Below are 72,089 nucleotides of genomic sequence, written 5' to 3' on the forward strand. Positions count from 1 at the left end.
ACTGAACGTAAATTGCACAGATCGAAATAGAAATACTAAAAATCATGAGATATAACACAGATCGATAGATATAAAACAATTAGAGCAATTTTTCACCACAGATGTAACAGAAATACTAGTCAGATCGCTTGTAGAAATCAACTGAACTGCTTGAAAACCAGAGAAGAGTTCTATGGGCGACTCTGCCTGTGACGTCACGAGTAGTGACGCGCGTCGGCCGGTTGCCAAGGGATTTTTTCGAATGTTTTTTTTCGAATGAAACTTGCAAAAATAACTGCTATTGTTTTGACAGAAAATGTATATCTTTATAAACTTAAATGTAAGGGATAATCCACGGCTTGCTGTGCAATAATTTCCCCCCCAAAATTAATCAAATGTGCCCATCTCAAACAAATAACAGTGATAATATTGTGGTCAATAAAACAAAATCAAGATGATAACGTACGTTCAAAACTAAAGTAGCCTAAATTCACCTTTATTTTTATGTATCTGTCAGTCTGAGACTTCGTTGCCATAACGCAATATGTCACTTGCGTGTGTCTTGCTTCGGACTTGACTGACGGATCTAAATAGTCTAACGGCAGGCTTAACCGTAGCTAAATGTATGCGTTTTAAAACGAAAATGCACTACTAGTGTAAACGTAGATGTTCCACAGTCTCTCGATACAAATATGGTTCTTTCATTGAGTAGTCGACGGCAGGAAGAAATCAAACCAAACAATTTCTAAACTTTTTTTTTCAATGATCAAAGGTAGTGTGTCGATTCAATTAAAAATACACATATCACATATTTTAAAATATATCATACCGTAATTCATTGTTCATCATGTTTGTTCGACTTTCAGGAGATCTCTCCTGCCAGGCTGTTGTCGAAAATAAGATATTGTTCTTAAGTGACTTGCCTGGATACATAAAGGTTAATTAATTAATTAATTGCAATTTATATGCTACAGTTTTTTGAGTCCAGGAACACATAAAGACTAAAAACTGAGCTAAAAACAGAGCGCTCTGTCAAAGCACGTTAAGACGCTGCTCCGCCAATCTCCAGCAGGGGGCGCTCAGTATTAGCGGCGATAGAAAACACCAGTCCGCATGGAGTGAGTGAGTGAGTGAGTGTAGCAAACAGACTCATGCATGCTTTCCTCACGTGTGATGTGTGCGTATAGTACCAACTTGATTTATGTACTTCAGCTCATGTTAACTGTTTGATGAAGTCAATTTATTATGTTGGTTGATATTCCTTGTTTAAGGAAGCTTTACATAGAAGTAGTGATTGATTTGTGTTCATGTATTCAAACGATTTTGCTTATTGTTCATGAAAGTGTTTCTGCTACATCTCATTGTATGCATCTGTTTAGTTAGCCTATTGAATTGTGTTTCTGTTATGTTATATATTGATTTATATTATTATATGCGTTGCTTTAGACCACACACCCATGAAAACACATGTAGGCCTACTCATTTGTGCTTATGTGCTGAACCTTTATTGAAGCTGTGTGGAATTAATGAGGAGAAAATAAAGAATCAAAGAACTTTCATGCTGCACTGTAAACAATTATGCACTGTTAACTTAGTTAAAATAAGTTCATATACTTAGGCTAATTGTTTGTGCTCTGTTGACATTACTAATTTAGCCAACTCCAAATGTTTTATTTGAATCCAATTTGTCTGTGAATAAAATCTGTTAAATAAACTTATTTCAAACTAACCGCTGTACCTGAAAATATAAAACGATCTGTAATCATTACTTCTGTAATCCAAAAGGATGGGAAAATTGATAAAACAATAGATGCACTACTTATTTGGGACACAAGCTGCAAGATTGTCACACTATCTCACAAACATAAAAACAAACATTTAACTTTAATATAAAGAACATTTTTCCTTGCCCTCCATCTATCCTTTCAATCCCATCTCTCCATGTATCCTAACTATCCACCCTTCTATACTGTCCTGTCTCGTCTTCTCACACGAAAGAACAAAACACTTGCTTCCTGTACTTATTCACCAGGATAAACTCCTGGCAAATGTTTTCCTTTCTGACTTTATCCAGTATTTCTTTGTGAATGTGACAGACTGATACACTGTTAACATTGTGCTTCTCAGCCAGGTCTTCATCCTCCTCGGAGCACCGAAGCTCCTCTCCTCTTCAGCAGAGGCAGGAACAACCACAAGAAGTCGTACAAGTGCTTCTACTTGGTTGAAAAGGCCACGAAGTTCAGGCAACTGATTCCTCAGAATAGTTGCGGCCTCTGAACTGGTTGGGTATGTGTTTTGGAGCTTAAACATGTTCAGCTGCACCTTCAGTGACCTTTGGTTTAAATTCAGGATACTGGTCCACCACAGCAGTGTTTTCAGACCAACCTGATCAAACCTCTCCTTCAGTATCCAGTACCTTGAAGCTGATGACGGTCCAGTGCTAATGTAAGTGCTTTTAAGTAGTGTTACACAGTTATAACGTTAGTCTATCTGTGTGGTAAAAAAAAAAAAAAAATGTTGTCAGTTCTGTGATCGTGCTTTTGAATCGTTGTCAGAATTTTGCTAGCACAAGAAAATCCATGTTCCTAATGTTGTTTTTAAATGTAGGCTAGTATTCCTGATTGCCATGCCATGGTCCTACAACTACTCCCACCATTCAAAGAGAAGTTAGACGGTGTTATCCTTAAATCAGATAAGTAGAGATTATTCAACAAATCTCATTAACCTGTAATGTTTTATGTTTTGGTCCTTTTTAAAAATTGTTTCAGGAATTTGCAACGCTGATGTCCTGCAATCTACATTTGCCAGTGGAGTCCACACTTTATATTGCTTGGTATGTAAACATTGGGTAGTTTTAACTTAAAATGAAAAGCCATCATTTACTCACCCCACTGCAAAATATGTTTTTCTTAATTAGTGTTTTTTTCTTGTTTCCAGTCCAGAAATCTAAAATTCTTACATGAAGAAGCATTTAATAGACAAGTAAAAATGGGTCTTTACAGAGATTACAGGTCAATCTCTAATGGCGCTTTTCCACTACACAGTACCAGCTCGCCTCGACTCGACTCGACTCGGCTCTGTTTGGTTTTCCACTGTGTAAAAGTTGTACCTGTACCTGCTTCCAGGTACTTTTTTTCGTACCACCTCCGGCGAGGTTCTAAGCGAGCTGAGGCGATACTAAAATGTGACGTGAAAACACGACAGACTGCTGATTGGTCAGAGAGAATCGTCACTATTCACTGCGTCATCATTGCACGCGCCAGACGGAGTATCCTGAATAAAAAACAGCAAAAACAAAAACATCCAAAAACAGCATACACTCGATTTCCTCCATTGTCCTGTGTGTGTGGGTAGCGGGTGTATCTCGCGCGTCTCGCGTAAAAGATTAAGTCACGGCAGTTTCCTGCGGCGTCGCTATGACGACCAGGTACTATTGTGGAGGTACTATCTGCAATGGAAAACGGAGCGAAAAGCGAGCCGAGACGAGACGAGGCGAGTCGAGTCGAGTTGAGCTGGTACTGGTAATGGAAAAGCGCCATAAGCGACCAGTGCTGGACATTACGTTTGGAAGGTCAAGGTGTGTGTGAAAGGATCACAGCCTAACTTCATCACTGGCCTGGCAGCGCTGATTGCCTCCTCCTATGAGTTCAGCTTGCAGTTCCAGGAAGAGGCAGTACCAGTAAGAGGCAGCACCAGGAAGAGGCAGCACCAGGAAGAGGCAGTACCAGGAAGAGGCAGCACCAGGAAGAGGCAGCACCAGGAAGAGGCAGTACCAGGAAGAGGCAGCACCAGGAAGAGGCAGTACCAGGAAGAGGCAGCACCAGGAAGAGACAGCACCAGGAAGAGGCAGCACCAGGAAGAGGCAGCACCAGGAAGAGGCAGTACCAGGAAGAGGCAGCACCAGGAAGAGGCAGCACCGGGAAGAGGCAGTACCAGGAAGAGGCAGCACCGGGAAGAGGCAGCACCGGGAAGAGGCAGCACCGGGAAGAGGCAGCACCAGGAAGAGGCAGCACCAGGAAGAGGCAGCACCAGGAAGAGGCAGTACCAGGAAGAGGCAGCACCAGGAAGAGACAGCACCAGGAAGAGGCAGCACCAGGAAGAGGCAGCACCAGGAAGAGGAAGTACCAGGAAGAGGCAGCACCAGGAAGAGGCAGCACCGGGAAGAGGCAGTACCGGGAAGAGGCAGCACCGGGAAGAGGCAGCACCGGGAAGAGGCAGCACCGGGAAGAGGCAGCACCAGGAAGAGGCAGCACCAGGAAGAGGCAGCACCAGGAAGAGGCAGCACCAGGAAGAGGCAGTACCAGGAAGAGGCAGTACCAGGAAGAGGCAGCACCTTGAGTTTGTTCAGAGGTTAGTCATTAGCATATTTGCCATTCATATAAATATTAGACTGAATTGTGACTTGTCTTGACAGTATTTATTAAGCTGACTACTGGTATAAACAATATGGCCATGGTTTCCATACTGGGCTTACCTTAAGCCGGGTCTAGGCCTTAATAAAATTAGGGTATTTAAGCAGCTTTTATAAAAATGTCTAATAAAAAACAAAAACATTACTGGTGTGCATCTCGAGACAAAACAGTGGCAGTCACATATTTTAAGATATGTCAGTGCAAGTTGTTTTCAGTTAAATGATTAGTGAAAATTCTGTCATTAATTACTCTCCCTCATGTCGTTCCAAACCTGTAAGACATTTGTTCATCTTCAGAACACAAATGAAGATATTTTTGATGAAATCTGAGAGGTTTCTGAACCACCCATAGACAGCAACGTCTTTGCAACTTTCAAGGTAGTCAAAACATCGTTTATATAATCCATGTAACTACAGTGGTGCAATCTTAATATTATGAAGCGATGAGAATTCCTTTTGTGCACAAAAACAAAATAACGACATTATTCAACAATCTCTACTCTTTCACGTCATTCTCCTACGCTGTTGACGTAGTGTAAACAGTGTCAAGTCACCTTCATTTATATAGTGCTTTTAACAATATAGATTGTTTCAAAGCAGCTTTACAGTGATAATAGGAAAGTACAGTAATATAGATTGTTTAGGCTTTACAGCAGCTCTAGAATCAATTTATTAGATCCACTATTTTTGACCGTCAAAATGCCAGCGGACACAGCTTCAGTGAGTTGTTCAAAATCGTTCTTTTTAGTAAACTCTGTGTACACAAACAATGTTCTCCATGCTGGAGTTCATGTGTAGAGCCCCTGGTGATACTGAGAGCACAGTTTCATGTTGTGTCGAGCCTTCTTAGTGTTTTAAATATAGCGATTTTGATGCTATCATAGTCGTGCCCCAAGCACTCCCATTCAAAAGGCAATTTGACCGAAAACGAAAATACGGTCAAACTTAAAAGTGACGTTTCCATCCTAATGATGCTTTTAAACGAAAGTTTGCCTCGGGTAGATTAACAAAAAGAGGTTGCATTTTTGCAAGAGTTATCCTTTAACGCTCTCCGGCCCACTCATCTGCACAAAACAGTGCCTGGTGGCTCGAGAACGCAAACCCTGTTATAGATTTCAAGGTGCAAGCCTTGAAAAAAAGCCAGTGCAGCGCTTCTGGGTTCTACGTCAGAACGTAGGCTTATTATTGGCCGACTCTGGTCATGTGTGATGACCCAGGAGCTAGCCAATAGTGAGCCTACGCTCTGATGTAGAACCCATAAGCGCTGCACTGTTTACACTACGTCAACAGTGTAGGAGAATGACATGGAAAAGAAGAGATTATTCAACAATGTCGTTATTTTGGGGTTATTTTGCGCACAAAAAGTAATCTCGTCACTTCATAATATTAAGGTTGAACCACTGTCGTTATATGTACTATTTACTGATGTTTTTACTACCTTTCTGGGCTTTGACAGTTGCAATGACATTGATGTCAATGGAGGGACAGAAACCTCTCAGATTTCATTAAAAATATCTTAATTTGTGTCCCGAAGATGAACGAAAGTCTTGAGGGTGAGTAATAATGACAGAATTTTCATTTTTGGGTGCAAACATGCATTTTAGTCTGGTGGTAAATGTCATGTTTAACATTATCATGAAGTCATGTATGCAATTCACATTGCAAGGCTTGCAATTAAGTTAAATTATTTCTGTCACAAAGGTTTGGGCTGGATTCTGGCAATGTGTGCTCTATATAAACTGAGTCTATGACTGCCTTTCCACTGATACTCTGATGGGACCTGATGAGGGGATGATATTGTTAATGAGCTGGGTGATGAGTAGACAAAAGTTGTAGAATAAAACTTTAAATCTGGCAACCCCACTTCCAAAAGTTTAGTTAGTTGACAGTGCGCTTGTAAACAGACACATTGAGTTGATGTATTTTAACCAGGGCAGAAGAAATATCAGTTATTGATCACAACATCAGTAGTGTTTTATCCATTAGTGTTTATAGTGGATAATTAGTTTTATCCAAACAAATTAGTCGTTAAAACCGATATCTGGTTTTTATTTACACATCTTTTGTGCTGTCTCTCTCTGTCAAAATATATAAACTCAGTCCATAATATTTCATTGTTTTTTTTCTCTTTCTTTTCTGCCTTTTAGACGCTTTCTTGACATCAATCCTGAACGTGGATCAAAAACAAAGAAAGGACAAGTAACTTCAAAGAAAACTGGCCAAGTTATGCAAAGAAAAGAACACCACTGTAAGCCTACAGGTTTCCTCACTTCTGCGAAAACTTGCAGACTTTGAATGGGATTTCGTTTGCACTTTTATGGACTTCAAAACAGAAACAGCACTTCACTGCCATTATAAAGCTTGGAAGAGCCAGGACATTTATTAAAATAACTCTGATTGTATTCGTCTGAAAGAAGAATGTCATATAGACCTAGGATGACTTGAGGGTGAGTAAATCATGTGCTAATTTAAATTTTTTGGGTGAACTATCCCTTTAATTAAGCGCTTAGTGTTACCTGTTTGTTGTTAAAGTGTTAAAATTGCATTTTATGTTTTAAAAAAAATCAGCCAACATGTTCACAGAAGGCAATTTTCTGATCTTTGCTTTTAACCAAAATAAATGTTTTAAAACCCAGAAAATGTTGTTTTCTTTTTCCTAGTGTGACTACTCTTATGAAACCTTAATGTATAAAATTTTAATTATGTAATTATAAAAGCAGCATTCCCTGTAAAATACAATTTATTGCTGTAGACAAGTTTAATATTGTAAAAGTATGTGGTATATACTGTATTTGGTAATTACAGTGGAGTACTGTAAATGCTTTTTACTGTACTAGTGCTGTAAAAATACAGTATGTGAGGAAACTACACACTAGAAGCCTATTAGGCCATGGCATTGTTTCTTTTGTTGCTAAAAAAAAAAAGACATGTTCAATAAAAATATAATTGGATCAGTGTAATGTTGCAGTTATATGTGTGTATTTTACATGGCTCTATTGATTGAAAGATATTTTGAGTTTCAGGAACTAAAAGTTAAGTTGGGCCCGTTAGAATATATAATTTAGTTGAATTGGTAATGGAGTAATGCTTACTTAACAAGCTGAGTTAAATAAATGGGTGGGGAATGATTGTTTAAACTAAGTATCTTCAGTTACTGTAACTCGGTTATAAGTACATTCAACTTAAATGTTCTATTCCATTCCATTATGGGCTTAAGTACATTGAACGTAGTCCACTTGTCTTATTCAACTAATGCTTCATTACTTAAAAAATTTAAGGCAACGAGTTACCTTGTTTTTTTTAAGTAGATTCTACTTATCCGGGTTTACAGTGTATAGTACCTTGTGTGTAAGCAAGTAAGGTGAGAAATAATGTGGTATAGTTAAAATCTATATGGCTTGAGCTTTATTGTCCCTTGCATAATTTGAATAGTTTATTTCTTCTATTTTTGAGTTCCAAAGAGTTGCTACTAAAAATGTACAGCAGGAGATTTTTGTCTCTGGACATCCATAATTCGTGTTTCATGGAAATCTTCAAATCCATAAAGGGATAGCCTGGCCATGGCCAAAGTTTTCTTGCAACAGGTTAATAAATACATGGAAATGCATTTAAAATACAAATACAAAATACTGTGTGAACATTTTTATTTAAATACAAATACAGTATTTTATATTTTGAAAATACACAGAATACATGTGAAATTGGCCATCCAGTGCAGGTATAGGTCACAGTGAATGAAGAAACTACATAGGCCTACTGACTTTTCATTCCTAACCACATCTCTGCCCTTTCTTTCTTTCCATTTTTTTCATTGATCACATCCATCCATCATCCCAGAAAATTGTCAATACTGATGGCCATTCGGGTGAAATACTTAATAGCTGTTAACATAAACTGCCAACATAAAGTTGGCTAAATCTCAAAAACCCGTCAAGAACACCAGGGGCCCGTTCTTCGTACGTTGCTTAAAACATCCGAGATCAAATGAGACATCCAAGATGATATCATCGTGCTAATCATGATCCGGATAAGTGGGTTCTTCGAACACACCTGTTGTTTATGATTAGTATCGCTGGATTGAGTTATCTCAGAGCCCGTCTACGGAGAGCCTTGGCACTTCCTATTAGCCCCATTGTATCGATCTTGGTTGCAGTTCCATTACAATTCCACTGGAGGTGATCGCGGGCGAGTGCAGACTGAATGGGAGTCTATGGGGCTAGACGGCTAAATTTGTCTCTTTCACCCGATTGCCGTTGAGAAATCTCAGATTTTATTGTAGGTTTTGCAAGTTCAACATGGGTTATAGGTCGAAAATTGAATGAACGAGTACTTATGTCCTTTCGATTTCTTACAGGTTGAGTTGTTGTTGCCCATAACACGCTAGCATTCTGCTAATGAACGATGCCGCTTGATGGCATCGTGGCATCCGAAGCGGGACCAGAAACAAACAAAACAAAAACTCTTCTAGCACGTGTATTTACCTGTGTCAGCTGTGTTGTGTGTTTACCTGTGTCAGCTGTGTTGTGTAGTTACCTGTGTCAGCTGTGTTGTGTGTTTACCTGTGTCAGCTGTGTTGTGTAGTTACCTGTGTCAGCTGTATTGTGTAGTTACCTGTGTCAGCTGTATTGTGTAGTTACCTGTGTCAGCTGTGTTGTGTGTTTACCTGTGTCAGCTGTGTTGTGTAGTTACCTGTGTCAGCTGTATTGTGTAGTTACCTGTGTCAGCTGTGTTGTGTAGTTACCTGTGTCAGCTGTGTTGTGTGTTTACCTGTGTCAGCTGTATTGTGTAGTTACCTGTGTCAGCTGTATTGTGTAGTTACCTGTGTCAGCTGTGTTGTGTGTTTACCTGTGTCAGCTGTATTGTGTAGTTACCTGTGTCAGCTGTGTTGTGTATTTACCCGTGTCAGCTGTGTTGTGTGTTTACCCGTGTCAGCTGTGTTGTGTGTTTACCTGTGTCAGCTGTGTTGTGTGTTTACCTGTGTCAGCTGTGTTGTGTAGTTACCCGTGTCAGCTGTGTTGTGTAGTTACCCGTGTCAGCTGTGTTGTGTGTTTACCTGTGTCAGCTGTTTTGTGTGTTTACCTGTGTCAGCTGTGTTGTGTAGTTACCCGTGTCAGCTGTGTTGTGTATTTCCCTGTGTCAGCTGTGTTGTGTGTTTCCCTGTGTCAGCTGTGTTGTGTGTTTCCCTGTGTCAGCTGTGTTGTGTAGTTACCTGTGTCAGCTGTATTGTGTAGTTACCTGTGTCAGCTGTATTGTGTAGTTACCTGTGTCAGCTGTGTTGTGTGTTTACCTGTGTCAGCTGTGTTGTGTAGTTACCTGTGTCAGCTGTATTGTGTAGTTACCTGTGTCAGCTGTGTTGTGTAGTTACCTGTGTCAGCTGTGTTGTGTGTTTACCTGTGTCAGCTGTATTGTGTAGTTACCTGTGTCAGCTGTATTGTGTAGTTACCTGTGTCAGCTGTGTTGTGTGTTTACCTGTGTCAGCTGTATTGTGTAGTTACCTGTGTCAGCTGTGTTGTGTATTTACCCGTGTCAGCTGTGTTGTGTGTTTACCCGTGTCAGCTGTGTTGTGTGTTTACCTGTGTCAGCTGTGTTGTGTGTTTACCTGTGTCAGCTGTGTTGTGTAGTTACCCGTGTCAGCTGTGTTGTGTAGTTACCCGTGTCAGCTGTGTTGTGTGTTTACCTGTGTCAGCTGTTTTGTGTGTTTACCTGTGTCAGCTGTGTTGTGTAGTTACCCGTGTCAGCTGTGTTGTGTATTTCCCTGTGTCAGCTGTGTTGTGTGTTTCCCTGTGTCAGCTGTGTTGTGTGTTTCCCTGTGTCAGCTGTGTTGTGTAGTTACCCGTGTCAGCTGTGTTGTGTATTTACCTGTGTCAGCTGTGTTGTGTGTTTACCTGTGTCAGCTGTGTTGTGTAGTTACCCGTGTCAGCTGTGTTGTGTATTTACCTGTGTCAGCTGTGTTGTGTGTTTACCTGTGTCAGCTGTGTTGTGTGTTTACCTGTGTCAGCTGTGTTGTGTGTTTACCTGTGTCAGCTGTGTTGTGTAGTTACCTGTGTCAGCTGTGTTGTGTGTTTACCTGTGTCAGCTGTGTTGTGTAGTTACCCGTGTCAGCTGTGTTGTGTGTTTACCTGTGTCAGCTGTGTTGTGTGTTTACCTGTGTCAGCTGTGTTGTGTGTTTACCTGTGTCAGCTGTGTTGTGTGTTTACCTGTGTCAGCTGTGTTGTGTAGTTACCCGTGTCAGCTGTGTTGTGTATTTACCTGTGTCAGCTGTGTTGTGTGTTTACCTGTGTCAGCTGTGTTGTGTGTTTACCTGTGTCAGCTGTGTTGTGTGTTTACCTGTGTCAGCTGTGTTGTGTGTTTACCTGTGTCAGCTGTGTTGTGTAGTTACCCGTGTCAGCTGTGTTGTGTGTTTACCTGTGTCAGCTGTGTTGTGTGTTTACCTGTGTCAGCTGTGTTGTGTGTTTACCTGTGTCAGCTGTGTTGTGTAGTTACCTGTGTCAGCTGTGTTGTCGATGCCTCGAGAGAAAAGAAAGTGCAGAGCGCGAAAGCACCAAAGTGACTGAAGGATTGCCGTAAAGCACTATCACTGTGTATGACGTCATTGACATTTTAAAAGACTTTTTAAAGCAAATAAGTGACTGTAAAAAATCTAACACCCAGCAATGTGTAATTTCTTTGCATCTCCTTTCGGATACAACATTCAAATTACTAGACAAAAAATTATATCCTGAGAAAAGTGGAATTTGATTGGTATAGCGCCATAGACCTCCATTCATTCTGCACTCGTCTGTGAGCGCCCCCGCATGGACAGAGACGTGTTACTGCAGCCAGTCCAGAAACCGGAAGTAACCAGAGAGTGCCAATTCTCTTCCTATTAGACATTCTCTGGTTATCTGAGATAATTGCGCGTTCTTGTGTTGGTTTAAAAGGGGATATGTATCAATAGTAGAAACAATGATCAGCAACGCTGCTATTGGCTGTTCAGCATGGCCAAAGAATGTGCCCAGTTTTTCTCCCAAGCAGAACAAGAGCTTTTAATGGAAGGTGGGACGGCCCGAGTGGTGGCCGCACAAGAGCGGTAATGTAGTTGTAACCACACACACACACACACGAATAATCTTTATTTAAACTTATTTTGTTATTCACATTCATTTCAGTATAATGATGGATCATAACCACACCAAACAAACAATATTAATCGCTTCTTTATTGGGTTTTCATGTTTACATTTACAGCACATTTTTATATACATAGTTACTGATTTGAAGTGCACACAAATTAGTTACGTTATATGTATATGTTACTTATATTTGTTTCTACTTTGAGTTTAAGTTTACTGTCCGTGATGAACTTCAGGCATGGTCCGCTGCAGCCGCATCCTGGCGTGACAAGGATTAGAGTCCGGGCAGGAACAGAATTGAAGTATTATTGGTTACGCCCGGACCTACCATTTGCTGGGAATTGCCCGGGGGAGGAAGAAACGCTACTGTCTTCATAAGTTGATTTATTTAGTTGTATATTTACGATATTTGATTACATTTTTGCTTTATTTAAGGTTATATGTTGAATGTAAAGTTAAATTGTTTCCCCTCTTAATTTGTAATGGGCCCATCCTTTCCTTTATAAGCTGTTGCTTTGTTCATTTGAGCAGGTCAGTTTTAGTTTGTTTTGTTGGTTTTTGTCTAACTGTTTTTGAGCTCATTTTCTGTCCGTTTGTTTTATTTTTTATTGTAAGAAATTTATGAGTTTGTAAAATTAAATTTTTTTCTTGGGTTCAAATAAAGACCCTTTTTTTTTTTTTTTTTTGCAAAGCTTGTGTTCCTTGTTCTTGTCTTCTCGGTCCCTCACAGAAGGTTATGCCGAATTTGAGTCTTTAATTAAAACGACAGGGAACACCTCAAAGTCTGCAAAAGCCAGGAGAGAGGGCTGGCAAAAAGTAGCAGACAAATGAAATGCGTAAGTGCTGTCCATGGTCCATGTTTCTATCACTTTCTACAGTATGTAGTTTTGCATTTTAATAATTACTTTGTTCTTTTATGTCAGAGCCACCACGGGACCCACTAGAACATGGGGACAAGTAAAAGTGAAGTACAAGAATATTCTACAAAATCTTAGCCTTTAATTCTTATACTGTCTTTATTTTAAAAAGCCACTTTTCCCCCCTCTTTTTAAAAGCCACTGTTAAATAATGTGTTTGTCTGTTTATAACAACCACCAAGAAAAAGGCTGAAAAAATCAATAAAACAGGTGGTGGTCCTGCACCACCACAATATACCCCAGCAGAGGAGCTGGCCCTTGGGTTGAATGAAAACCGAACCATTGTGGAGATGGGCATCCCCGGGGGCAGCTCTTCCTCAGACCCAAAGCCAGGGACCAGTAGCAGCAACACCTTCATTACTGGTAGGCTAAATGAGCTTTCAATTCTCTTAGTACACTGTCAAATGATTTGTTGCTGCATTAAATGAAGTATAATCCAAATGGCTGGTACAGTCATTTCAACCGTTTGTGAAAGTGAAAACTTCTAAACTTTTAGTTAATATAAAATATGTTGCCATGAGTTCTTGATCACATTATATTTTTTACAGTGTAGTTAATTGTAATGACATTTTTTTCCCCCTCTTTTGTGCAGTTTTACATAATACACCAACACTTTTACCTGTTCCCAAGCAAGTGGTGGCTGAAGCATATGCAGTAAGTTGTGTACTTTTTCTAACTTGCATAAAGGGAAGAAAGTGCAACACTTTGTAATGCCCATTTATTTCCATTGCACAGGACAGTGAAGAAACCCTCTCAGATGACTGTCCTTTGGAGGAAGAACCTGTAAGTGCATAAATAACTTTACACTAATTTGTATATACTTGTGTACCTATTCTTTCTGTCTGCAATATGAGTTGCAGGAGTCCACACCTAGAGAAAGGCTTGCAGAAGAGTCTGCACAAAAGAACTGATACAGAGGTGGACAGTGTTGTACTTTTACTTTTTACTTTTGTTGCATGAGGCATGTTTTGGCCCCTTTTTTTTTTTTTTTTACAAAATGACACAGGGTGACATCCATTCCCTATATAAACGGCATCTTCAACAAAAAATCAAGCATTTTGACCTGAAAAAACACAAATTAAGAGGAGAAATTGAACTCGACAACTTGAAAAAGAGAAAAATTGCACTAGAGATTGAGTTGCTTCAAAAGGACCTTCAGAATAAGTGCTAATACACCATTTGACACATAGTAGTATCGCTGACTTTACATAACTATCTCTTATTACAGGCAAAAGATGACTTGCTGGCTTTTCTTTATAAAGAATTGTTTAAATAAAACTCCAGGAACGAAGCATATTTGTCTTGTCTTTTATTACACATTCAAAAATGGTGTTCCACAATTCTGTCCCGTGCAGCTCTGCCACTAGGCTGGTCCAAGTGCACTGGCTGGAGGTCGTCATCATCAGGCTGCACCCCCACCACAGGGCTCCTCTCCTTTCTGATAGTGGCAATGTTATGCAATATGGCACATGGAACAATTATGTCACAGTCAGGTGATACCCTCAGACTTTTCAGACACTGTGAAATCTTTCCTTTAGTTGCCCAAAGGTCATTTCAATGCGTGCCCTTGTCCTGGCTAGAGCTGCATTGTAACGGGTTTGTGGTCCAGGGTTTGGGTCAGGGAAGGCTGTCATAAAATACTGCCTGCAGGCATAGCCCCTGTCTCCAAGCAGGATCCCGTCAAAATCCCCTGTATAATGGAAAAATGCAGTTTTGTTAGGCTCAGCATAAGTGTGTGTAATACTGTGAGCTTGACATTTATATGTTCCCTTACCACGTTCAAATAATGTGCATAAATGTGACTCTCTGAAAATTCTTGAGTCATGCACTGATCCTGGCCATTTTGCTTCCACATTTGTGATATGGAACATAGTCACACACCATCTAAGAGATTTTAGTCAGTCAACTGCATTCCTTTTTTTTTAATGTCATATATATATTACTAATCTGGAATATTATAAATTGTAATAGTAACTTACCTGCACATTTACACTGTGAACCCCCTTTCGGTTCACAAAATCCCCTTCATTGGGGCCTGGTGGGGCCTTGATGGGGACGTGTGTGCAGTCTATGGCACCAATCACGTTAGGGAAGCCTGAAGGACACATACTGTTAGTCATACTTTTTGGCATGGTCATGATTGCATGTCATTAACAATTATAAATGTACCTGCAATAGCAAAAAAAATTCTGCTTTACAACCTGGGGTCTTAAGTGGCTTGGAAATACCACAAAAAACCCTAAAAACTGCTTGAGTGCCAGGTAAACTTTGCGAACGGCACGACAGACAGCACTTTTCACCAAGTTCTCTGCATCTCCAATAGTGTAAAGGAAAGTGCCACTCGCAAAGAATCTCAGGGCAATGCACACAGTCTGTGCAGTTGTCAAAGCCCGACTCCTCCGTGTTGAACACTTAATGTGTGGTTCCAACAAATGAATGATGTAAATAACACCCTCACGAGAAAAACGATATCTCTCAATAATTACACTGTCGCGCTGCGCTAAAGGATCCTGTCTATCCCGCAATACGCGATTAATTCGAAAAGCTCTGCTAATTATTCTTGCACCTTCGGTATCGAAATCTGGAACCGACCAACGTCATTTTTCGATACTCGATAGTATCGAGGCAATTCGGTCGGTACCCTAAAAAGTATCGAACTCGGTAACCAGCCCTACCAATCAGAGCAGCTTTTCTTACCCGCTCCGTGTTGTCGTCACTCACAGCTGTTTTGTGAGGAAAGGAAAAAACGCACATTAATCTTTTCTGGTTTCTTTTAGTATGTTGTTTGTATTTGTGGTTTGTGTCTGTGTGTTATATTAATGTATAATAATTCTTTATAATAAACTTCAAGATACCAAAAGCTTAATTCATACTTAACAACAATAGTTCGGGATCGTCACGTCGCATTGTGGGAATCACGGTACGGAAGTAGATGTACTGTATAGTAGCGTATAGTAGGCAGTAGGTAACGTTGGTCATTTGGTCATTAATTTAGGTTATTTTTTGGAAAATGGTTCAGTATTGCTTTATTGTGAACTGCTGTAATCGGTCTCGTTATCGACAGGGCAAACGCCTCATAAATCATATTAGTTTTCCCCATTTTCCTACTTGGAAAAAACACAAGGAGACTTGGTGTCTGAAATCCCAAAGAGGCGTCGGATGGCTTGGGTCGCCGCTGGTCGTCAATATTATAGCCTACTACCGGACGAAAACAGTGGATTATTGCACGTATGATAAATTACTCCTGAAGTGTAACAAACCCGCATAGACAAGCTTCATAGCTCACAGAATCTGACAAGTGTGTGTGTGTGTGTGTGTCACCACTGATGCTTGTTAACGGTACCTTAGTGCGAACGATTGTTTTCTCCGCGTTTACTTTGTAGATCTGCAGATCTTGCACTCATCCATTTGTGAACTGCAGGTGAGCCTCCAGTGACAAGTTTTTAAATGTTGTTGCCCAGGGCACATGAAATTGTTAATCTGGCCCTGGATCGGAGATGTAAGCGCTCACTCCACTGACCAAGTAGGAGAAAATATCAGGGAAACTGAGGCTTGGTAAGCTTTCATAATTATTACTCCATACTTTGTTCATAGGGATTGATTCCGCCTATAATCACAAAAAATTTAAGTAGCGTTGTTTGGCTTCCTTAAGTTTGTCAGTATACGGTAGGGCTGGGACGGTTACCGCAATACCGCGGTCACGTGACGCCTACCGCGGGTCTGAGCTCATCACCGCAAAAAAAATAAAAAAAATAAACACTGGCCTTCACATGTGTTCACGTTGTGTCTAATGACATGGATTCATTGATTATAATGACATGGATTGTGTCTAATAACATTGTGTCTTACGTCTCTCCGCGCCGCTTCGCTAAATATAGGTGCCTAGTCTAGGGGGTTGAGGTTTAAAGCGGTTTACTGCTATACCGCGGTAATTTCTTGCTTTTCAACAGCGGTAAGAAAAAATCCATACCATCCCAGCCCTAGTATACAGTATAGGCAACTTTTTTTTGTCACGGTCCATAACTCTTTCTTTCTCGGTGCCGGTGGAGACCGGCCGGCTATGCTATTACCTTATTCCAAACCGGCTTTTGCGTTGCCTCTAAAATGGCCGCCGTTACCCACAATGCACCTTTCCATAACGTCTACGCCCAAACTCTATTTGACGAACTGACGACAAACTACAAACAAACTTAAAGGAACACTCCACCGTTTTTTCATATTAAACTGTTATTCCCTTAACTAAGACGAGTTGATACATACCTCTCTCATCTCAGTGTGAGCACTCAATCGCTCTGGCGCACGGCGACACTTTGATAGCACTTAGCTTAGCCCAGTTCATTCATTAGGGACCAAACAGAGATGAAGTTAGAAGCGACCAAAACACCTCCACGTTTTCCCTATTTAAATACAGTTACACGAGTAGTTACACGACCAAGTATGGTGACACAAAATAAAACGAGTCCCAAGTGCTATTCCGCCATACATTATAGTTATCCTTTTTACCCGCTTAGAAAAGCGCCACGTTTTATTTTGTGTAGCGGCTTGTCAATAGAGGGCGCTGGGGCGCCGCCCCCATCAAAATTCCAGAAATATACATGTATACAAAAATGATATAAAAATGAAATAAAAATAAAAAATAAAATAGTTTACTCATACAATGTAAGTAGTAAGAGCCTCAGCATTTAATAAAAACGGGCTTTAATCGGTTAAATATTTTCTTTATTATGTTTTTCAATAAGTTTCATGCGGTTTCATGTGAGAGGGACGCCGGACAAATGGATGTCTATGGAGTCTTTACATTTTCGGGCAGCATGTGACCTGAAGCTGGTCTCTAATTGGTTTCTTAAAGATTGCCATTCAACTCAACGCTCTTTGCCACTACTGCGAGTGCGAGTGCGCGGGCGACACCGTCAAAACATCGCTAGGCTAATCATTTTCGTAGAGAGAATGGCAGAAGTTAAACCAAATTCTGTCATTGATTTACAAATAAAAACCTTTCACAAGTCCTTTAAGAAATAAAGGATGTCCGACCGGACCAACCCGATTTACAGGCCAGTGACAGGACGAAGCTAACGCTAACGTTACACCCGGAGCTTCACCCGCGCTTGTTATGAGAAACGGAGGTGGCTTTATTTGCTTATTTGTTAACTTATGCTGTTCAATTCATTGCATTTTAATGTTCATGTCATGTATTTGTACTCAATATATAATCTAACTGTACATATCTGTTCTGTTACAGTTAGTAACTGAAGTGTAGATCACATTTGTACTAATTATATGAAAAAAAGATGATTGAAATAAATGATAAACTCTAAAATTTCAACTTTTATCCTTTTCAGGTTTGATTCTAATCATAATGTAACATTATTTGAAAAAAACAAAATTTCAGTACAAAAAAACAAACATTTTTATTGTTAGAATTGTGATTTCATAATATTTAGATATGAATCCAACTGGAAAATCTTGTGAAAAGATATCTTTCAGTTAGTCAAATAGCATATTGTGGAGCTCTATAGCCATCTAGTAGCTAAAATGATCATTTTTTACTTTTAAAACTACATTTTACAAAATATGGGCAAAAAGTTTACACTAAACCATGTAAAATTATCCATGTTATCCCCATGAATGAAAGTTAGAAATATGGGTCTTTTATAAAGTGAATTTTACATAAAATGCTGTTTTTTGTAAAAAGCCTATTTAAATAAATATTTATTTATTTAAAGAAATTTTAAATATATCATAAATCTTCCAAAAACTGCACAAATGTTGAGTAAAAACATTAATAAACAGTGTAAAATTACATTTGCAAAAAAAAAAAAAAAAAAAAAACTATTATTCTGTTACAAAATTAAATGTTATTGTCTGGGGACCCCAAAGATAACTAGTGTCGTCCCAAATGAAGATAATCAGAGGGTTAAATACCCTGAATGCATTGAAAAGCCTTTTCAACCTCATAGTACCATTATTTCTGTGACACAATAGTTCAAATGATCATAGTACTGGGATAAAAGTGCAAAGTTCAAATATAAACACTGATGTCTACGATAGCGATCAAAATAGAGTAAATCAGCATATCAGCATATAGAGTAACGCATTTATCGATTACATTGTTTCGCCACTAAGGGGCTGTTTACACCTTACCCGAAAGTGTTTGTAGTTAGTTACTTTCCACCTCTGTTAAATTATTATGAATATTAAAAATGAAGTTCCTAAATGTAATTTATGGAAGCATTAAGCCATGGAAGGTCATGTGTACTAGTGACTTAACCCTTTGTTTTAATACTGTTTATTTACAGTGTATTTTATTCTGCTTACCTGACTCGTGCAGAACTCCTGTCCATTTTGGCTGTGGTGCCTCCATCAGCAACCTGGGTTGCCATCAGCGACTGGTCTTTGTATGGAGCCACCGTGAGAGGCCATCATTTTGCTATAGATCTTGTCTCTCATCCCACAAACTTCACTATCAGGTACTTTATTATTTTTTTAATCTACAGATTAAAGAATCTTGCAGTTCAAAAACGCTTCTGCTACGTCATACATGGATGTGCTTTTGTTGGTTTCAACCATGTAAGCATTAAGGTGATAATTTAATTATGATCCAACACTAGCCTTGAGTACCTTACTGCTTTTATAAAACAGTTACTACACAATACATTTATTAAAGCCGAAAAATATGTATCTGTGCAACTTTCATGAAGTAAAATCACTAAAAGCCTTCCTTCCGCTGGAAATAATAGTCCCTGACCACAAACAGCAACAGAAGTTACATACATTATTTCAGCAAAAAACTATCTTTTATGAGTGAGTCAGTCAGTAAAGAAAACTTAAACATTGAAATAGGGCTGGGCGATATGGCTGAAAACTGTATCACAATATAAGGGTTTCATATCGGTCGATATCGATAATTATTGATATTTTTTTATGACCTATTTAAAATAAGGACCAGGAGACAAATATATTACATTGAAACATTTTTTTATTTTAAACTTAACCTTCCTCTGATTATAATCCCCTCAGTTATAAAGGCAGAAATGTCAACACAACCATGGAAAACACTCAAATAATTAATGTAAACATAAGTTTAAAATCACAATGAACACTTCAATTATCTCTTAACATTAAGGTGCAAAATTAAAGAATACGTAAGAAATGCTTAAAGTGTAATAAAATAGTGCAAAGTGTTAAATATAAACATAGAGAAACCGACAACGGTCTTGCATAATTTGCAGACGACATTGGTCTGACTACTATGGAAGCTTGTTTCCGCCACAGAATAAAACATTTTAAAAGATAATTGCGACTTTTTATCTCACAATTGCGAGTTTACATCTCGCAATTCTGACTTTATTTCTCAGAATTGCGAGATATAAAGTCAGAATTGCGTGAAATAAAGTCGCAATTGCGTGTTATAAAGTCAGAATTGCGAGTTATAGTCAGAATTGTGTGAAATAAAGTCGCAGTTGCGTGTTATAAAGTCAGAATTGCGAGATATAAAGTCGCAATTGCGTCTTAAGTCAAAATTCTGACTTTTTTTCTCGCAATTGCGACTTTATATCACGCAATTCTGACTTTATAATACGCAATTGGGAGATATAAAGTCAGAATTGCATGATATAAAGTCGCAATTGCGTGTTATAAAGTCAGACTTGTGAGACATAAACTATACTATTCTGAGGTAAAAAAAAAAAAAAAAATATATTTTTCCCCCTTAGAATTGGACTTTATATCTCACAATTGTGAGTTTATATCTCACAATTCTGAGAAAATATGTCAGAATTGCGAGATATAAACTCGCAATTATATGTTATAAAGTCAGAATTGCGTGATATAAAGTCGCAATTGCGAGAAAAAAAGTCAGAATTCTGACTTTATAACACGCAATTGCGACTTTATTTCACGCAATTCTGACTTTATATCTCGCAATTCTGACTTTATAACACGCAATTGCGACTTTATTTCACGCAATTCTGACTTTATATCTCGCAATTCTGACTTTATAACACGCAATTGCGACTTTATTTCACGCAATTCTGACTTTATATCTCGCAATTCTGACTTTATAACACGCAATTGCGACTTTATTTCACGCAATTCTGACTTTATATCTCGCAATTCTGACTTTATAACACGCAATTGCGACTTTATTTCACGCAATTCTGACTTTATATCTCGCAATTCTGAGAAAATATGTCAGAATTGCGAGATATAAACTCGTAATTATGTGTTATAAAGTCAGAATTGCGTAATATAAAGTCGCAATTGCGAGAAAAAAAGTCAGAATTCTGACTTTATAACGCGCAATTGTGACTTTATATCACGCAATTTATATCACTCTGACTCTTGCTTTGGCTCTCAACGAAGGCGGTCGCATTTTCTTACCCTCCTCTCCCTTATCTTCCCTGCTTTGCTCCTCTCGTCTCGTTACTGTCTTGTACTTTGAGAGACTCTCTCCGCACTGCTCTCCAAATTAAGAAATTATGGAATTGATCAACTGGTCTCTCAGCGCAATTGACACCATCTTCTCGACGAGAAGCTTGGGTTCGGGGGAACCTGACTGCCCTGCCGGAACGTTTGCAGCTGGCTACACGATGGACGCGTGGGGGAAGTGGCGGGTCGTGTGTCTGGCGGCTCTTTCCGTGGAGGACGTTGAAGATATCTACCTATTCGGAACCATGATAACAGGTTTTCTGCTGTTTGGATTAGGCACTGCCCTGGTTTATCGAGGAATTAAGAAGACGGTGACAGCTGTCCAAAGCCCCACAAGGCTGCCCGTTATGATTGAAGCAGTGGGCAGAGCTGTCGGCACTCAGACTGTGACTATGAACCACAATATGGGTAACATCATGGAGAAGCTCACAGCTTTGCAAAGGCAAATGGATCGTTTCGGAGACCCAAACGGACCAGGAGCTGTGTAAATTGGAATGCGGCTACTCGTCCCCAGACCAAACAACCACAATCTTATCTGCTTTCGGCCCCACTCTATCAGCACTGGCCTTGGCCGAGGCCGCTGCTGGAACAACAACCCCCTCTGGAGAGAGCACTGCAAAGAGACGCTCTTGCGTTCCTTCCCCGACTCCACACTGACACCTGCTGATTGTTGACTCTGTCTGGGACCTGATCAAGGTTGTCTCCATGGCAACTGCTGTGTTTCGCTATGACATCCTGCGGACTGAGGCACCTAGATTGGGATGCCAGGCGTAGCGACTCTTCAGGCCTACACATACAGAAACTCTTACATAGATACAGATATGCAATCACCAACCCCCAGCCCCCATCCCACGCCTTCGACGCTTTTTACCACCAGTCTGACAGGCGGGTCTGTGACCAGCGCCGAAATGGCTGCAGGACCGGATGGCTGCTTGCCTGTGCTGGGTTACCTCCAACCCCCCTGTCCCCTCCCCTGTTGCAAGTCTTGTGTGTTCATGTTGTGTACTGATTATGTGCAAATGTGCTGAGGTGTTTTACTGTCCCCAAACTGTACTCCCTATTGGAACATAGTCTGGGGGTTGCCTTTTTTTTTCTCCTCAACTCTCCTCATGTTATGCTGTATCTCTTAATAACTTCAGGTCGGTCCTAAATTGCATTTCGTTGCCTTGTACCTGTACTTGTGTAATGACAATAAAGTTGAATCAAATCAAATCAATTCTGACTTTATATCTCGCAATTCTGACTTTATAACACGCAATTGCGACTTTATTTCACGCAATTCTGACTTTATATCTTGCAATTCTGAGAAATAGTCAGAATTGCGAGATGTAAACTCGCAATTGTGAGATAAAAAGTCGCAATTATCTTTTAAAATGTTTTATTATGTGGCGGATACAAGCTTCCATAGACTACGGCCAGACTTCTGAAATCCAAAAAACTGCCATACTGACTTCCTGTTTTATGAACAATCGCTGCGGCACTCACTTTCCACTTATCACTACACGGCGGTTGTTAAGGTCCTTTCACACTGGACCTGATTTTGACGCACGTATAATTCGCCCGATGGTTTTATTTTTTGATCAGCTGTTTGTGTAATGAGTGCTTCCACACCGAACGCAAATGTGCTGCGGCGAATAAACAACTTTTATTTTTTTCGCTTCAATGTCTTTTTATTATTATTATTAATTTTTTTTTTTACTTTTGCGGCGAGAGAAAAGGCTTCAGCCAATCACATACTACAAGGACAACGATTGTGTGGCGTAGCATTGCCAATAGGGTTGGGCATCGTTTTGATTTGAACGATTCTGATTCCGATTCTTCTTTTCGATTTCGGTTCTTTTCGATTCTCGATTCCGATTCTTTGAAGGGTGGAGTCAAAACCTGTCACGGCCTCATTTCACAGAGGAAATTATTTTGATTCAATAATGAGTTTTAGTTTCGGGAGCTGCAGCCCATGTGGGAGAAACTTAGGAATGCCTCTGCACCAGACCAAAAAACAGATTTATATATGCAGACTTTGCACCCTGGTCTGGACTCTCTGTACATGTATAAACTAACTCAATGCATTAAAGCTCACTTTAAACATTCTCTATTCATATGAAAATACCCCTAATCGCATTGGTCCACGTGAGATGATTGACAGCTGTACAGTGAATGAGAGAGCGCTGATATCATAAACTGATGTAAATCAGGAAGAGCAGAGACAGAGCTTGATGTGTTCGCTGTTTGAGCTCTTCAGATCGCATAATGCAGTGGAAAATGAATAGAAATGTTTTCTGTATGACGAAATATTTTACAAACATGTGGTGATAAATCATTATTTCTCCAAATATGCGCACCATTGGACTATATTGCATGTATGTGAACACAAATAAACCGGAGAAGACGTGAATGACTGCTTTATGATAAATTATGAGAGATGATTTCTATTCAAAATAACAAACGTTACAGATTAATTATTTTGCACTCCTGGCAACGTTACTAATGTTGGTCGCACAGGGTTGCCCGAGGAGGACGAGACTGTGGACCGCGCTGCATGTCAAACACGCTACACTCCTTGTTAATTTTGTACACCATGCAGGCGTAGGTGTTTAGTCATATTTGTAGTGCATCCGCCCATGCAAGAAATAAGTTTGTCACATGTGTTGCACTCAAGCGGCAACCTCCCCGTCTCTCTCTTGAAACCAACACGGAAGTGAGTTAAACTGCAATTCATTGACTGGCCGCTTGGGCTGGCTGCAGAAGTGAGTCAAATCTGTATCTCCCCCATGTTAAAATTACCAACTTTACAGCAGAAAAAAACATGTTTACAGCCTGGATCTCTATGTGGCTTTGGTCTATACAGCTAATTTTGCCATTTTCCTATTTATGTGTTGTGATCTGTATAGTGAGAATATAGTTCCCAGTATTTATACGATTAAAAATGGTCTCCGTCTCATATAGCCTTGTTATTTGTACACGCTGTGACTATACAGATCACAACACATAAATAGGAAAATGTTTGCATTATTTTGTCACTTAATGGGATTAGTATGCTACCTTATCCATTTACATCCAGTCTTTGTGCTAAGCTAGGCTAGCGGTGGGTGCGTCAAATAACACTTACAGAACGCACAGAAATGAAAAAGGTATGTATGGACTTATCTAACTCTGGGGGATACTGTGAATAAGCTAAAGTCCCAAAAAGTCGGAGTGTTCCTTTAAGGTTGATTATAGCTTATGTTAGCTACTTACATGTTCCAAACAAATTTCAGATTAAATTGCTACATTGTCAAACACACAGCCCCCATCATATATCAATATCACCTACGCCTACATCTTCAGGTGTCGCCGCCATTCCGTCCACTGTGCAGTGTTAACTGAATGACTGAACTCCGTCAGATACTTTGACTCCGTGCTTCCTGTAATGAGAGCTGTCAATCAAGGTACAGGGATGTCCCTGTGGGTGTGATTACGATGAAAGTGACCAATCATAAGAGGGTCACTGCCCTCCTTGGTTTCCGCCCCCAAATTGTCAAAAGTCATGTAGACTCGAGGGAGCAGAAATCAGCTGAGCGAGCAGAAATCCACTGCGCGAGCAAAACAGCACTCCGCGAGCAGAAGCCCGCTGTACAAGCAGAGTTAACCTATGAGAGTATGCCAGGCGCTCGCTTGCAGCTACCTGTACACCTCTCGGTTGTTGAATTTGTGCGCGAGTACTTTTATCATGCCAGCTGAAGGTTCATTTTTGCGCGTGTGAAATAACATAATGTGCTCGTGAGCATGTCTTACACGCTCATAACTTTTGACATAAAAATAACGCCATAGATCCGCCATGTTTTTTTATTTTGAAAATGTCTTATTTTACCCAGAATGCATTGCAGTGTAGTCCTACTTAAGATAGTCAGAGTCTTAAGTGCTTTGTGCAACGGTCTGATTTAGATGTCTATCTGAAGTCTGACTATCTACTATATCTAAGCCATAGTCAAAGTCTATCTTTGTGAAACCGGCCCCAGATTGTCATGTTTTATCTTTAAGACTATGAGCCAAATTACTGGAGAGAAGAGCAGCACCATCCTAGGAGGGATGAATACCATCTCTTTTCAACAGGTCAGGTCTGCCCCAAAAACTTTTCCAATTGTCTATGAATTCTATATTATTTTGCGGACACCACTTCGACAGCGAGCCATTGAGTGAACACAATCTACTAACTATCTCATCACTCCTGCGAACAGGAAGGGGGCCAGAGCAAATTACAGTGCCTGACATCGTACTGGAAAGTTCACACACCTCTTTAATATTAATTTTGGTGATCTCCGACTGGCGGAGTCAAACATAATTTGTGCCGACGTGAATAATAATCTTAGAGAATTTACGATTAGCATTAGCGAGCAGCACTTTTAAAATGTTGTTAACAGTGTTATGGCTACATTTGTTCGTAGCTTAAATGGTGCCATGATTGAGCACCCTCACATTAGACATGACAGTCCTGGGCTATTTTTGAAAGATGGAGTTCATTTCACACCTAGGGGAAATGATATGTTTTTAAATACAATAGCTAACTGCCTTAAAGGCCACATCCAAATGCAGTGAACTGCTTACAGTGGGCAGTGTTACTGCTTTTGAATTTTGCCTTTAGGGCCATTTTGTTAGGCCTAAATATAGCCCTGACCATCATGGCTAATGTTGAGTTTTTTATGTTAATTTAGAAACACCTGTAGCCATAACACTGTTACCTCTGCTCTTCCTCATCCCTACATTACCCCCCCACCACCCCCCACGCTCCACATCTGGAGGACGGATACTGCAATCAGCTCCTCTGGCACATCAACAGACAACATGAGTATGGTTACTGACACACAAAAATCAGGGGACGTCACACACCCTACATGAGAGAAAGATGACAAGGTTAAAAAATACTGGTACAATACATTCAGTATGGCCTGTCTTGGTTAAAAGCCCACTCACCACGCCAAGGTGCAGGCCATGAGTGAGAACATATAACACGGGACAAACATACGAGACACTACAAAACGACAGGTACAAGACATGGAAAAAATAGAAAACATACAACACTGGAAAAGCAATATACAATGGTGAAAACTAAGGGATAGGAACAACCTTAAATATTAACATTTTGCCCAGCTGTAATGAAAACAGCAATCAGGCCAAAAAAAAATCACATGACAATCAATATAAATAAAAATGAGATTTAAAGCTATTTTTTTGTAACATAACTTAAAATACTGTATTAATGTATTACTGTAGCACTTCAATAACGCAATATATATGATATAAAACCAAACTAACCATGGATGTTAACTTTTTGAAGCTGGCAACTTAACATGAGAGAATACTTTTTTAAAAATATATACATTTTTTGTAAATATGTCATGAACTGATCCTTGAATTCCAGAAACTATCTACATAAATATTGACCAGGGAGGTTGCATATGTATTTCACATAATAAATGGCAAACAGATCAATATCACCTTAGGCCCCGTTCATGCGAACTCTAAGAGATATTGAACAGTCCTTAATGTGACATGGGAAAGCCCACACAAACTATAAGTTTAATCAGCGGTATATGTGTTGGTTAAGGAAGGCACTATGTATAAAGGCTCTATGTATAACTTACAACTGTGTCAATATTGCATGTTACTGTAGCATCGCAGCATGTGATTTGTAAGAGTTGGGCCCCGTTCATGCAGACTCCAACTGAAAATCATCCTGGTATTGGTGGGGTTCGCAGTAAGGTACATCTGACATTGAGGTTAATTTGAGACAACACATGTATGTACGTACTTCTTTTAAAGCAGACATTGAATGTTACTTAGTTCATGCAGGCTCCAAGTAACATTTACAATGTTTTGGAGACTCTGAAATATAGTAGCAGTGATCACTCAAAGAACCAAAGTGTGATTGTTTTCCACTCCGATTTGTGTGTTGAACGCTGCTACCCAAACCATAATCCTCACACACATTCACTGTCAGAGCAATGTCATCATGCACAACATCTTGAGCAACAAAGGCCTGTTCAGATGTGTCTTCCATCATCATGACATTGCTCTGATTGACAGCATAGCTGTTGGCACTACTCATATTGTCTACATATGCAACCTCCTCATTACTATTTACAGATGAAATAGGGATGCCACTTACCACCTCATCAATACTTACCAAGCGTGTTATTTTTGGCTGTTGTTCTTTGCCCTTGGAGAAAGAGAAAATGGTTGGCACAGCAGTGTCCTTCAGACATGTCCTTCCCTAATAAAAATTACAGGAAGCATACAAAATATAACATTATTGGTCATATTGGCTGTAAAAGGCTGTTATTCATAACACAGATGTATGCGTTTATGTTTCATTATTCGGTCTAACACTAGTATGAATGTACAGATTACATTTAAAAATTATTATTGCTATTAAACAAATATGTAACTGTTCGCAATAACTGTCACAACGGAATCATTCTGTGTTCCGCTGTCTCGCTTGGAGAATCATTTTTCAAACACGAATTTCACAGAGATAATTTTTTTATTTTATCGTATTTGCATAAAAGGTAAGGCTGCACAATATATCGAAATATCGCAAATGTATATTTTGCGATATGCATACCACCACAGCTTGCAATAACTGGGGTCATGAAAAAAAGACAAAGAGAAAATAACTCGCAAAAAAATTTTTTGTAGCTTTAACAAGAATCAGTGTATATCTAATTCATACAGTGAAAACTAAGCAGTGTTTTATTTTTACATTTGATTATTCCATTTCTGTTGATAAATAAACCTAATGTAGGATAACCTAAAACTCTAAACCCAGTGGTTTACACTGATGTTAAAATAACACTTCTTAAGGCCTCATTATACTTCTGCGTCGGACCTCCGCCGGAGCCTATACGCCGTAGGGAACGTGTTGGTTTTAATTTATACTTCTGCGTTGTTGTCCGCGTTGACGCGCACCTAGGGAGCATGTGAAACCCCGAGGGAGGGGTTCTGGCAGACCAATCACAGCGCTTGCGTCCGCGTAGAATTGACGCGTTGTTACATTTTTGGAGAGGTGCACGTCAGGGTACGCCGAAGGGTACGCGCGCTACACACAGCCTACGACGTAGCTACGGCGGCAGTTCGACGCAGAAGTATAAATAGGCCTTTATGCTACAGTAAAACACTGATGTTCACTTTCAGAAGTTGTAGGGATGTTTTCTTGTCAAAAAAAAGAATGTGAAACGCATGTAGGTTATATAATTTTAAATATATTTTAAAGATAATTTAAATGTATTTTACACACTTTAAGCATTATCGTATCGCATATAGAATATCACATTATGTAATGAGTTATCGCATTTTTCTTCAATATCGTGCAGCCCTAAAAGCACTGAAATGTAAAGGTTGGCAAAAAGTGGTCATGTTGCTTGATTTTTGCATCGAAAATCCTAAATTTAACTGGTGTGTCACTAATTTCACCTTAACAGTGACCTAATCAAATATTTAGTAATGTAATGTAAATGAATGTATGATGGTCAATTTTTCGCCAATTTCAACCAATATGTTGCTTGACTCTTTGTAAGGTATGAAACGAGGTGTCTGTACCCTGGAGTCAGTAGTGAAGTGATGACTCTCGAAATGTTCACTGCACAGACGAGAATACTTGTTAGGAGTCCAATTCTGTCGTTTCACGTTGAGCATCCACTGGTCCAGATGTTCTGGATCACCTAGAGGAAAACTTTACACAAACAAATAGATAGTTACCTCCTTCACAGACTACTGTCAAGTAATAGAACTTAAATTACTACAGTGTCCAAAAGGTTGTAACGTTAATAAATGTATTTTAGCTTAAGAATTTGTGGCGGACATCACCGCTAGTGCTAGTCCTCATTCTGTTTCGTTGTACTGTCTATTGAGTAATTACAGGCTAATTTCCTACACATATCTTTGAGGACATGTCAAAAAATACTTCCAATATAGTCAGTGTTAGTAATGTTACGCTAAATTATGAAATGCAGGCGTAACATTATATGACAACGTCTAATCACAGTCTGTTGGATCTTGGAGTGTAATAAAGTTTTAAATGCAATTATAAATAATAAATAAATTATTCGAAATAAAATTAATAAATGAAATTATATTAGAATTTCACTCACCGGAAAAAATGTAGTCCAGGCTTCTTCTGGGACGATCTGTTAATACAATTAACCCCACAGCAAGTCATTATGACAGTGAAATAATCTCGACACGGCAGAAATGCTAAGATTAGTAGCTGGAATTTATTTATTTTTACGATAAATTACCTGAGGTAACGTGACGGCTAACAGACAGCAGACAAATGGCTAATGACCACAGCAGCGGGAATCCACCTGTCACTCAAATGTGGACACACCCTTAATTATGCAGAACTTTAAGGATTAATCAACTAAACGGATGAGTTATAAAAAAATTCACCCCCCTCACAGTTGTCATGAAGGGCAAACTTAGCTGTATAGACCAAAACCACATACTGACACCAGGCTGTAAAAACGTTTTTTTTCTGCTGTAAAATTTGGCATTTTAACATGGGGGAGATACAGATTTGACTCACTTTTGGCACCAGCCTCAAGCGGCCAGTCAACGAATTGCAGTTTAACTCACTTCCGTGTTGGTTTCAAGAGAGAGACGGGGAGGTTGCCGCTTGGTCTCAACGTCAACCAATAGTGCATGTAAGCTGTGCTTTGACCTGTAATTGCATCTATGGATATATAGACATACTTCCTTTCCTTACCTTTTTTCTTTTAGGCATATAAGGTTTTTCTTTGCCTACTCTCTGGGTTTCTTCTGTTTCTTGTTCTGGTTCTCATGACGGTATCTTATTTCCAAACATTTTTAGGTGAGGATCGATACCTGGAACCAGTCGTGAAGGAGGATCTTAATAGACTTAGAAGTTAGAGATGCACCGATTGATCGGCTGGTGACCGGAATTGGCCGATTTTCACGTGATCGGCCGTGTCTGACAAATGTCGATTTTATGCCGGTCAAATGCACTCGGGCGCCGCATGATTAACATCGCGCAACATCAGCATCACACGTGCACACGCAACACACATATAAGGAAACCTCGTGAATTACGTCCGTACAGACCGCAAGCGCGTATTTTTTTTCGGTGTGCATTCACAACGGGGCTGCGTTCCAGTCCAAAATTGTCATGCCCTTCACTTGCTAACTTCCCTCCGTCTCGTTCACTCGGATGTACGTCATTGCGAGTGCCCACTACTGGCGGAAACTGCAATGGGCTGAACTGGAACGTCCTAAGCCCTTGATCACTTGTGCTGCGTTCCAGTCCACTTTTAGACATGTACTTGCGAACTTCCCTAAGCACTTCCCCTCGGGGGAATCCCTGCCGCCATTTTGAAGTGCGTTCCACTTCGTGAAGTGGACGAGGGAAGTTTAGATGGACAGACCCTCGTTCCCTCAATTTTGACCGAGGGAGCGAGTCTACTTCATATGTACACTTCAGGCACCTATATGTCCCACAATGCAGTACGATTGTGATGTCACCACAGATCTCGTTTTATCACCACCACAACAGACAACTCTATGATATATTATATATATATATATTTATTTAAAACAACCCAAACACACATATAAACATTTGGATGCTGCATTAAACAAATTCTTAAAGGGAAAAAAATGTAAATAATAAATCAACTACAGCTGATTCCAAGTGATCAAGGGCTTAGGACGTTCCAGTTCAGCCCATTGCAGTTTCCGCCAGTAGTGGGCACTCGCAATGACGTACATCCGAGTGAACGAGACGGAGGGAAGTTAGCAAGTGAAGGGCATGACAACTTTGGACTGGAACGCAGCCTTGGAATCAGCTGTGTAGTTGATTTATTATTTAAATTTGTTTTCCCTTTAAGAATTTGTTTAATGCAGCATCCAAATGTATATATGGTGTTTGGGTTGTTTTCAATAAAAAAAAATAGTTCTATTTTATAGCGTTTATCTGTTCAAAAAAAATATGTACTATGCAAATTGTAAAATGTTCTATTACAGAAAAGATATAAAATAAATATTTGTGTGTGCTGTAAAGTGGTTAGAAAAAATTAAATCGGAATCGGCTAAAATCGGTATCGGCAGGTCAAACTTAATGAAAAATCGGAAATCGGAATCGGCCCAGAAAATTGTAATCGGTGCATCTCTATTAGAAGTCTATTAATTTGACCTGCAAGGTGTTTTGGTTGATGAGCAGGTTTTCCAGCTTGATGTCGCTGTGGTGGACGCCCCTCTCACTGCATATTCTTGCAGCTGTATATATATATATATATATAATTCGTTACATTTATATAGCGCTTTTTCTGAGACCTCAAAGCGCTTACATATACTTCCTTTCCTTACCTTTTTTCTTTTGGGCACATAAGGTTTTTTCTTTACCTACTCTCTGGGTTTCTTTTGTTTCTCGTTCTTCCTCTCATGACGGTATCTTATTTCCAAACATTTTTAGGTGAGGATCGATACCTGGAACCAGTCGTGGAGGAGGATCTTTTCCATATCAATCCGCTTGGCTGGATCACTTTCCATGCATGAATAGATCAGATCCCTGCATTCTGTGAAGAGGGGAGAGATGTCCGGTTATTATTGTAAGTGTTATACTTTGTGTAACTGATCACATTATTTTAAGCAGTAATAAAAGTTCCTGTATGACCCGTCCACATGCTCTCACCTTTGGAAATGTCTTCTGTGTAGGAGGGCTCACCAAACATCTGAGGGATGTACTCGCCAGGATACTTCCCAGACAGCATCTTATACATCAGTACGCCTAAAGAATACACTGTTGCAGGCTTGCCATGATACTTTCCATGCCTGACCCACTCAGGGGGAGCATAAACTCTTGTGCCTGGAAGAAAGAACAAGATTTGGTCCATTGCAATGGATTTGTATTTCCATAGCTTTTTGTCGATTTATTCACCATAGATTTGTGGAATAATACGTACCACTGAATCTGGAATAAGAAGACTTCTTCAAGCGTTTGCTACAACCGAAGTCTATTAATTTGACCTGCAAGGTGTTTGGGTTGATGAGCAGGTTTTCCAGCTTGATGTCGCTGTGGTGGACGCCCCTCTCACTGCATATTCTTGCAGCAGTGACAACCTGACGCATCACAGCTCGTGCCGTCGATTCCTTGAGGATGTCACCATTTTGCAGTAAAAACAGCCTCATATCTACACATGGCGTGGGCCGCTCTAAGACCAGTAGATATTCCTCTGGTGTCTCGTACCAGTCCAGCAGCTTTATTATTTGAGGAACACTGGGATTTCTGTTCACAAGAGCCATCATAGCGACCTCACTTGGAAGGGATTTGCCGAATAGACCCTACAGGAGAGATAATAGTTATACAAAAGTGAGATAATTAGGGGACATGGTTTAATTTAAATGAATTACTACAGAATTATGTCCTGCATTTGGGTAAGTATAGGTTTGAAGAGTTAAGTAATTGAAATACTGGAAATAGTTACTAAAGTTTCGGTCACTTTTACTGTCGACCGGCAAAAATTTTCAGGGCAAAATTGTGTCATTTTAATGGGAATTTTTGCGTGAGGGTAAAGTCACGCGAATGAACTGTGCTGACTAACAGAAAGCTGCTTGGTACGGAAGTTCATACGCCATTGACAATGGTCCTTTTGTGACTGCAAAATTTGGTTAAAATGTCCTATTATTAATGTGACTGTGTACTCTGAGAGTAATAAAACCAAGAGAGGAATTGCCTACTTACAATACGGACATTTTCCATGGCTTCTGTCTTCAGCACATGTTTGAGTGCCACCTGTTCTCCAAGGGAAAGAAAAAAGAAGATTTTTTTTTGTAAGAATGTTTTACAATGAATTAACTATATGTGCAGAGGTCACATGATTCCAGTAATTAACCTTGATGTAACTTTTAATGAATTTAAATTCCAACTTCCAAGAGTGCAAAAAAACTACCTTTCGGGAATCAGACAAACGGATCCCGTCGTAGACGCATCCATATGATCCTCTACCCAGCATTTTCATAGTTTCATAGTCCTGCGAGACTTCCCCTGTTAAAAAAAAGAGGGACATACAAAATTTACAGTATAAACATTCAGATTAAAAATAGCTGTAGAATGGACACATTATTGTGGTGCCTCACACAACCAAAATCCATCCTCAGTTCACATTTTCATTTGGATAATAAAGACAATGTCCAGAAAAACATGTTAAAATGTAGGTACTTTTTGCACATTTTATGAGTCATGTTGGGGCTTGTTATATAAACTGACCTGTCTTTCCCTTTGAACTTATATGGATAATTTCATCCTCATTCTTCCAAGAAATGTCATCCGATGTCGAAGCGGAGTTGTTGCTCTCCTCAGTCATAGATGGCACAGGCAGAGAAGGATTGCTGTTGTGTGAGCTGATGTCCCTTTGCTCTTGCCTGGTAATGTCTTTATCATCATCCGGCACACTGGTGGGAGAAGACACACTGGTGGGAGAAGACACACTGGTGGGAGAAGACACACTGGTGGGAGAAGACACACTGGTGGGAGAAGACACACAGCTGTGCTTGCTGTACACTGAGTTGTGTTCAGCTTCCCCATCAGAGCATCTCTCAGGCTGTTGGCTGCTCTGACTCTGTTGGGCTTTGGTGGAAGTTTTCTTGAATTTCCGAGACAAAACCCATCTAAGGAACTTCCCTTTCTGCTTCTTCTCTACTTTCTCTGGGACAGGCCTTGGTGACACAGATGCAGCAGCATCTTCCTTTACAATGTAACTGTGAGATTTGCACTGACCCATTGCTCCAGATGTCTCTCTGATGTTCTGTCACTAACTTATCACAAGTTCACTGAACGTAAATTGCACAGATCGAAATAGAAATACTAAAAATCATGAGATATAACACAGATCGATAGATATAAAACAATTAGAGCAATTTTTCACCACAGATGTAACAGAAATACTAGTCAGATCGCTTGTAGAAATCAACTGAACTGCTTGAAAACCAGAGAAGAGTTCTATGGGCGACTCTGCCTGTGACGTCACGAGTAGTGACGCGCGTCGGCCGGTTGCCAAGGGATTTTTTCGAATGTTTTTTTTCGAATGAAACTTGCAAAAATAACTGCTATTGTTTTGACAGAAAATGTATATCTTTATAAACTTATATGTAAGGGATAATCCACGGCTTGCTGTGCATTAATTTCCCCCCCAAAATTAATCAAATGTGCCCATCTCAAACAAATATCAGTGATAATATTGTGATCAATAAAACAAAATCAATTTGATTATAATTAACATGATAACGTACGTTCAAAACTAAAGTAGCCTAAATTCACCTTTATTTTTATGTATCTGTCAGTCTGAGACTTCGTTGCCATAACGCAATATGTCACTTGCGTGTGTCTTGCTTCGGACTTGACTGACGGATCTAAATAGTCTAACGGCAGGCTTAACCGTAGCTAAATGTATGCGTTTTAAAACGAAAATGCACTACTAGTGTAAACGTAGATGTTCTACAGTCTGCTCGGGAACCGATGCTCTCGATACAAATATGGTTCTTTCATTGAGTAGTCGACGGCAGGAAGAAATCAAACCAAACAATTTCTAAACTTTTTTTTTTCAATGATCAAAGGTAGTGTGTCGATTCAATTAAAAATACACATATCACATATTTTAAAATATATCATACCGTAATTCATTGTTCATCATGTTTGTTCGACTTTCAGGAGATCTCTCCTGCCAGGCTGTTGTCGAAAATAAGATATTGTTCTTAAGTGACTTGCCTGGATACATAAAGGTTAATTATTTAAAATTGCAATTTATATGCTACAGTTTTTTGAGTCCAGGAACACATAAAGACTAAAAACTGAGCTAAAAACAGCGCGCGCTGTCAAAGCACGTTAAGACGCTGCTCCGCCAATCTCCAGCAGGGGGCGCTCAGTATTAGCGGCGATAGAAAACACCAGTCCGCATGGAGTGAGTGAGTATAGCAAACAGACTCATGCATGCTTTCCTCACGTTTGATGTGTGCGTATAGTACCAACTTGATCATGTACTTCAGCTCATGTTAACTGTTTGATGAAGTCAATTTATTATGTTGGTTGATATTCCTTGTTTAAGGAAGCTTTACATAGAAGTAGTGATTGATTTGTGTTCATGTATTCAAACGATGTTGCTTATTGTTCATGAAAGTGTTTCTGCTACATCTCATTGTATGCATCTGTTTAGTTAGCCTATTGAATTGTGTTTCTGTTATGTTATATATTGATTTATATTATTATATGCGTTGCTTTAGACCACACACCCATGAAAACACATGTAGGCCTACTCATTTGTGCTTATGTGCTGAACCTTTATTGAAGCTGTGTGGAATTAATGAGGAGAAAATAAAGAATCAAAGAACTTTCATGCTGCACTGTAAACAATTATGCACTGTTAACTTAGTTAAAATAAGTTCATATACTTAGGCTAATTGTTTGTGCTCTGTTGACATTACTAATTTAGCCAACTCCAAATGTTTTATTTGAATCCAATTTGTGTGTGAATAAAATCTGTTAAATAAACTTATTTCAAACTAACCGCTGTACCTGAAAATATAAAACGATCTGTAATCATTACTTCTGTAATCCAAAAGGATGGGAAAATTGATAACACAATAGATGCACTACTTATTTGGGACACAAGCTGCAAGATTGTCCCACTATCTCACAAACATAAAAACAAACATTTAACTTTAATATAAAGAACATTTTTCCTTGCCCTCCATCTATCCTTTCAATCCCATCTCTCCATGTATCCTAACTATCCACCCTTCTATACTGTCCTGTCTCGTCTTCTCACACGAAAGAACAAAACACTTGCTTCCTGTACTTATTCACCAGGATAAACTCCTGGCAAATGTTTTCCTTTCTGACTTTATCCAGTATTTCTTTGTGAATGTGACAGACTGATACACTGTTAACATTGTGCTTCTCAGCCAGGTCTTCAACCTCCTCGGAGCACCGAAGCTCCTCTCCTCTTCAGCAGAGGCAGGAACAACCACAAGAAGTCGTACAAGTGCTTCTACTTGGTTGAAAAGGCCACGAAGTTCAGGCAACTGATTCCTCAGAATAGTTGCGGCCTCTGAACTGGTTGGGTATGTGTTTTGGAGCTTAAACATGTTCAGCTGCACCTTCAGTGACCTTTGGTTTAAATTCAGGATACTGGTCCACCACAGCAGTGTTTTCAGACGAACCTGATCAAACCTCTCCTTCAGTATCCAGCACCTTGAAGCTGATGACGGTCCAGTGCTAATGTAAGTGCTTTTAAGTAGTGTTACACAGTTATAATGTTAGTCTATCTGTGTGGTAAAAAAAAAAAAATGTTGTCAGTTCTGTGATCGTGCTTTTGAATCGTTGTCAGAATTTTGCTAGCACAAGAAAATCCATGTTCCTAATGTTGTTTTTAAATGTAGGCTAGTATTCCTGATTGCCATGCCATGGTCCTACAACTACTCCCACCATTCAAAGAGAAGTTAGACGGTGTTATCCTTAAATCAGATAAGTAGAGATTATTCAACAAATCTCATTAATCTGTAATGTTTTATGTTTTGGTTCTGTTGATCATGGTTGTGCTGTCCTTTTTAAAAATTGTTTCAGGAATTTGCAACGCTGATGTCCTGCAATCTACATTTACCAGTGGAGTCCACACTTTATATTGCTTGGTATGTAAACATTGGGTAGTTTTAACCTAAAATGAAAAGCCATCATTTACTCACCCCACTGCAAAATATGTTTTTCTTAATTAGTGTTTTTTTCTTGTTTCCAGTCCAGAAATCTAAAATTCTTACATGAAGAAGCATTTAATAGACAAGTAAAAATTGGCTTGTTTTCTGAAAGAATAAGTCAAAATTAAGTGAGTTTATGCTTAAAACAAGCAAAATAATATGCCAGTGCGTTTTAACGTTCTAACCCTAATCAATTTTAATGTTTAGGTGAAAAATGTTATTCATACAACTATGAATAGACAACTACATCGAACCACAGTGAAACCCACAATAGTTATTTTAATTATTAATATTATTATTTTTTATTACAGGTCAATCTCTAAGCGACCAGTGCTGGACATTACGTTTGGAAGGTCAAGGTGTGTGTGAAAGGATCACAGCCTAACTTCATCACTGGCCTGGCAGCGCTGTTTGCCTCCTCCTATGAGTTCAGCTTGCAGTACCAGGAAGAGGCAGTACCAGGAAGAGGCAGTACCAGGAAGAGGCAGTACCAGGAAGAGGCAGCACCAGGAAGAGGCAGCACCAGGAAGAGGCAGCACCAGGAAGAGGCAGTACCAGGAAGAGGCAGCACCAGGAAGAGGCAGCACCAGGAAGAGGCAGCACCAGGAAGAGGCAGCACCAGGAAGAGGCAGCACCAGGAAGAGGCAGTACCAGGAAGAGGCAGTACCAGGAAGAGGCAGCACCAGGAAGAGGCAGTACCAGGAAGAGGCAGCACCAGGAAGAGGCAGCACCAGGAAGAGGGAGCACCAGGAAGAGGCAGCACCAGGAAGAGGCAGCACCAGGAAGAGGCAGTACCAGGAAGAGGCAGCACCAGGAAGAGGCAGCACCCGGAAGAGGCAGCACCAGGAAGAGGCAGCACCAGGAAGAGGCAATACCAGGAAGAGGCAGCACCAGGAAGAGGCAGCACCAGGAAGAGGCAGCACCAGGAAGAGGCAGCACCAGGAAGAGGCAGCACCAGGAAGAGGCAGTACCAGGAAGAGGCAGCACCAGGAAGAGGCAATACCAGGAAGAGGCAGTACCAGGAAGAGGCAGTACCAGGAAGAGGCAGCACCAGGAAGAGGCAGCACCAGGAAGAGGCAGCACCAGGAAGAGGCAGCACCTTGAGTTTGTTCAGAGGTTAGTCATTGGCATATTTGCCATTCATATAAATATTAGACTGAATTGTGACTTGTCTTGACAGTATTTATTAAGCTGACTACTGGTATAAACAATATGGCCATGGTTTCCATACTGGGCTTACCTTAAGCCGGGTCTAGGCCTTAATAAAATTAGGGTATTTAAGCTGCTTTTATAAAAATGTCTAATAAAAAAATAAAAAAAACATTACTGGTGTGCATCTCGAGACAAAACAGTGGCAGTCACATATTTTAAGATATGTCAGTGCAAGTTGTTTTCAGTTAAATGATTAGTGAAAATTCTGTCATTAATTACTCTCCCTCATGTCGTTCCAAACCTGTAAGACCTTTGTTCATCTTCAGAACACAAATTAAGATATTTTTTATGAAATCTGAGAGGTTTCTGAACCACCCATAGACAGCAACGTCTTTGCAACTTTCAAGGTAGTCAAAACATCGTTTATATAATCCATGTAACTACAGTGGTGCAAATCTTAATATTATGAAGCGATGAGAATTCCTTTTGTGCACAAAAACAAAATAACGACATTATTCAACAATCTCTACTCTTTCACGTCATTCTCCTACGCTGTTGACGTAGTGTAAACAGTGTCAAGTCACCTTCATTTATATAGCGCTTTTAACAATATAGATTGTTTCAAAGCAGCTTTACAGTGATAATAGGAAAGTACAGTAACATAGATTGTTTAGGCTTTACAGCAGCTCTAGAATCAATTTATTAGATCCACTATTTTTGACCGTCAAAATGCCGGCGGACACAGCTTCAGTGAGTTGTTCAAAATCTTTCTTTTTAGTAAACTCTGTGTACACAAACAATGTTCTCCATGCTGGAGTTCATGTGTAGAGCCTCTGGTGATACTGAGAGCACAGTTTCATGTTGTGTCGAGCCTTCTTAGTGTTTTAAATATAGCGATTTTTGATGCTATCATAGTCGTGCCCCAAACACTCCCATTCAAAAGGCAATTTGACCGAAAACGAAAATACGGTCAAACTTAAAAGTGACGTTTCCATCCTAATGATGCTTTTAAACGAAAGTTTGCCTCGGGTAGATTAACAAAAAGAGGTTGCATTTTGGCAAGAGTTATCCTTTAACGCTCTCCGGCCCACTCATCTGCACAAAACAGTGCCTGGTGGCTCGAGAACGCAAACCCTGTTATAGATTTCAAGGTGCAAGCCTTGAAAAAAAGCCAGTGCAGCGCTTCTGGGTTCTACGTCAGAACGTAGGCTTATTATTGGCCGACTCTGGTCATGTGTGATGACCCAGGAGCTAGCCAATAGTGAGCCTGTGTTCTGATGTAGAACCCATAAGCGCTGCACTGTTTACACTACGTCAACAGTGTAGGAGAATGACATGGAAAAGAAGAGATTATTCAACAATGTCGTTATTTTGGGGTTATTTTGCGCACAAAAAGTAATCTCGTCACTTCATAATATTAAGGTTGAACCACTGTAGTTATATGTACTATTTACTGATGTTTTTACCACCTTTCTGGGCTTTGACAGTTGCAATGACATTGATGTCAATGGAGGGACAGAAACCTCTCAGATTTCATTAAAAATAGCTTCATTTGTGTCCCGAAGATGAACGAAAGTCTTGAGGGTGAGTAATAATGACAGAATTTTCATTTATTGGTGCAAACATGCATTTTAGTCTGGTGGTAAATGTCATGTTTAACATTATCATGTAGTCATGTATGCAATTCACATTGCAAGGCTTGCAATTAAGTTAAATTATTTCTGTCACAAAGGTTTGGGCTGGATTCTGGCAATGTGTGCTCTATATAAACTGAGTCTATGACTGCCTTTCCACTGATACTCTGATGGGACCTGGGGCCTGTTTCAGAAAGGAGGTTAAGTGAAAACTCTGAGTATGTTAACCCTGAAATGAGGGAAACTCTGAGTTTTCTGTTTCAGAATGGGAGGTATGTTAAACCTGAGAAAGCAGAGTAAGTCAAGCCTGTTTCTGAAAGAGAGGTAACTTATACTCAGAGTCAGTTACCATGGTGTAACTAAGTCCACTGAAGCAAGCGTATGTAGAACCCAAATGCAGTTTAATGATAATCAGACATAGAAACAAAAACCATGGCAAGGCATGGCGAAACCAATCTCAGGAACATGAACTTACTATGTGGTTACATCAGCAATACAAGACCCAGACACATGGCAAACATGAGGGCTTAAATACACACAAGACTAATGACTAGACAAGGGACACCTGTGAACAATGATCAAACAATCAGACAATAAACTCATGACAAGACACATGGCAGGATCACATGACTACAAGGAAGCAAACATGACAAGAACAAAACCATACCAAAACCGTGACACATGGTAACTTACTCTGTGAACCTAACCTGGTCGGGAGCAGGTTTTCTTCTGTAAACCCAGCGTTTCTATCGGTCTCCTCCCCTTTTTTAAAGGGGAAGCGGTGTTTAAACACCTCATTCATTCTTTCAGTAAATTTTTATTAATAAAATTAATATTTTATTAATAAATAAAATATTGCTATTTTTACTGCAGTTTTTTTCAATTTTTTTTTAATAAGATGAAGTCTATATAACTCCTTTACAACTGAAAATACAGTAGTAGATTAGAGTTACATAATGTAGTTCTGAACAAATTCTACAGAATTAAACTGTGGCATTTACTGGAAATCACTGAACTGTGGTAATCTTTGCACCAGAAGTGGATGGACCGTCCTCCTGCTGTTCTTCCACACTCTGGGGGCGGAGGGAGAGATAAGAATACCCGTTTATACTTAGATTTAAACTTAGATTATCCACATAAAAATTTGAAACAATCTGAATGGGTAGATTGTTTGATGTGTAGACACATAATATTAACATTACCTCTGTAGGCCTCTCTGTGGCAGCAGAAACTATTTATCCCCATCGTCCTGTGAAGATGAGCATTTGTTTGAGGACACTTTATAACACTATTTAATTTCTGGTGTATTGAGTAGCGACTTACAACTGCCTGGGGTTCTGTTGGGACAGGAGGCTCCAAAAGACAGATATAACCATCAGAATCTGTTGGGACCAACAAAAAACCCAACCTCAAAGTAAAATAAATGGAAATATCAAAAAATAGCCTAAAAAATAACACATATGTAAACCTCTTACATTTTATGAAGGCCCTTGGATCTTTGGGAGTGACTGGCTCTGAAGTCCCTCCTGGAATTCCCTCAGCCAAAAATACTGCTGCACTGCTAGACACTGGATGCTATTAGTCATTTAATTTGTCAAATGTATAGTCAGGTAGCCTACACCCATGATATGCTCAAGCCTTACCTGATTGAATTATGTTTTTATATTTAATTTTCAGCTGCTGCCATGGTCTTTTAATGCCTGCAGGATTGCTCCACATGAAAATTAAAATTAGGTTGAATAACTTAGGCCTACTGTTCTTCCAGTTTCACCTCTGATATTATAACAGTTGGGTAAGTTACTCTAAAATAGTTATCAATGTTATCTTGAACAGTGTAATTAGATTCATGTAATAATTACTATCTTTAGAAAGTTTTGGTCTACTTATTACTAATTACTAAATCCCATGTCAACCTCAACCACTTGAACAATACAAGGAGAGACAAGAAACTGCACTTTTAATGCTTTCAAATAAACAATATACAATTGCATGAACTATTCTTGATTTGACCAAAGTGTGTAGAGGGAGAAGGTTACATAAAAAATATACCTTTTAAAAATGTATGTTAAATCCACTATTGTTTTATACAGAATTGTTCTCTATAGTCTATGCAGTAGCCTATTTAATGTAATTACATCAGATTTTATTTTAAATTACAGAAGAATTAAGAGTTATCCCTTTAATTAAATCACAATATTTAGATTACTTGGTAATTAATTACACCCATCACTGTATAACAGTAATTCCTCTTTTTGTTTGGCGCTGTTGCCATGGTGACTCGTAATATCTGCGCTCCATTGATAATGGCTTTTTATAGTTGTGGTGCACGCGCTAAACTCAGAGTTGATTGAACTAACTTATTTCAGCTGTTCTGTAACCGAAAACTCAGAGTTTCCCATCTCAGGGTAAGTCAACTCAGAGTTCAAGTTTTGAACAGAGTTCATACCTTTCCTTTATAAGCAGAGTTCAACTCAGAGTTGGTTGAACCTCCTTATTGAAACAGGCCCCTGATGAGGGGATGATATTGTTAATGAGCTGGGTGATGACAAAAGTTGTAGAATAAAACTTTAAATCTGGCAACCCCACTTCCAAAAGTTTAGTTAGTTGACAGTGCGCTTGTAAACAGACACATTGAGTTGATGTATTTTAACCAGGGCAGAAGAAATATCAGTTATTGATCACAACATCAGTAGTGTTTTATCCATTAGTGTTTATAGTGGATAATTAGTTTTATCCAAACAAATTAGTCGTTAAAACCGATATCTGGTTTTTATTTACACATCTTTTGTGCTGTCTCTCTCTGTCAAAATATATAAACTCAGTCCATAATATTTCATTGTTTTTTTTCTCTTTTAGACGCTTTCTTGACATCAATCCTGAACGTGGATCAAAAACAAAGAAAGGACAAGTAACTTCAAAGAAACTGGCCAAGTTGTGCAAAACAAGAACACCACTGTAAGCCTACAGGTTTCCTCACTTCTGCGAAAACTTGCAGACTTTGAATGGGATTTCGTTTGCACTTTTATGGACTTCAGAACAGAAACAGCACTTCACTGCCATTATAAAGCTTGGAAGAGCCGGGACATTTATTAAAATAACTCTGATTGTATTCGTCTGAAAGAAGAATGTCATATAGACCTAGGATGACTTGAGGGAGAGTAAATCATGTGCTAATTAAATTTTTTGGGTGAACTATCCCTTTAATTAAGCGCTTAGTGTTACCTGTTTGTTGTTAAAGTGTTAAAATTGCATTTTATGTTTAAAAAAATTCAGCCAACATGTTCACAGAAGGCAATTTTCTGATCTTTGCTTTTAACCAAAATAATTGTTTTAAAACCCAGAAAATGTTGTTTTCTTTTTCCTAGTGTGACTACTCTTATGAAACCTTAACTTATAATATTTTAATTATGTAATTATAAAATTTATAATTTACTTGCAGCATTCCCTGTAAAATACAATTTATTGCTGTAGACAAGTTTAATATTGTAAAAGTATGTGGTATATACTGTATTTGGTAATTACAGTGGAGTACTGTAAATGCTTTTTACTGTACTAGTGCTGTAAAAATACAGTATGTGAGGAAACTACACACTAGAAGCCTATTAGGCCATGGCATTGTTTCTTTTGTTGCTAAAAAAAAAGACATGTTCAATAAAAATATAATTGGATCAGTGTAATGTTGCAGTTGTATGTGTGTATTTTACATGGCTCTATTGATTGAAAGATTTTTTGAGTTTCAGGAACTAAAAGTTAAGTTGGGCCCGTTAGAATATATAATTTAGTTGAATTGGTAATGGAGTAATGCTTACTTAACAAGCTGAGTTAAATAAATGGGTGGGGAATGATTGTTTAAACTAAGTATCTTCAGTTACTGTAACTCGGTTATAAGTACATTCAACTTAAATGTTCTATTCCATTCCATTATGGGCTTAAGTACATTGAACGTAGTCCACTTGTCTTATTCAACTAATGCTTCATTACTTAAAAAATTGAAGGCAACGAGTTACCTTGGTTTTTTTAAGTAGATTCTACTTATCCGGGTTTACAGTGTATAGTACCTTGTGTGTAAGCAAGTAAGGTGAGAAATAATGTGGTATAGTTAAAATCTATATGACTTGAGCTTTATTGTCCCTTGCATAATTTGAATAGTTTATTTCTTCTATTTTTGAGTTCCAAAGAGTTGCTGCTAAAAATGTACAGCAGGAGATTTTTGTCTCTGGACATCCATAATTCGTGTTTCATGGAAATCTTCAAATCCATAAAGGGATAGCCTGGCCAAAGACAAAGTTTTCTTGCAACAGGTTAATAAATACATGGAAATGCATTTAAAATACAAATACAAAATACTGTGTAAACATTTTTATTTAAATACAAATACAGTATTTTATATTTTGAAAATACACAGAATACATGTGAAATTGGCCATCCAGTGCAGGTATAGGTCACAGTAGTCTCAGCCTCAGACGTCACGCCCACGGAACGTTGGCTAAACGTCTGATGCATATGGTACACTAAACTGGAAACACTTCAGGAATGTCGAAGTCGTCATCTGATTGGTTGAATTTTATCGGATTTCCGGGGGGCGCGAGTGTCGCGTTTATTTTCGGTCCGCCGGGAAACAAATGTCATGATGCCAAAACCCCTCGTGGAAGAAGAAAGCCGTTGTTTTTACAACTGAGACAATGAGCGCTTACCACGATCAACTAAACGCTGTATTTTCAAAAGTATGTGAAGTTCGCGGCTCCATTGATACAGTAAACTTGCACAAGGTTCTTGAATGAATAATTTATTAGATGCCAGTGTTGTGCCAGTTCACAGCTTTTCTGAACTAGTTCAAGTTCAGTTCATACATGCTCAAAGTGAACAGTTCACGTTCAAAGTTCACAATTTTAATTCTGAACTAGTTCAAAGTTCAGTTCATTTTACTTTTTTCGTGAGATATTCAAATAAATACTTTTTTTCACACTACGAGCTAGAAATCACTATACGTTCTTTGAAGCTGCTCATTGTAGACATTTGCTCATGACACTGCAATTGTGGGTTTCTTACCAGGTGATGAAACTTGCAGCAGTACAGACAAGGTAGACCAGTTCTATACTTAGTGCAATGAAATCTACCAGCATTTAATTAAAAAAAGAATATATAATATGAAATATGTATATATTATTTGATATATATGATATTATATATACATATGTGTGTGTATGAAATGAGCAAAACTCTTGAATGAAGGTAATGAAGGCAAAACTCAAAGGCACAAAAAACTTTATTTTTAAGGAAACTCTCGTCGTTGCCTGCTACGCGGCGTTGCTATGCCTACCCCGCTCTGCTGCAATTCATCACGGGTAACGTTGTGCGGAAGCCAGTATGCTATTCAACTATTCTCAGCCGGACACTACGTTGCCCGCAATGCATTGCGCACACAATGTCAAAACCATTTCTGTCTGGTGATACATGATTTAAGCGGCACCAGCGAGAATACAGGAGGGAGGAACTTTCTCTCGTTGCGTTTCAAAAGAGAAAACAGATGTCACTCAGTTTTCAATGGAAAACAAATTCCAACGTTCATTTACAGTGATGTCTGCCGTTCATGACACATAATGTGAACTAATTCACGTTCAAGTTCTTTATTAAAAAATGTGTTGCGTTCAGTTCAACGTTCACGAAAAAATGAGCGTGTTCAATGAACGCGTTCTTTTGAACTCGTTCACGCACAACACTGTTAGATGCACACCGGTCTGTTATTGTAGGGACATCAGCATTATATTGTCACGCCCCTAAATATGACGCGGTACAAAACAAACTGTGATTGGTTGTGTTACATGTCAGTCAAACGTCCTCTTGGGCGGTCCTTGGCCAAGAAATGCTGCGATAGAGTCCAGACCTTCTGCCGTCAGTCTGAAGGTCTGGCTACGCGAGACTAAGGTCACAGTGAATGAAGAAACTACATAGGCCTACTGACTTTTCATTCCTAACTCTGCCCTTTCTTTCTTTCCATTTTTTTCATTGATCACATCCATCCATCATCCCAGAAAATTGTCAATACTGATGGCCATTCGGGTGAAATACTTGATAGCTGTTAACAGGGACGTGGGAACTATATTGTGAGAGGGGGGGGGGGGGGGGGGGTCAATCCTGATTGACTTTATGATTAGTTAAACCTGTTTTGCACATGCATCCCCACAGAGTTAACCATTTCAGACAGTAGGCTACCGGACAGCCTCTGTCTCGTTCACTTCAAGTCTGTGGGCGTTACGCACAGCTCAGTGTGGCCGCTCCAATTTACCTTCAATGAAATCTATGTCAAAACGCGTCAAAAGAGGCAATGCATTTACGCAGAGCAGGGTCATAAACGCGCAGAAAACGTGGCCATGTGTGTCTGGAGTTCAGCGAGCTCCACGGACCACTCCTTCAGTCTATCCACGGAGCGCTCTAAAGTCAACAGCGCTGAATGAATGATGATCTGCTTTTATGTCATTTTTCCTTTTTTATTCAGAATATTCACAAATGTGTTAGCTATGGCATGAAATATCTGATATTCCGATTGTCAAATATATGCAAGTGGAAGTGTATTGTTGTTTAAACACCTTTATAACGATCGCGTTAGTTGAGCTGTATGCGCGATGGGCGCCGCCGTGTTAATTTGTGCCGCAGACGCAGTTCAGAGAATCGGATCTGTTGGATTTACAACACGTGTAAATTTCACATTCATCCACTTCTCCCGAAATACATAAAAGTAAGTGGCTGGTGAACTGGGAGAAGAATAGAGTAAACATTAAAGTTACTTACACAATGTGTATCTGATATGAATAAAACGTGTCGAATTATAATGGAAAGGATTATTATTACCTCCGAAAACAATACATTTAGAATTTGTAAAATACACACTGATGTCTATAGACATCAGTGTGTATTTTAAAAATTCTAAATGTATTGTTTTTTTAGTAGCCTACTTAGGCTATGTGAATGTATATGTCTGAAACCTAAAATAAACAGTATGTGGTTGAAAACACTGAAAAGTTGTGATATATGACAGCTCTGAGCGCGCCTGTCTCTGGCTAAATTCAACATTTGAATTTAGCAGTTGATCATGTGTTGCACTGACCGTTCTGATCACACCGGTGTGAAATGCTCCAGGGACCAGCCTAGACTGATCACAACGGTGTGACCGTACGCAGGGGCGCCACCATCAATTTTGGGCCCTATGAAAGAATATGAGGTTGGTCCCCCTACCGCATCCATTCCGTTAATAAAATCGATCTCTGGGGCCCCCAAAAGTATCTGGGCCCTTAGAATCATCCTAACTTTCCCCCCCTTAGCGGCGCCCCTGACCGTACGTGCGAAAGGCTTAAAAACAAGAAATTTTATGACACAAAATGTTGAAATGTAGGCTTAAATCAAACACATTTAATTCAGATTCTGTATATATAAAATGGAAACCAAAAACAACGAAAAAAACAGCTGGCTGACCCCTAGAGGGGTGGGGAAAAGGGGTGGGGGGCGGGGGGGGGCGGCCGCCCCCCCCCGCCCCCCCTGTTCCAACGTCTATGGCTGTTAACATAAACTGCCAACATTAAGGCCCGTACACACCGGAACGAATATCGGCGCGCGTTATTCGCCAGCGTTTTTTGTGTTCACACCCAAGCGATTTTCGCTGACAATGAGCCGAGTGAACATGCAAATTCATTCCCTGACATTAGATGGCGCTTAATGTAAAACAGAAATACAATACCACTCCATAACAGTCTATACTCTGCAATACCACTCCATAACAGTCTATACTCTGCAATACCACTCCATAACAGTTCTCTTTTATCAAGATTTTTGTAGTCGCTGTCGCGTTTGTCATATAGTTCTTTATGTTCCGACACCAACGAGACCAGCAGCTCTACATTCATCTTGCCTTGCCTCTTCCTCGTCTTATTTCTTCCCGGCAGTGTCTGTCTATGGGCAGTGTAGACGCTACTTGGCGTATATCCTCTTCGCTGTTACGTATGTGTGCTCGGCAAGACCGTTTTGTGTTTGAGCGCCCCCAAGTTGTGTTTTACTGTAACTTCAGAAGCTCCAGACACGTGAGCAAAAGCGCCAATCTCATTGGTCGGATAGTTTTTGACGCGGCGCGTCAAACCCAAAAAACGAACCCGAGGCGTTTAAAAAAAAATTACGCTTTTACGCGTGCCGTTTTTCGCGTCGGTGTGCACACTCACATTGGCGCCCTTTGTTTAGTCACGAGGCGTTAAACGTCGGCGAATATCGCGCGCGAAATTCGTCCCGGTGTGTACGGGCCTTAAAGTTGGCTAAATCTCAAAAACCCGTCAAGAACACCAGGGGCCCGTTCTTCGGACGTTGCTTAAAACATCCAAGACCAAATGAGACATCCAAGATGATATCATCGTGCTAATCATGATCCGGATAAGTGGGTTCTTCTAACACACCTGTTGTTTATGATTAGTATCGCTGGATTGAGTTATCTCAGAGCCCGTCTACGGAGAGCCTTGGCACTTCCTATTAGCCCCATTGTATCGATCTTGGTTGCAGTTCCATTACAATTCCACTGGAGGTGATCGCGGGCGAGTGCAGACTGAATGGGGTCTATGGGGCTAGACGGCTAAATGTGTCTCTTTCACCCGATTGCCGTTGAGAAATCTCAGATTTGATTGTAGGTTTTGCAAGTTCAACATGGGTTATAGGTCGAAAATTGAATGAACGAGTACTTATGTCCTTTCGATTTCTTACAGGTTGAGTTGTTGTTGCCCATAACACGCTAGCATTCTGCTAATGAACGATGCCGCTTGATGGCATCGTGGCATCCGAAGTGGGACCAGAAACAAACAAAACAAAAACTCTTCTAGCACGTGTATTTACCTGTGTCAGCTGTGTTGTGTGTTTCCCTGTGTCAGCTGTGTTGTGTGTTTACCTGTGTCAGCTGTGTTGTGTGTTTACCTGTGTCAGCTGTGTTGTCGATGCCTCGAGAGAAAAGAAAGTGCAGAGCGCGAAAGCACCAAAGTGACTGAAGGATAGCCTTAAAGCACTATCACTGTGTATGACGTCATTGACATTTTAAAATACTTTTTTAAAGCAAATAAGTGACTCTAAAAAATCTAACACCCAGCAATGTGTAATTTCTTTGCATATCCTTTTGAATACAACATTCAAATTACTAGACAAAAAATTATATCCTGAGAAAAGTGGAATTTGATGGGTATAGCGCCATAGACCTCCGCATGGACATAGCGCCCCCGCATGGACAGAGACGTGTTACTGCAGCCAGTCCAGAAACCGGAAGTAACCAGAGAGTGCCAATTCTCTTCCTATTAGACATTCTCTGGTTATCTGAGATAATTGCGCGTTCTTGTGTTGGTTTAAAAGGGGATATGTATCAATAGTAGAAACAATGATCAGCAACGCTGCTATTGGCTGTTCAGCATGGCCAAAGAATGTGCCCAGTTTTTCTCCCAAGCAGAACAAGAGCTTTTAATGGAAGGTGGGACGGCCCGAGTGGTGGCCGCACAAGAGCGGTAATGTAGTTGTAACCACACACACACACACATGAATAATCTTTATTTAAACTTATTTTGTTATTCACATTCATTTCAGTATAATAATGGATCATAACCACACCAAACAAACAATATTAATCGCTTCTTTATTGGGTTTTCATGTTTACATTTACAGCACATTTTTATATACATAGTTACTGATTTGAAGTGCACACAAATTAGTTACGTTATATGTATATGTTACTTATATTTGTTTCTACTTTGAGTTTAAGTTTACTGTCCGTGATGAACTTCAGGCATGGTCTGCTGCAGCCGCATCCTGGCGTGACAAGGATTAGAGTCCGGGCAGGAACAGAATTGAAGTATTATTGGTTACGCCCGGACCTACCATTTGCTGGGAATTGCCCGGGGGAGGAAGAAACGCTACTGTCTTCATAAGTTGATTTATTTAGTTGTATATTTACGATATTTGATTACATTTTTGCTTTATTTAAGGTTATATGTTGAATGTAAAGTTAAATTGTTTCCCCTCTTAATTTGTAATGGGCCCATCCTTTCCTTTATAAGCTGTTGCATTGTTCATTTGAGCAGGTCAGTTTTAGTTTGTTTCGTTGGTTTTTGTCTAACTGTTTTTGAGCTCATTTTCTGTCTGTTTGTTTTATTTTATTGTAAGAAATTTATGAGTTTGTAAAATTAAATTTTTTTCTTGGGTTCAAATAAAGACCCTTTTTTTTTTTTTTGTGCAAAGCTTGTGTTCCTTGTTCTTGTCTTCTCGGTCCCTCACAGAAGGTTATGCCGAATTTGAGTCTTTAATTAAAATGACAGGGAACACCTCAAAGTCTGCAAAAGCCAGGAGAGAGGGCTGGCAAAAAGTAGCAGACAAATTAAATGCGTAAGTGCTGTCCATGGTCCATGTTTCTATCACTTTCTACAGTATGTAGTTTTGCATTTTAATAATTTCATATTTACTTTGTTCTTTTATGTCAGAGCCACCACGGGACCCACTAGAACATGGGGACAAGTAAAAGTGAAGTACAAGAATATTCTACTAAATCTTAGCCTTTAATTCTTATACTGTGTTTATTTTAAAAAGCCACTTTTTTCCCCTCTTTTTAAAAGCCACTGTTAAATAATGTGTTTGTCTGTTTATAACAACCACCAAGAAAAAGGCAGAAAAAATCAATAAAACAGGTGGTGGTCCTGCACCACCACAATATACCCCAGCAGAGGAGCTGGCCCTTGGGTTGAATGAAAACCGAACCATTGTGGAGATGGGCATCCCCGGGGGCAGCTCTTCCTCAGACCCAAAGCCAGGGACCAGTAGCAGCAACACCTTCATTACTGGTAGGCTAAATGAGCTTTCAATTCTCTTAGTACACTGTCAAATGATTTGTTGCTGCATTAAATGAAGTATAATCCAAATGGCTGGTACAGTCATTTCAACCGTTTGTGAAAGTGAAAACTTCTAAACTTTTAGTTAATATAAAATATGTTGCCATGAGTTCTTGATCACATTATATTTTTTACAGTGTAGTTAATTGTAATGACATTTTTTTTTTCCTCTTTTGTGCAGTTTTACATAATACACCAACACTTTTACCTGTTCCCAAGCAAGTGGTGGCTGAAGCATATGCAGTAAGTTGTGTACTTTTTCTAACTTGCATAAAGGGAAGAAAGTGCAACACTTTGTAATGCCCATTTATTTCCATTGCACAGGACAGTGAAGAAACCCTCTCAGATGACTGTCCTTTGGAGGAAGAACCTGTAAGTGCATAAATAACTTTACACTAATTTGTATATACTTGTGTACCTATTCTTTCTGTCTGCAATATGAGTTGCAGGAGTCCACACCTAGAGAAAGGCTTGCAGAAGAGTCTGCACAAAAGAACTGATACAGAGGTGGACAGTGTTGGACTTTTACTTTTTACTTTTGTAGCATGAGGCATGTTTTGGCCCTTTTTTTTTTTCTTTCACAAAATGACACAGGGTGACATCCATTCCCTATATAAACGGCATCTTCAACAAAAAATCAAGCATTTTGACCTGAAAAAACACAAATTAAGAGGAGAAATTGAACTCGACAACTTGAAAAAGAGAAAAATTGCACTAGAGATTGAGTTGCTTCAAAAGGACCTTCAGAGTAAGTGCTAATACACCATTTGACACATAGTAGTATCGCTGACTTTACATAACTATCTCTTATTGCAGTGTAATACTGTGAGCTTGACATTTATATGTTCCCTTACCACGTTCAAATAATGTGCATAAATGTGACTCTCTGAAAATTCTTGAGTCATGCACTGATCCTGGCCATTTTGCTTCCACATTTGTGATATGGAACATAGTCACACACCATCTAAGAGATTTTAGTCAGTCAACTGCATTCCTTTTTTTTTAATGTCATATATATATATTACTAATCTGGAATATTATAAATTGTAATAGTAACTTACCTGCACATTTACACTGTGAACCCCCTTTCGGTTCACAAAATCCCCTTCATTGGGGCCTGGTGGGGCCTTGATGGGGACGTGTGTGCAGTCTATGGCACCAATCACGTTAGGGAAGCCTGAAGGACACATACTGTTAGTCATACTTTTTGGCATGGTCATGATTGCATGTCATTAACAATTATAAATGTACCTGCAATAGCAAAAAAATTATCTGCTTTACAACCTGGGGTCTTAAGTGGCTTGGAAATACCACAAAAAACCCTAAAAACTGCTTGAGTGCCAGGTAAACTTTGCGAACGGCACGACAGAGAGCACTTTTCACCAAGTTCTCTGCATCTCCAATAGAGTAAAGGAAAGTGCCACTCGCAAAGAATCTCAGGGCAATGCACACAGTCTGTGCAGTTGTCAAAGCCCGACTCCTCCGTGTTGAACACTTAATGTGTGGTTCCAACAAATGAATGATGTAAATAACACCCTCACGAGAAAAACGATCTCTCTCAATAATTACACTGTCGCGCTGCGCTAAAGGATCCTGTCTATCCTGCAATACGCGATTAATTCGAAAAGCTCTGCGAATTATTCTTGCACCTTCGGTATCGAAATCTGGTACCGACCAACGTCATTTTTCGATACTCGATAGTATCGAGGCAATTCGGTCGGTACCCTAAAAAGTATCGAACTCGGTAACCAGCCCTACCAATCAGAGCAGCTTTTCTTACCCGCTCCGTGTTGTCGTCACTCACAGCTGTTTTGTGAGGAAAGGTAAAAACGCACATTAATCTTTTCTGGTTTCTTTTAGTATGTTGTTTGTATTTGTGGTTTGTGTCTGTGTGTTATATTAATGTATAATAATTCTTTATAATAAACTTCAAGATACCAAAAGCTTAATTCATACTTAACAACAATAGAGTTCGGGATCGTCACGTCGCATTGTGGGAATCACGGTACGGAAGTAGATGTACTGTATAGTAGCGTATAGTAGGCAGTAACGTTGGTCATTTGGTCATTAATTTAGGTTATTTTTTGGAAAATGGTTCAGTATTACTTTATTGTGAACTGCTGTAATCGGTCTCATTATCGACAGGGCAAACGCCTCATAAATCATATTCGTTTTCCCCATTTTCCTACTTGGAAAAAACACAAGGAGACTTGGTGTCTGAAATTCCAAAGAGGCGTCGGATGGCTTGGGTCGCCGCTGGTCGTCAATATTATAGCCTACTACCGGACGAAAACAGTGGATTATTGCACGTATGATAAATTACTCCTGAAGTGTAACAAACCCGCATAGACAAGCTTCATAGCTCACAGAATCTGACAAGTGTGTGTGTGTGTGTGTGTCACCACTGATGCTTGTTAACGGTACCTTAGTGCGAACGATTGTTTTCTCTGCGTTTACTTTGTAGATCTGCAGATCTTGCACTCATCCATTTGTGAACTGCAGGTGAGCCTCCAGTGACAAGTTTTTAAATGTTGTTGCCCAGGGCACATGAAATTGTTAATCTGGCCCTGGATCGGAGGTGTAAGCGCTCACTCCACAGACCAAGTAGGAGAAAATATCAGGGAAACTGAGGCTTGGTAAGCTTTCATAATTATTACTCCATACTTTGTTCATAGGGATTGATTCCGCCTATAATCACAAAAAATGTAAGTAGCGTTGTTTGGCTTCCTTAAGTTTGTCAGTATACGGTAGGGCTGGGACGGTTACCGCAATACCGCGGTCACGTGACGCCTACCGCGGGTCTGAGCTCATCACCGCAAAAAAAATAAAAAAAATAAACACTGGCCTTCACATGTGTTCACGTTGTGTCTAATGACATGGATTCATTGATTATAATGACATGGATTGTGTCTAATAACATTGTGTCTTACGTCTCTCCGCGCCGCTTCGCTAAATATAGGTGCCTATAGTCTAGGGGGTTGAGGTTTAAAGCGGTTTACTGCTATACCGCGGTAATTTCTTGCTTTTCAACCGCGGTAAGAAAAAATCCATACCATCCCAGCCCTATTATACACTATAGGCAACTTTTTTTTGTCACGGTCCATAACTCTTTCTTTCTCGGTGCCGGTGGAGACCGGCCGGCTATGCTATTACCTTATTCCAAACCGGCTTTTGCGTTGCCTCTAAAATGGCCACCGTTACCCACAATGCACCTTTCCATAACGTCTACGCCCAAACTCTATTTGACGAACTGACGACAAACTACAAACAAACTTAAAGGAACACTCCACCGTTTTTTCATATTAAACTGTTATTCCCTTAACTAAGACGAGTTGATACATACCTCTCTCATCTCAGTGTGAGCACTCAATCGCTCTGGCGCACGGCGACACTTTGATAGCACTTAGCTTAGCCCAGTTCATTCATTAGGGACCAAACAGAGATGAAGTTAGAAGCGACCAAAACACCTCCACGTTTTCCCTATTTAAATACAGTTACACGAGTAGTTACACGACCAAGTATGGTGACACAAAATAAAACGAGTCCCAAGTGCTATTCCGCCATACATTATAGTTATCCTTTTTACCCGCTTAGAAAAGCGCCACGTTTTATTTTGTGTAGCGGCTTGTCAATAGAGGGCGCTGGGGCGCCGCCCCCATCAAAATTCCAGAAATATACATGTATACAAAAATGATATAAAAATGAAATAAAAATAAAAAATAAAATAGTTTACTCATACAATGTAAGTAGTAAGAGCCTCAGCATTTAATCAAAACGGGCTTTAATCGGTTAAATATTTTCTTTATTATGTTTTTCAATAAGTTTCATGCGGTTTCATGTGAGAGGGACGCCGGACAAATGGATGTCTATGGAGTCTTTAAATTTTCGGGCAGCATGTGACCTGAAGCTGGTCTCTAATTGGTTTCTTAAAGATTCTCCTCCGGACGCAGGTCGCTGCGTCCCTGGCGAATCAGAATTGGATACATGTTATTTTATCCAATCTGATTGGTTCTCGTCACCTGCCATTCAACTCAACGCTCTTTGCCACTACTGCGAGTGCAAGTGCGCGGGCGACACCGTCACTCCGACTACGTCAAAACATCGCTAGGCTGATCATTTTCGTAGAGAGAATGGCAGAAGTTAAACCAAATTCTGTCATTGATTTACAAATAAAAACCTTTCACAAGTCCTTTAAGAAATAAAGAATGTCCGACCGGACCAACCCGATTTACAGGCCAGTGACAGGACGAAGCTAACGCTACACCCGGAGCTTCACCCGCGCTTGTTATGAGAAACGGAGGTGGCTTTATTTGCTTATTTGTTAACTTATGCTGTTCAATTCATTGCATTTTAATGTTCATGTCATGTATTTGTACTCAATATATAATCTAACTGTACATATCTGTTCTGTTACAGTTAGTAACTGAAGTGTAGATCACATTTGTACTAATTATATGAAAAAAAGATGATTGAAATGAATGATAAACTCTAAAATTTCAACTTTTATCCTTTTCAGGTTTGATTCTAATCATAATGTAACATTATTTGAAAAAAACTAAATTTCAGTACAAAAAAACAAACATTTTTATTGTTAGAATTGTGATTTCATAATATTTAGATATGAATCCAACTGGAAAATCTTGTGAAAAGATATCTTTCAGTTAGTCAAATAGCATATAGTGGAGCTCTATAGCCATCTAGTAGCTAAAATGATAATTTTTTACTTTTAAAACTACATTTTACAAAATATGGGCAAAAAGTTTACACTAAACCATGTAAAATTATCCATGTTATCCCCATGAATGAAAGTTAGAAATATGGGTCTTTTATAAAGTGAATTTTACATAAAATGCTGTTTTTTGTAAAAAGCCTATTTAAATAAATATTTATTTATTTAAAGAAATTTTAAATATATCATAAATCTTCCAAAAACTGCACAAATGTTGAGTAAAAACATTAATAAACAGTGTAAAATTACATTTGCAAAAAAAAAAAAAAACTATTATTCTGTTACAAAATTAAATGTTATTGTCTGGGGACCCCAAAGATAACTAGTGTCGTCCCAAATGAAGATAATCAGAGGGTTAAATATGAAATGTGTCGTTATCTTTTAGTGTTGAGTGACGTAATATCCCTTTCAAGTGGACGCGTGGAAGCAACGTGAGATTGATTGCATTGAAAAGCCTTTTCAACCTCATAGTACCATTATTTCTGTGACACAATAGTTCAAATTATCATAGTACTGGGATAAAAGTGCAAAGTTCAAATATAAACACTGATGTCTACGATAGCGATCAAAATAGAGTAAATCAGCATATCAGCATATAGAGTAACGCATTTATCGATTACATTGTTTCGCCACTAAGGGGCTGTTTACACCTTACCCGAAAGTGTTTGTAGTTAGTTACTTTCCACCTCTGTTAAATTATTATGAATATTAAAAATGAAGTTCCTAAATGTAATTTATGGAAGCATTAAGCCATGGAAGGTCATGTGTACTAGTGACTTAACCCTTTGTTTTAATACTGTTTATTTACAGTGTATTTTATTCTGCTTACCTGACTCGTGCAGAACTCCTGTCCATTTTGGCTGTGGTGCCTCCATCAGCGACTGGTCTTTGTATGGAGCCACCGTGAGAGGCCATCATTTTGCTATAGATCTTGTCTCTCATCCCACAAACTTCACTATCAGGTACTTTATTATTTTTTTAATCTACAGATTAAAGAATCTTGCAGTTCAAAAACGCTTCTGCTACGTCATACATGGATGTGCTTTTGTTGGTTTCAACCATGTAAGCATTAAGGTGATAATTTAATTATGATCCAACACTAGCCTTGAGTACCTTACTGCTTTTATAAAACAGTTACTACACAATACATTTATTAAAGCCGAAAAATATGTATCTGTGCAACTTTCATGAAGTAAAATCACTAAAAGCCTTCCTTCCGCTGGAAATAATAGTCCCTGACCACAAACAGCAACAGAAGTTACATACATTATTTCAGCAAAAAACTATCTTTTATGAGTGAGTCAGTCAGTAAAGAAAACTTAAACATTGAAATAGGGCTGGGCGATATGGCTGAAAACTGTATCACAATATAAGGGTTTCATATCGGTCGATATCGATAATTATTGATATTTTTTTATGATCTATTTAAAATAAGGACCAGGAGACAAATATATTACATTGAAACATTTTTTTATTTTAAACTTAACCTTCCTCTGATTATAATCCCCTCAGTTATAAAGGCAGAAATGTCAACACAACCATGGAAAACACTCAAATAATTAATGTAAACATAAGTTTAAAATCACAATGAACACTTCAATTATCTCTTAACATTAAGGTGCAAAATTAAAGAATACGTAAGAAATGCTTAAAGTGTAATAAAATAGTGCAAAGTGTTAAATATAAACAGAGAAACCGACAACGGTCTTGCATAATTTGCAGACGACATTGGTCTGACTACTATGGAAGCTTGTTTCCGCCACAGAATAAAACATTTTAAAAGATAATTGCGACTTTTTATCTCACAATTGCGAGTTTACATCTCGCAATTCTGACTATTTCTCAGAATTGCAAGATATAAAGTCAGAATTGTGTGAAATAAAGTCGCAATTGCGTGTTATAAAGTCAGACTTGTGAGACATAAACTATACTATTCTGAGGTAAAAAAAAAAAAAAAAATTCCCCCTTAGAATTGGACTTTATATCTCACAATTGTGAGTTTATATCTCACAATTCTGAGAAAATATGTCAGAATTGCGAGATATAAACTCGCAATTATATATTATAAAGTATCTCGCAATTCTGACTTTATAACACGCAATTGTGACTTTATTTCACGCAATTCTGACTTTATATCTTGCAATTCTGACTTTATATCTCGCAATTCTGACTTTATATCTCGCAATTCTGACTTTATATCTTGCAATTCTGAGAAATAGTCAGAATTGCGAGATGTAAACTCGCAATTGTGAGATAAAAAGTCAGAATTATCTTTTAAAATGTTTTATTATGTGGCGGAAACAAGCTTCCATAGACTACGGTCAGACTTTTGAAATCCACAAAACTGCCATACTGACTTTTCCTGTTTTATGAACAATCGCTGCGGCACTCACTTTCCACTTATCACTACACGGCGGTTGTTAAGGTCCTTTCACACTGGACCTGATTTTGACGCACGTATAATTCATAATTATAATTGATGGTTTTATTTTTTGATCAGCTGTTTGTGTAATGAGTGCTTCCACACCGAACGCAAATGTGCTGCGGCGAATAAACGACTTTTATTTTTTCGCTTCAATGTCTTTTTATTATTTTTTTTATTTTTACTTTTGCGGCGAGAGAAAAGGCTTCAGCCAATCACATACTACAAGGACAACGATTGTGTGGCGTAGCATTGCCAATAGGGTTGGGCATCGTTTTGATTTGAACGATTCTGATTCCGATTCTTCTTTTCGATTTCGGTTCTTTTCGATTCTCGATTCCGATTCTTTGAAGGGTGGAGTCAAAACCTGTCACGGCCTCATTTCACAGAGGAAATTATTTTGATTCAATAATGAGTTTTAGTTTCGGGAGCTGCAGCCCATGTGGGAGAAACTTAGGAATGCCTCTGCACCAGACCAAAAAACAGATTTATATATGCAGACTTTGCACCCTGGTCTGGACTCTCTGTACATGTATAAACTAACTCAATGCATTAAAGCTCACTTTAAACATTCTCTATTCATATGAAAATACCCCTAATCGCATTGGTCCACGTGAGATGATTGACAGCTGTACAGTGAATGAGAGAGCGCTGATATCATAAACTGATGTAAATCAGGAAGAGCAGAGACAGAGCTTGATGTGTTCGCTGTTTGAGCTCTTCAGATCGCATAATGCAGTGGAAAATGAATAGAAATGTTTTTCTGTATGACGAAATATTTTACAAACATGTGGTGATAAATCATTATTTCTCCAAATATGCGCACCATTGGACTATATTGCATGTATGTGAACACAAATAAACCGGAGAAGACGTGAATGACTGCTTTATGATAAATTATGAGAGATGATTTCTATTCAAAATAACAAACGTTACAGATTAATTATTTTGCACTCCTGGCAACGTTACTAATGTTGGTCGCGCAGGGTTGCCCGAGGAGGACGAGACTGTGGACCGCGCTGCATGTCAAACACGCTACACTCCTTGTTAATTTTGTACACCATGCAGGCGTTGGTGTTTAGTCATATTTGTAGTGCATCCGCCCATGCAAGAAATAAGTTTGTCACATGTGTTGCACTCTGCCGACACAGGCTTTTTTAAGGTCAAGTCAAGTATATTTGTATAGCGCTTTTCACAATACAGATTGTATCAAAGCAGCTTCACAGTATTAAATTAAAATAATACAACAAAGTTTGTTTCAAGAGGAATTTATTGATTGATCAAATTAAATTAAATATCCCCAAAATATCCCCAACTGAGCAAGCCAAAGGCAACAGTGGCAAGGAACCGAAAAACTCCATCAGGTGACCTAATGGTGTCCTAAAACTCCTTCAGGTGACCTAATGGAGAAAAAAAACCTTGGGAGAACCCAGGCTCAGTCGGGGGCCAGTTCTCCTCTGGCATGAAATAAAGGTGAAATAAAGCCACACCTTTGAGCGCCGCTTACCGTGCTCCATGGCTGCAACAGAACAAGCGGGCGTGGCAAAGACTTCCGGAAATCCAGTGGCCACTATGGAAACCAAAACTTGCGCGTTTGGAACCGATGATCGGAATCGAAAACAAATTTTCTAAACAATTCCAATGGCATCGTTCTTTTTTTAAACGGTTCCCAGTTGGAACAGGTTCTCGATGCCCAACCCTTATTGCAACCAACTCGGTTATCACGACTGTGAGTGTGTTGTGTGATAGTTTTAGTCGTTGTATAGTCCTGTGCTGTGTAGGCTAGCAGGCTAAACTACATCTGGGATAGGTAGCTAACACTATTATCGTCAAAGATAGAGACAGATACCGTGTTTACTTTTGAAAATGTAACAATGTAGTGAGACTATTAAGGGCTGCTTTTAGTATTCGTTCGGTTCACATGACGTCACTGTAGCTCTGCGCCACCATCTTTACGAGGCCATCCTTAAAAATATTCTTGTTTGCCGTAACCCGACCGACCCTGTCAATTTAGGTCCGACCCAATAAATAAATTTTTTTCCCTTTTAGTCCCACCGACTTGCCGGTTGTAAACTTGCGTTAAGACCTACCGATTTTTTTTTTTTTCGCTATTGTGAATATAAATTTCCCATAAGCCTACATACAAACGTAGGCTATGCTCTTTCTTTTAAATAAAAACCCGTGGCGTCATCTATGATTATAAGGGCTGTAGGCTATATGCGAAATGAAACCGAAATCGCGACACTCAGATCCACGAACCTGTGTCGCCTGTCGCGGTGTGAGAAGGCAGAATCACGACACATCCCTTCCAACTCCCAGAGTTATCCTTCCCGTCCAGATCCAATGCTACCACATCTTTACATTACTATTGGGCAGTTCCAGCGTAATGGACGTGACATTTGCAGTCAAAACTTGAAATATAAATTATCAGAAAATGTGTTTAATACTAATATATTGAAACATCTTAATTAAGGGAGTATGGATGTATAAACAGGAGTTCAGACGTTAGAAAAATATCAGTATACACATGCGTTTTATATTTAAAATGATGTGCAGTTGGCTGCAACAACAGCCGAAAGAGGAACCCCGAACTGGTATTTTATTCTATACCAAAAGAAAAGGATAGAAGAGAGAGAATCATTTATTTAAAAGACTTTAAAAGATATTGTCTTCGTCACATGCGCTTTAGATGTTATTTTGTGTAAGTAACGTTAGCTCTGCAGACGATGCATAATCTCAGCCTTAAAAAGCATATTAAAGGACTAGTTCTTCCAAAAATGATTCATTCTGCCATAATTTACTCACCTTCATGTGCAAATCCTTAAGTTGACTTTCCATGGAAGACAAAGGGACATTTTTGAATATGTAGCCTAATGGAGACTCTTCTTGTCGATGTAATGAAAGTGAATGAGTAACGTTAGTCTACTGGGGGCTGTCACGCAAAAAAAATAAATAATAAAAGACAAAAAAACATCACAAAAGTATCATAAAAGTGATCTAATACGACTCGTCCGTTATATAAATATCGTTATTTATTCATATGATAGCTTTATGTGACGAACAAACTGCAATTTAAGTCGTTATATTATAATCACTGATGAGCTTTACCTCTTGATAGCTTTTAATCGCAGCCGAATCGTGAGTGGATCATTGAAAAAGATTCGACTCGAAAGATTCATTCATTTCGATATAATCAGATGGTACCGTATTTGCTTTCGATTGAATTTTTTTCGTTGGTGGACAGACTTTATATAGATAGTTATATTTCTCATGTCTGTGAGGCTTGTCTATACACTGTTTTTCAGTTAATTTGAGACGCGCTCCAATTCACAGAGATCATGAACACGATTCCCTGTTCAATTTTCTTTTCTTTTACAAAAGCACAACGTTTTCTTGTTGTTGTGAGTTTACACAAATAAAAGTAGTTGCCTGGCCTGTCCTGCTCTCTTGGCTGCATAGCAGGCTCATAATTAACTTATATGGCTGAGGTCCGTCATACGAGTAAACATTTACAATTTCCTCAGCGTCCGAACTGTCATTGTGATCCATTGCTTTCCTATTGTTTACTTTGACCGCACTCCCTCCTGTTACGTCACTTCCGGCGGTTTTCAGATGCGGAAGTAAAATTTTCTCACAAAAACGACTCTAGAAGCCTTAATAGCGTTTAAGTATATATTTATATTTAAATCTAGTTCCTACATTATTTTTCTATACCTTGACTCACTGGGTAGTCTAACCTGCAAGATGCCCTTTAAGAGCAAATCATTTGTGACTCTAATGAGAGCTGTCTCACTACTATGGTACGGTCTAAATCCTGACTGAAAATCCTCGCAGATATCATTTCTTTCTAAAAAAGGAACATAGTTGTGAAGATACTGCCTTTTCTAGTATCTTTGACAGAAAAGAGATTAGCCTGTAATTGACTAATTTTGTAGGATCAAGTTGTGTTTTTTTTAACAAGCGGTTTAATCATAGCCAGCTTAAAGGTTTTTGATACGTATCCTAGAGACAAAGATTAATTAATGATAGTAAGAAGAGAAGCTATGACCTCTGGAAGCATCTCTTTCATTAGCTTAGTCGGTATAGGGTCTAACATACATGTTGTCGGTTTAGATGATTTAATGAGTTTAGAGAATTCTTCCTCTCCTATAGCAATAAATGAATACAATTTTTCCTTAGGGAGACTAAAATGCACTCCCTGATGCGATACTGTAGTCGACGGTTGCATAATTATAATTTTGTCCCTGATATTATCAATCTTATAAGTGAAGAAGTACATGAAGTCATTACTGCTGTGTTACTTGGACATTTCTGGGCTTGAAGCTTTCTTTTTCGTTAGTTTAGCCACTGTTTAAAAAAAATACCTATGGTTTTGTTTATTTTCTTCTAATAGGATTGAAAAATAAGCAGATCTAGCAGCTTTTAAGGCCTCTCTGTATGCAATCGTGTAGTGATGCACCGATGTGAAAATTGTGGCCGATACCGATAACCGATATTAATATTGCTGTTATGGCCGATACCGATATTTACCGATGTCGATATCTCTGTATAGAAAACAAATTTGAATGATTATCAAATAAAGAGCTATTTTCCAAAACAAGCTATTTTTTTTCTTTTCTTTTTTTTTTACTTTAGAAATGACTGATATTGGGCACCTTTACCTGTGTGCAAAATATGTCACATACGACACACATGCATTATACTGCATTGCATACAGTAATGTGTGCTGGTCAACTTGTCTAAAATTAAGAAACCCTTAGGCTATGTTCACACTTAGCGTCTTTTTTGACAAGAAAAAGTTGACAACGGCGTTTTTTTAGCAAAAAAAAACGCTGGCGTAAAAACGCTGGCGTATTCGTCGTATGTTGACGCATGGTCAAGACGCGTCAGTATATGACGTTTTGGGGTGAGACCGGGCTGCTATAACAAGAGCTGGAACAGTAGCCTAGTGCTGTGTGATGCAAAAAATGTCGAGAAAGTTGGCTCTTGCGTTGGCTTTTGAAGTTACCGGGGAGGAGAATGTCGGTTCACAAAGACGTTTGTGGGTGCACGACAGACAGTTGTTCTTGTTATGGAAACGACAGGTCTCGCTACTCGCTTGTCATTGGTCAGCTGTCAAAAAGGCGCTTGACGTAGGGCGTTCTTTTCAGAAAAGTTGAACTTTTTTCAACTTAAAAAGACGCTCTGAGCTGCAGAAAAAGACGCCGGCGGTGGCGTCTAAAAAAGCGCTCAGGACTTTTTTGAAAAAACGGTTTACTCCATAGGGTTATAATGTAGAACAGACGCTGGCAGTTTGAAAAAAGACGCTAAGTGTGAACATAGCCTTAGAAAACAGTAAAAAAACAACAAAAAAAACCCAGGAACATTGTGTAAAATTAAGATGGGCTACTTTATTTATTATTCCAATATCCAAATATGATACTAAAAAATACCACAGGGAAAAGGGCTTCTATTTGTGACGTGCCGTCTTTGCGTTTGAACATTGCACATTTTAAACAGGACACTCATTAAAGGGTAACTAAACCCCTGGTCAGAGCCTGACTCCACCCACTGGCAATATTTGAAAAATGCTGGAAAAGTAGGCAGAGCCCAGTGGAGAGGGGGCGTGTATCTGTGACGTATCTCTCTGCAGGCAAGGGCGTGGTTAGCTGGTACTCTCTGACGTCAGAGGGTACCACAACTTCCAATAGGAAAATTCAACTGCAGTAGCCACTGTTCAACCTGAAGAGGGCAGCACTCAGACGTTTTTGCACCATATTTTGTAAAATTTAAACACTTTAAACACAAATGTCAAAAAAACTACTTGAATCAATGAACAGCACTAATAAAGCCCCATTCTTACAGATCATTAACTAAAAAAAGTTGGTTTAGGGTTTAGTTACCCTTTAACTGAATAAATGTTAGCCAATACAAACATATTTATAGAAAACAGTTGACAATGAATAGACAGGAGTCCAATAATAGCATAACGAATCATTCTAAAAATAATAACAAGTAGCCTAGGCTATAAGACAATTCCGACATGGGCTGTGTTAACAGTAAAACGTCCGTCATTTAACGAATTTTAAAAACACGGATGGATAATACAAAATACTTTCTGATATTTTGACAGAAAAAAAACAAGCAAGAACAAAATTTAAACTTAGCCCGTCAATTTTTCATTTTACAATTATCTTCTCTCTCTGTGTGTGTGCGCGCGCGTCCGTGTTTGTGAGAGAGAGAGCTCGCGCAGCACTGATACAACGGTAGCCTACTTTTTAATCCATAAGTAACGAACGCGCTAGTTTTCATACAAAATAAATATGTAACATAATTAGGTAGGCTACTTTAGTTATTATTAATACAATAACGTAACACATGAAGGCTATACGTTTCTCAACACTGAGAATTAATCAATAAACGCCTGTTTCTCCACTCGCGCTTATCAGTAATCCACAAATCACACGTGCTGTCACTTTTGAGAAAAATCTAATTCGAACGGGTATGAAATATCAAGCAATATATTCAAATATCTACGAGTCAAAAAACGATCAGTCAAAAATGTGTCATGAAGAGGAAAAAAACATAAGTCGCACTGGACTGCGTTAACAATGTTACGGACGGGACAGTTGACGTGAGCGCTCTGAAAGCGCCACTAAGACTGCTTTAAAACTTTCACAGAGACCTCAAACAGAAAGCACAAAAAGCCTGTCTTTAAATTTAATTTCGTTTTGTATTAATTGTATCTTAATTTTGATAAATGTTTCATCAACCAATTGCCTGGATTGAATTAAATAAGTAGTATAGTAGAAAATATTTAATCAGGGAGTGGAGCGCGTCTCATAAATGAACCGAAATCTACCTGCCTCACAGACCGGAGACATATATAGAAAGCTTGAAATGTCTATTTTTAAACAGAACAATTCAAAACGAAAGAAAACAGACTGTTCTCTGCTTATGTCATCTGTATGAAATGTGTATTTATCTCAGGCACATTCACTACTGCTAAGATCGAGTCAGCATGGTCAACTTCATCTTCAACTTCACACGTCAAATATCGGCCTGTTCACATCGGCCATATTTTGACATCGGAACGATACCGATGTGTAAAAAAATGACCATATCGGCCGATATTATATCGGCGGCCGATATATCGTGCACCACTACAATCGTGCTCTCTTTCCATGAAATGCGGAAAAAAAACTCTAGTTTTGTTTTCTTCCAGTTGCACTCCATTTTTCTGGCTGCTCTCTTAAGGGCTGTAGGGCCCGAGTGTGCTCGTTCAGGGTTCGTACGGTCATGAAAAACCTGGAAAAGTCATGGAATTTTAAAATGGCAATTTCCAGGCCTGGAAAAGTTTTGGAAAATGAATAAACTCAGAAAGTTTTGGAAAAGTCATGGAAATTTGTTTTTCAAAATATCCGTGTACTTGAATTTGTTTAATTAATAATATTGGTGAAACAAATTGCAATACTTTTTTCGTTAGAGTGATCACTCGAATCACGTGACTCACTTGCGGCAGATTTTGATTGTAGGTGGGCCTCCAGAAAACTAGATGGGCCAAAAGAAATGGGTTCCCCTTCATGTCCGTTTCAGCGCTTTTCTGCGGCACTGAGGACAGCGACTAAGTAGCCATACCTGTGTGGCTCTTGTGTCGCTGTCCTCAGCTCAGTGCTTCAAATGAAAATAAGCTGCTTTGCGTTTTCATATTAGCTATAGTCTAGCTACCGTCTGTATGCGCCTTTCCATTACAGATTTGAGCAAAACTTTTTTTTTCTTCTAAATATCGATAAATAACTATTGCAAAATGACGGCGTTTCCATTAACCGATGAATTGGTATAATATAAAGTCAGAATTGCATGATATAAAGTCGCAATTGCGTGTTATAAAGTCAGAATTGCGTGATATAAAGTCGCAATTGCCAGAAAAAATTCTGACTATATCTCGCAATTCTGACTTTATAACACGCAATTGCAACTTTATTTCACGCAATTCTGACTTTATATCTCGCAATTCTGAGAAAAGAAAGTCAGAATTGCGAGATGTAAACTCGCAATTGTGAGATAAAAAGTCGCAATTATCTTTTAAAATGTTTTGTTCTGTGGCGGAAACAAGCTTCCATACATTTTTCATCAGCTACTAACGTTACCCGCCTATGGAAGCTTGTTTCCGCCACTGAATAATAAATAAATAATAATAATTGCGACTTTTTATCTCACAATTCTGACTTTTTTCTCAGAATTGCGAGATATGAAGTCAGAATTGTGAGAAATAAAGTCGCAATTCTGAGAAATAAAGATCTCTCGCAATTCTGACTTTATAACACGCAATTGTGACTTTATTTCACGCAATTCTGACTTTATATCTCGCAATTCTGAGAAATAAAGTCGCAATTATTATTATTTATTTATTATTCAGTGGCGGAAACAAGCTTCCATACCCGCCCGCAAGGAGTTCATTATCCTATGGATTTACGTTAATAAATGTCTAAGGAGTTGTCAGGGTTTGACATTATTTGTGTTACTGTGCCAGCATATTTGAATAAATATTTATTTTGTATTAAAACATTGCTCGTTCATTTATTTTATTCAAGATATGGGGTGGTAAATTTGAACATGGATTTTTATTCTTATTTTACATGTATACACAGACATTTTATGGAACATTATGTCATGAATATTTACCTTTAAGTCATGGAAAAGTCATGGAAAAGTCATGGAAATCGTTGTACCACGGCGTTGGACTATTTTATTTAATCTTCTTTAAGCGCAACGGAGCAACTGTGTCTAAAGTGCTGGAAAAGAGAGAGTTAAAAGTTTCTGTTACAATATCGAGTTCTTCTAAGCTATCTGGGATGCTGAGATGATGAAACTGATTAGGAAGATTATTAATAAAGCAATCTTTAGTGGCAGAAGTGATAGGTCTAACATATTTGTAACACGGGGTCGGCTTTGCAGCCTTGGCTAAATGAAGTTTACACGAGACTAGATAATGATCTGAGATGTCATTGCTCTGCTGCAGAATTTCAATGGCATCAACATTTATTCCGTGTGATAATATTAGATCTAGAATATGATTACGAGAATGAGTAGGTCCTGACACGTGTTGTCTAACTCCAGTAGAGTTCAGAATGTCTTTAAATGCCAATCCCAATGCATCTTTTTCATTATCTATATGTACTGTATATTAAAATCACCAACAATTAGTACTTTATCTGCAGCCAATACTAACTCTGATAGAAAATCAGCAAATTCTTTGATAAAGTCTTTATGGTGCCCTGGTGGCCTGTATACAGTAGCCAGCACAAATCTCAAACATGATTTATCATTTACACTATTGCTATATTAAGCACCAACACTTCAAAAGAATTATATGTGAAACTAGACTTCTTGGTAATTCTAAAAATATTACTATAAATTACAGCAACACCAAGTTAAACAAAAAGTTAAGCAAAGCAAAATGGTGCAGGCAATGACAGAGAAGGTATAGAGCCATGATGGAAGCTGGAATCAGAACGCTCCACATCTGGAGGACGGATACTGCAATCAGCTCCTCTGGCACATCAACAGACAACATGAGTATGGTTACTGACACACAAAAATCAGGGGACGTCACACACCCTACATGAGAGAAAGATGACAAGGTTAAAAAATACTGGTACAATACATTCAGTATGGCCTGTCTTGGTTAAAAGCCCACTCACCACGCCAAGGTGCAGGCCATGAGTGAGAACATATAACACGGGACAAACATACGAGACACTACAAAACGACAGGTACAAGACATGGAAAAAATAGAAAACATACAACACTGGAAAAGCAATATACAATGGTGAAAACTAAGGGATAGGAACAACCTTAAATATTAACATTTTGCCCAGCTGTAATGAAAACAGCAATCAGGCCCAAAAAAAATCACATGAGAATCAATATAAATAAAAATGAGATTTAAAGCTATTTTTTTGTAACATAACTTAAAATACTGTATTAATGTATTACTGTAGCACTTCAATAACGCAATATATATGATATAAAACAAAACTAACCATGGATGTTAACTTTTTGAAGCTGGCAACTTAACATGAGAGAATACTTTTTTTTAAATATATACATTTTTTGTAAATATGTCATGAACTGATCCTTGAATTCCAGAAACTATCTACATAAATATTGACCAGGGAGGTTGCATATGTATTTCACATAATAAATGGCAAACAGATCAATATCACCTTAGGCCCCGTTCATGCGAACTCTAAGAGATATTGAACAGTCCTTAATGTGACATGGGAAAGCCCACACAAACTATAAGTTTAATCAGGGGTATATGTGTTGGTTAAGGAAGGCACTATGTATAAAGGCTCTATGTATAACTTACAACTGTGTCAATATTGCATGTTACTGTAGCATCGCAGCATGTGATTTGTAAGAGTTGGGCCCCGTTCATGCAGACTCCAACTGAAAATCATCCTGGTATTGGTGGGGTTCGCAGTAAGGTACATCTGACATTGAGGTTAATTTGAGACAACACATGTATGTACGTACTTCTTTTAAAGCAGACATTGAATGTTACTTAGTTCATGCAGGCTCCAAGTAACATTTACAATGTTTTGGAGACTCTGAAATATAGTAGCAGTGATCACTCAAAGAACCAAAGTGTGATTGTTTTCCACTCCGATTTGTGTGTTGAACGCTGCTACCCAAACCATAATCCTCACACACATTCACTGTCAGAGCAATGTCATCATGCACAACATCTTGAGCAACAAAGGCCTGTTCAGATGTGTCTTCCATCATCATGACATTGCTCTGATTGACAGCATAGCTGTTGGCACTACTCATATTGTCTACATATGCAACCTCCTCATTACTATTTACAGATGAAATAGGTATGCCACTTACCACCTCATCAATACTTACCAAGCGTGTTATTTTTGGCTGTTGTTCTTTGCCCTTGGAGAAAGAGAAAATGGTTGGCACAGCAGTGTCCTTCAGACATGTCCTTCCCTAATAAAAATTACAGGAAGCATACAAAATATAACATTATTGGTCATATTGGCTGTAAAAGGCTGTTATTCATAACACAGATGTATGCGTTTATGTTTCATTATTCGGTCTAACACTAGTATGAATGTACAGATTACATTTAAAAATTATTATTGCTATTAAACAAATATGTAACTGTTCGCAATAACTGTCACAACGGAATCATTCTGTGTTCCGCTGTCTCGCTTGGAGAATCATTTTTCAAACACGAATTTCACAGAGATAATTTTTTTATTTTATCGTATTTGCATAAAAGGTAAGGCTGCACAATATATCGAAATATCGCAAATGTATATTTCGCGATATGCATACCACCACAGCTTGCAATAACTGGGGTCATGAAAAAAAGACAAAGAGAAAATAACTCGCAAAAAATTTTTTTGTAGCTTTAACAAGAATCAGTGTATATCTAATTCATACAGTGAAAACTAAGCAGTGTTTTATTTTTACATTTGATTATTCCATTTCTGTTGATAAATAAACCTAATGTAGGATAACCTAAAACTCTAAACCCAGTGGTTTACACTGATGTTAAAATAACACTTCTTAAGGCCTCATTATACTTCTGCGTCGGACCTACGCCGGAGCCTATACGCCGTAGGGAACGTGTTGGTTTTAATTTATACTTCTGCGTTGTTGTCCGCGTTGACGCGCACCTAGGGAGCATGTGAAACCCCGAGGGAGGGGTTCTGGCAGACCAATCACAGCGCTTGCGTCCGCGTAGAATTGACGCGTTGTTACATTTTTGGAGAGGTGCACGTCAGGGTACGCCGAAGGGTACGCGCGCTACACACAGCCTACGACGTAGCTACGGCGGCAGTTCGACGCAGAAGTATAAATAGGCCTTTATGCTACAGTAAAACACTGATGTTCACTTTCAGAAGTTGTAGGGATGTTTTCTTGTCAAAAAAAAGAATGTGAAACGCATGTAGGTTATATAATTTTAAATATATTTTAAAGATAATTTAAATGTATTTTACACACTTTAAGCATTATCGTATCGCATATAGAATATCACATTATGTAATGAGTTATCGCATTTTTCTTCAATATCGTGCAGCCCTAAAAGCACTGAAATGTAAAGGTTGGCAAAAAGTGGTCATGTTGCTTGATTTTTGCATCGAAAATCCTAAATTAAACTGGTGTGTCACTAATTTCACCTTAACAGTGACCTAATCAAATATTTAGTAATGTAATGTAAATGAATGTATGATGGTCAATTTTTCGCCAATTTCAACCAATATGTTGCTTGACTCTTTGTAAGGTATGAAACGAGGTGTCTGTACCCTGGAGTCAGTAGTGAAGTGATGACTCTCGAAATGTTCACTGCACAGACGAGAATACTTGTTAGGAGTCCAATTCTGTCGTTTCACGTTGAGCATCCACTGGTCCAGATGTTCTGGATCACCTAGAGGAAAACTTTACACAAACAAATAGATAGTTACCTCCTTCACAGACTACTGTCAAGTAATAGAACTTAAATTACTACAGTGTCCAAAAGGTTGTAACGTTAATAAATGTATTTTAGCTTAAGAATTTGTGGCGGACATCACCGCTAGTGCTAGTCCTCATTCTGTTTCGTTGTACTGTCTATTGAGTAATTACAGGCTAATTTCCTACACATATCTTTGAGGACATGTCAAAAAATACTTCCAATATAGTCAGTGTTAGTAATGTTACGCTAAATTATGAAATGCAGGCGTAACATTATATGACAACGTCTAATCACAGTCTGTTGGATCTTGGAGTGTAATAAAGTTTTAAATGCAATTATAAATAATAAATAAATTATTCGAAATAAAATTAATAAATGAAATTATATTAGAATTTCACTCACCGGAAAAAATGTAGTCCAGGCTTCTTCTGGGACGATCTGTTAATACAATTAACCCCACAGCAAGTCATTATGACAGTGAAATAATCTCGACACGGCAAACACGGCAGAAATGCTAAGATTAGTAGCTGGAATTTATTTATTTTTACGATAAATTACCTGAGGTAACGTGACGGCTAACAGACAGCAGACAAATGGCTAATGACCACAGCAGCGGGAATCCACCTGTCACTCAAATGTGGACACACCCTTAATTATGCAGAACTTTAAGGATTAATCAACTAAACGGATGAGTTATAAAAAAATTCACCCCCCTCACAGTTGTCATGAAGGGCAAACTTAGCTGTATAGACCAAAACCACATACTGACACCAGGCTGTAAAAACGTTTTTTTTCTGCTGTAAAATTTGGCATTTTAACATGGGGGAGATACAGATTTGACTCACTTTTGGCACCAGCCTCAAGCGGCCAGTCAACGAATTGCAGTTTAACTCACTTCCGTGTTGGTTTCAAGAGAGAGACGGGGAGGTTGCCGCTTGGTCTCAACGTCAACCAATAGTGCATGTAAGCTGTGCTTTGACCTGTAATTGCATCTATGGATATATAGACATACTTCCTTTCCTTACCTTTTTTCTTTTAGGCATATAAGGTTTTTCTTTGCCTACTCTCTGGGTTTCTTCTGTTTCTTGTTCTGGTTCTCATGACGGTATCTTATTTCCAAAGATTTTTAGGTGAGGATCGATACCTGGAACCAGTCGTGAAGGAGGATCTTAATAGACTTAGAAGTTAGAGATGCACCGATTGATCGGCTGGTGACCGGAATTGGCCGATTTTCACGTGATCGGCCGTGTCTGACAAATGTCGATTTTATGCCGGTCAAATGCACTCGGGCGCCGCATGATTAACATCGCGCAACATCAGCATCACACGTGCACACGCAACACACATATAAGGAAACCTCGTGAATTACGTCCGTACAGACCGCAAGCGCGTATTTTTTTTCGGTGTGCATTCACAACGGGGCTGCGTTCCAGTCCAAAATTGTCATGCCCTTCACTTGCTAACTTCCCTCCGTCTCGTTCACTCGGATGTACGTCATTGCGAGTGCCCACTACTGGCGGAAACTGCAATGGGCTGAACTGGAACGTCCTAAGCCCTTGATCACTTGTGCTGCGTTCCAGTCCACTTTTAGACATGTACTTGCGAACTTCCCTAAGCACTTCCCCTCGGGGGAATCCCTGCCGCCATTTTGAAGTGCGTTCCACTTCGTGAAGTGGACGAGGGAAGTTTAGATGGACAGACCCTCGTTCCCTCAATTTTGACCGAGGGAGCGAGTCTACTTCATATGTACACTTCAGGCACCTATATGTCCCACAATGCAGTACGATTGTGACGTCACCACAGATCTCGTTTTATCACCACCACAACAGACAACTCTATGATATATTATATATATATATATATTTATTTAAAACAACCCAAACACACATATAAACATTTGGATGCTGCATTAAACAAATTCTTAAAGGGAAAAAAATGAAAATAATAAATCAACTACAGCTGATTCCAAGTGATCAAGGGCTTAGGACGTTCCAGTTCAGCCCATTGCAGTTTCCGCCAGTAGTGGGCACTCGCAATGACGTACATCCGAGTGAACGAGACGGAGGGAAGTTAGCAAGTGAAGGGCATGACAATTTTGGACTGGAACGCAGCCTTGGAATCAGCTGTGTAGTTGATTTATTATTTAAATTTGTTTTCCCTTTAAGAATTTGTTTAATGCAGCATCCAAATGTATATATGGTGTTTGGGTTGTTTTCAATAAAAAAA

General features: G+C 39.0%; 1 long non-coding RNA gene across 1 annotated transcript; it reads left to right on the plus strand.

Moving 5' to 3' along the window:
- Positions 1 to 4,242: 4,242 nt before the first annotated feature.
- On the plus strand, positions 4,243 to 42,327 carry LOC309492223. Its single transcript, XR_014203478.1, has 3 exons — positions 4,243 to 4,329; positions 6,538 to 6,638; positions 42,296 to 42,327. It is a non-coding gene; the product is annotated as an uncharacterized lncRNA (long non-coding RNA).
- The last annotated feature ends 29,762 nt before the right edge of the window (positions 42,328 to 72,089 follow it).

Source organism: Leuciscus leuciscus, assembly GCF_965113295.1.
Source record: "Leuciscus leuciscus genome assembly, chromosome: 2".
In the NCBI taxonomy this organism is placed as follows: domain Eukaryota; kingdom Metazoa; phylum Chordata; class Actinopteri; order Cypriniformes; family Leuciscidae; genus Leuciscus; species Leuciscus leuciscus.